General features: G+C 31.4%; 5 protein-coding genes across 8 annotated transcripts in view; 2 read left to right on the top strand and 3 right to left on the bottom strand.

Annotated features, from left to right (window-relative positions):
* LOC108475187 (DELLA protein RGL1-like) overlaps positions 1 to 451 on the top strand; it is a 2,265-nt gene extending 1,814 nt beyond the window's left edge. Inside the window, exon 1 of the mRNA XM_017777174.2 lies at positions 1 to 451. This exon is cut by the window's left edge and continues 1,814 nt beyond it. Within this exon, the coding sequence (XP_017632663.1) occupies positions 1 to 233 (233 nt within the window). The 3' untranslated portion in view covers positions 234 to 451.
* Positions 452 to 6,057: 5,606 nt separating this feature from the next.
* Positions 6,058 to 16,182, bottom strand: LOC108476106 (uncharacterized). Its single transcript, XM_017778192.2, has 24 exons — positions 15,639 to 16,182; positions 14,402 to 14,482; positions 14,171 to 14,270; positions 14,002 to 14,086; positions 13,798 to 13,847; positions 13,372 to 13,451; positions 12,942 to 13,001; positions 12,399 to 12,498; positions 12,217 to 12,294; positions 11,880 to 11,947; positions 11,696 to 11,764; positions 11,533 to 11,610; positions 11,354 to 11,449; positions 10,443 to 10,513; positions 10,216 to 10,293; positions 10,015 to 10,108; positions 9,759 to 9,857; positions 8,989 to 9,206; positions 8,789 to 8,903; positions 7,965 to 8,096; positions 7,779 to 7,886; positions 7,593 to 7,702; positions 7,414 to 7,509; positions 6,058 to 7,321 (listed from the first exon to the last, which is right to left on the bottom strand). Exons 1-24 carry the CDS (start codon positions 15,681 to 15,683, stop codon positions 6,793 to 6,795), a joined length of 2,640 nt encoding a protein of 879 aa, XP_017633681.1. The 5' UTR covers positions 15,684 to 16,182; the 3' UTR covers positions 6,058 to 6,792.
* Positions 16,183 to 21,180: 4,998 nt separating this feature from the next.
* Positions 21,181 to 21,915, bottom strand: LOC108474804 (60S ribosomal protein L29-2-like). Its single transcript, XM_017776826.2, has 3 exons — positions 21,771 to 21,915; positions 21,560 to 21,678; positions 21,181 to 21,460 (listed from the first exon to the last, which is right to left on the bottom strand). Exons 2-3 carry the CDS (start codon positions 21,659 to 21,661, stop codon positions 21,377 to 21,379), a joined length of 186 nt encoding a protein of 61 aa, XP_017632315.1. The 5' UTR covers positions 21,662 to 21,678; positions 21,771 to 21,915; the 3' UTR covers positions 21,181 to 21,376.
* A 4,591-nt stretch (positions 21,916 to 26,506) lies between these two features.
* On the top strand, positions 26,507 to 28,547 carry LOC108476410 (GTP-binding protein SAR1A-like). The gene is made up of 3 exons (XM_017778626.2): positions 26,507 to 26,768; positions 26,983 to 27,114; positions 27,970 to 28,547. The coding sequence occupies exons 1-3, from the start codon at positions 26,640 to 26,642 to the stop codon at positions 28,288 to 28,290; spliced, it is 582 nt and encodes a 193-aa protein (XP_017634115.1). The 5' UTR covers positions 26,507 to 26,639; the 3' UTR covers positions 28,291 to 28,547.
* A 753-nt stretch (positions 28,548 to 29,300) lies between these two features.
* LOC108474471 (calmodulin-binding transcription activator 5-like) lies at positions 29,301 to 34,702 on the bottom strand. 4 transcript variants are annotated; one of them, XM_053025926.1, is made up of 15 exons: positions 34,484 to 34,702; positions 34,234 to 34,345; positions 33,721 to 33,846; positions 33,491 to 33,606; positions 33,313 to 33,401; positions 33,150 to 33,195; positions 32,917 to 33,022; positions 32,700 to 32,819; positions 32,562 to 32,620; positions 31,940 to 32,120; positions 31,722 to 31,849; positions 30,874 to 31,574; positions 30,153 to 30,699; positions 29,731 to 30,039; positions 29,301 to 29,654 (listed from the first exon to the last, which is right to left on the bottom strand). In XM_053025926.1, the coding sequence occupies exons 2-15, from the start codon at positions 34,295 to 34,297 to the stop codon at positions 29,598 to 29,600; spliced, it is 2,649 nt and encodes an 882-aa protein (XP_052881886.1). In that variant the 5' UTR covers positions 34,298 to 34,345; positions 34,484 to 34,702; the 3' UTR covers positions 29,301 to 29,597. The 4 variants fall into 4 exon arrangements, with proteins under 4 accessions (XP_052881886.1, XP_017631892.1, XP_017631889.1 ...); XM_017776403.2 differs by having other exon boundaries at positions 34,234 to 34,313; positions 34,484 to 34,701; XM_017776400.2 differs by having other exon boundaries at positions 31,722 to 32,120; positions 34,234 to 34,313.
* Between the last annotated feature and the right edge of the window lie 37,387 nt (positions 34,703 to 72,089).

Raw genomic sequence — 72,089 nt, forward strand, 5'->3', positions numbered from 1 at the left:
AAGGCACCGACAGGAAGGTCCGGAACGTGAAGTTCGATGTTTGGAGGGCGTTTTTCGTCCGGTACGGGATGGAGGAGGCCGAATTAAGCATGTCATCCAAGTACCAAGCAGACCTTATTCTCAAAACTTTTGCGTGTGGGACTTGTTGTACACTCGATATGAACGGAAAATGCTTGCTCGTCGGTTGGAAGGGGACGCCGATGCTTTCAATTTCGGTTTGGAAATTTCTATAAGCCAATGTCTAAATGTTACCAGTCTTTAATCTTTGATGCTTCCATTCAACTGTTGAATTATGAAAGTCTCTATAGCATCATCATCATCAGCAGCAGCAGTGAATGAGATGTTATAATAGTTCTGTTTCATAGTCTTTTTGCTTGAGGATATCTTATTTGATATCTTCCTGTATTCATTATTAATGGAAAAACAAGCTCTATGGTTTTGAAGTTTCAAATTTTTTAGCTTTAGATTTTTCATAAAATTTAAAAAAAAAAATTGAGATATATATAAAACTATGGAGATGGAGTAAATGAGAAGCTACTGGAAGATAAAGATTTTAGTGTTGGATACTATTATTGTTGCCAGATGGGAGAATATTCTGTTTATTTGAATATAAACGGAAGTCAAATATCAACGTCCAACCACATTCTGCAATTGATTAGCTAAAATCTACTGTGCCAAAGAGAAGTATTGGTGCTTCTCCCTAGAAGTGCCGATACCAAGTCTTGGCTCAGGCCATTGCACTGTTTCGAGTTGTTTTGATTTTCTGAGATCTGTTTTGAGTCCCAAACACTTCCCATCATCCTCAAATCACTTTTAAATGATTTTAAATGATTTCTTAATTTTCTAATCCTAAACTTCATTTAATGATTTTATAAAAATGTTTTAGTGATTGAATATGCTCTAGTACCTCCTCCCATCCGTACTAACTATTGGGATAAAAGTCGATACCAGTTCAAGATGCATCCATATCTATTACAAAAGCCCTTGAAAATTCCAGTAAGGCAAGGATGAAAGCATTACTTAAGGTCATCTTTAATTGTTCAAAAGCATCTTGTACGAAATTTGTCTTTCTTCAACAAGTCTGACAGAGAAGATGCAGTTTTAGCAAATCCATTAATAGAACACTTTAATACCCTACTATACCCAAGAACCCCCTAACTTCCTTGAGATTGTGGGGGGCATAGACCACTTTAGGATAACTTCAATCTTGGAGGGATCTACTTGCAACCCATAGAGACATTACAACCCAAGCACTTAATTCTACTTTACCCAAAAATGCATTTACTCTTCTTCGCTACTAGTTTATTCTCATTTAATGTCTCAAGAATAACACGTATGTATTTTGAGATGATTGGATAAGGAGCAATTATGCATTAGGATAAAGTCGAAAAATACAAGTACAAACTTATGCAAGTATTGCTGGAAAATTTCATTCATTGTAGTTTGGATTGTTCAAAAAGCATCCGTAAGGTTAAAAGGCTACAAGGAACTTGTAATGTTCGCCATGTGTTCAAAAAGGTTGTTTTCATCACATCTTCAAGTCGAATTTCAAATTTGTTGGTATCCTACTGAGAGATAAAGAATACTCAAGGAACTTGTAATGTTCACCATCAAATGACAAGTAGAGTATTTGTTATGGGGTTGGGTTTAGATGCATCCCTAAAGGGAGGTGGGTAGAAAGGATGGTCTAATAAACTTAAAGATCCACATATCCCATGCTCTCAAGTAGTGGACCACTCTTAGCTAAACTTAAGTCTTCTGTAAACAAGCTAGGCTTATTGCATGGTTCACACTAATAGGCTTAAAGGATAATACCTCATTCTTAATCTCAACTCCTAATCATGAAATGTAGTCCACCAAGAATGACAATGGTAATCCAGTAGTTTAATTGGACAAAGTCCCAAAACGATTTCGGTATATTTCTCTTGTAGATGTTTGTGATGTTAATGCCAAGAAGCCCTGCCGTGCCTTCAGATCAGTAAACTTAAACAGCTCAATCATCAGTTCGGTGAAATTTTACCAACACGGGAGTTGCTGCATCTAACGATACCCTGGAGCCTTCCCTTCAAAATAGAAAGCTGCCATTATAATCTGAATGATGTCCTGCAATTTAGTCTTAATTTTATTAAACAAGTACCATCGGTCATGATAGAGCAATGAAAGCGCCAATTGGAACAAACTGCATAATTGGTTAATTAGCTCCAAATACACTGAACCCAAAGCAACACAAGAGAAAAAGAAGAATGTGGAGTGAAGGGAGATTATAGATTAAGGAAGAAAAGGTTTCAGTATGAAGTGTACTAAACCATGAAATAAGGTTAGCATCAACCACATTTATTCAAAATTGCTTGCATACCTTTAGGTTATCTCTACTTACTTATATTAGATATAGATAGTACTATCCTAGAAATTAAGGTATTTCTTGCTTGTATTCGTTGGGTGGTTCCTCCTCAATATGGTCTTGGTATTCTTCTTCAGCTGCATCTAACCAATTATTACTTTAATTCATCATAAATCATGAAATATGATCTTCTAAATATACATCGAAATCAGAATAACATAAAATCATTTATGCTTAGGTCAAAAAAAACTTATCAAATCATTAATTAAATATTTTGGTACCTTTAAAGCTTCATGCAGAAGATCAAAGAAAAGTAATATCAATGAATTTACAAATGGTAGCCCTTAATTCGCTGACGAAGTTGGATGACGATGCTGTCACTCAAGAATATCAACTCTACACCGTCAGAAATTGTTGATAAGGAATATATATATATATATATATATATATATATATAGCTTTACTTTTAAGTTTCAACCATTAACTTTATTCCTACTGCTGTATTTTCTTCATATTAGACTTTTCGGATATGAGTAGGCATCGAACATATTCAGTTTTTTCAAATTTTTTAAAGGATCCTTGAAAATTCATATATTTGTTTATAAGTAGGAAGGTGGTGGATAAGTCTGGCCAAAAGCAAAGAGAAAACAAAGAAAAGCCGGTTGAGGCGATGAGGAGGAACCAACAGCAGGTGAGGAATCATGTGAGTGATTCAGTAGAACACGGAATCGATAAGCTGCACCGGGCAGCTGATAGGTGCCTGGTTTATCCTTTGGCTGCCATTGAAGGCGCTATCCAAGGAGCCGCTAGAGGGGTTCACAACGTGGTCACTCAGAAACACCATTTGGAATACGGGGCCACATGCGGCAGCAGCAGCCACCCTGGCAAGTGTAAGTGCAAGAGAAAGAGCAAGAGCAAACCACATTGTTCTACATGTGGACACCCCGTTGGATCATCAACACCCTATGAGTTTTACAGTTATCCTCCTGCTCCGCCTCCGCCTCGGTCACCACAATTTCAGTATCACCATCAACCCACATTTCCAGTTCCTTGCCGCCCTCCCTATTAGTAACTTTTATGGTCTTAGCAATACCCATGTCAAGTATATATATGAATAACAAGGCAGAAAACATATATGTTATGGCTGTATCACCTTGCGCTTAATTATAATAATTTGTACTAGGTAAATGTTTTAAGCTAATATTTTAAATTATAGTTGTGCTTTGGTTAAAATCAGTTCTTCTCAGTATTTTCCTGGGCCAAAGGCAATGGTTTGAGTTGTGTTATTGAACATTACTTTTGCAATCGATGGCAGCCATCAGGAATAAAAGATCAAATTGGAAGTTTGGGTTGAACTATAAACCAGCCTAGCATCACAAAAACAAGATTAAAAATTTAATCTATAATTAATTTAATATATGACGATCATCAAGAATATGGCTGTAGTTTAGTGGTAAGAATTCCACGTTGTGGCCGTGGAGACCTGGGCTCGAATCCAAGAGCCACATTCATTTTTATTATTTTTTTTAAAAAAAAATCCATTCGAACCAGCCATTCAATACAAATGAAAACAGAAAAAAGTATATATTTATTTAAAATATATTAAATACAAAATTATAATTAAAAAATTAAAGTTCCTGTCATGTTTCACGTGCTTGAATTGAATGGCTTATACTTTGAGAATAAGATTTTAAGACCACCTTTAATTTAAAATTTAGGATTACATCCTTCCTACGTTATATGTTCATATCATTGTTGTTAATTTGGTTTTAGTTTATTTAAATATTTTATTTATATTTTATATATGTTTAACTTAGATTCAATTATTTTATAATTTAATTAATTTGAATTATATTTTACATGATTCATGATTCATGATGAATATGTAATTGTTTATTTTATTTAACTGTTGGGAAAATTATTATAAACTTATTTCAAAAGATACAATATCCTTTAATAGTTTATATTATTTTTAAAAATAATATAAAATTTATGTACAGGCTTTATTAAACAAACTTTCAAAATTATAACTTAACAAGGGCATTTCATTCCCGAATAATTTATGATAATTAAATGGTCGCACTTTAAAAAAATAAGCTAGAAAATTTTGTTTAGAAACAAAATAATAATTATAATTTTATAAAATAAAATGATTAAATTTAAAATTATATATAGGTTTTGATTTAGTATATATTGTAGGTTAATGAATAATTAACGTAATATATGTAGCTGCAGTGAATTGGAGTTTCAGTATATTCTTCTTATATCCAGTTTCAAATTTTCTTTTCCTATATTTTGCAAATATTTAATTATTTCCTGTAATAATTATTTTAAATTATATTTTGTCAGGCCATACTTCAAAGATGTTGAAGGAACAATATTATTAATTAGAATATTCTTTTTTGATATGATGGTCAAAGTGTTTATCGTTCTAAGTGTGGTTTGAGTTCAAGTCGTGTTAGTTGCGTTGTTATTAGGGTATTGCCTTCCTCTTGTTATATCCGCCTTTTTTTATACAATATCTAAAATTACCTATAGCCCCCCCTCAACCTTCAAATTAAAAGATAATGCGCTTCAACGAACTTGAACTCACAACCTTATACCAATCGAACTAATACACAATTGGGAATTATATATTCTTTTTAAACTCTACTCATTTTATTTGCACACATTTTAATATTTTCGTTTGGGACATTAGCTTTTAAATTTAAATTTAACTTTATTTGTTTTCAGTTAATCTCTTTCATATATAATTTGATAAAAAATTTATCAGTAATAATCTGAAGATAACGGTAATTTAATAATAGTATTTCTTTTCTTTTTCTTACATAAAAAATGCAACAATAAATAGAAGCAGCAAACAATGTAATAAACTAGTATATGATTTTTTACAGAATAATCCAAAACTTATATTTTTATTTTTATTTTTAAATGTAGAAACGACAATGAATATTTAAAGATTCAGCGTGAAGATGTACTCTATAATTTTTAAAATATACAATTATAATACCCCTATATCTTATTATTTTTCAAATAATTTTATTTTGAGTTACTATAAAAATTAATAAGATACACAAATATTATAATCAATTCATGTGAACAAGAAAGAAATCAGTATATACTTGTGTTTTCATCTTTACACGGTCAATCTTCTCTACAATACACAATGTTTAATTATAATAATTAAGTTTATTGTAAAATTAATATTTTATCATAAAATATGAAATTCACTTTTTACTAAATTAATTCTTTATGACAACTTATCTTAAATTTTAATAAACTTAATATTATACTAAGTAAAATAAACACAATCAATTTTAGTTAAAATATTATTTCAATAAAATATCTTAATTACATTTTATAAAATAAAGATATGTAAGTTTTATTAAAATACAATCTAAATATTATTATTGTATGTGTCTCAAATGTTGTTATAAATATATAATAATTGTCCTTTATAACATCTAAAATTTTGATAAATAAATGAAGCTATTATAGAGAAGGTTTTATAATTGTATTGTGTATATATGTTGATGAAGGAAGCATATTTACTATTTTCTTTGTAGGCAATTTTGGGTATTAAGGATTGATTTTCCCTGCTCTTGTTTGCTTTGTGCTCTTACACGACATGATTATACACTCCTTTCCTTCGCCTCCGCTCAGTGTATGATTCCAAAGAGGTAGAAACAAACAAGGAAAAAGACTGTAAATTTCAATTTGGGAATAAATTTAGGCTTTTTATTTTCTTTCCCCGCAATTAATGAAGAAAATCCCCCTTCAAAAGTATAGTTTACCTACCTACTACTAAATTCTAATATACAAAGAGGGTCTGTCTATAAATGAGGTCTATACTCACTCTTCACCCTACAATCACAGAGAATTTGGCCCCTTCTACCCACAATCACATATTATATTTCATCCTCCTAAACCCTCCCTTTTGTTTCTCCCTATAACAGCCACACCCACCACAAAATCTGAACAAAGGGGACACTAACGCATCCCCAATTTTACTTCCCATTCTGTCGGCTGGTTCACAAAGCTAATATTTAGAACAATATTTGATTTTTTTTTTCTTAAAAGAAAAGAAAAGGTGAAAATTTTGACAAAAAACAGGTAATGTTCTAAAGAAGCAACAGTTTGGTGGTGAGGCTAAAAGCAGAAAGTCCAAAGCTCAGCTCAAAGCATCAGAAAGGCCTGGTAGACTTGGCTTTTGCATATATAATTCAGTACAATTTTCCCAGCCCTTCACTTCCAATTTATATGGTGATCATCCGTTCCCTCCCTCCGACAAACAATCCGAAATTTCTTCTCATCAGCTTCTTGATTTTTTCTCTGAATCCAGTTCTTTGGTAGCCCGTACCGAGACCCTTCAGTCACCAAGCACATCCTTGAGTTGAATACAACAAACAAGATAACAAGTGACACTGCGCATGATGATTCTCCAAAATAACTTAAGATCCATTTACAGTCATTTCAGGTGAGGATTTTGGTGGTACCAAGGGACAGTCATCGCCACTTAATTGTCTATTGTCTGAGGGGCTATGCAGGCAATCTGAACAATTTCTAGGAGGTTCCTTCTCTCTATGGCTGTCCTCTTCCGAACTACTTTTACCAGAACTTCTAGAACTGCTAGATTCCTTCTCTGTATGATTTCCCTCACCCAAGGCTTTGGTCCCTTCAGCTGATTGACTAGATAAAGGCATAGCGTTTGCAGTTTTCTTACTTGGCAGCACTGCCTGGCTTAGGGTCGAACACAAAGCCGCAAATACACTATCTCTTGCTTTGGAGCTTTTACCCAGACGCTGCTTCTTATAAGCTACTTCATTCTCATGCTCTCTAGAAATCAACTTCCGCTTCAACCTAAGGGTCTCCAAGGTTCCTTCATCATCCTCTGAGGTCTCAGTATGCTTCTTGGGAGGTGGTCTATAGTCTTCATCATCCTCATCGTCCTCATAGTCGACCAGGCCGCCAGATCTTGGGCTACAAAATCAGATTGAAAAATATAAATTATGAACCCAAACACACCATACAGCATTTTCAGTAATCAATCTAGGATGAGGCCATTGAAATACCTTAATGATGGGCAGCTTGCAGCAACTCCATCGGATGAAACAGGTTGAGATTGTACTTTCCGAGTGCGAGATTCAGATGATGTATCGTCTTCGTCACTGCATATGCATGCCAGATATAATCACTATAGCGGAAATGGATCAGAGGAAAAGCGTTGACTCATCTATTGATGAAAGTATACCTGTCCTCGTTGAAATAGTCTTCCTCCTCTTTCTCCAGAGCACGCTCATCAATTCGTTTTCTTGAGTCCGACGCATTAACATTAGCTTTTGTTCCACAATTTTCCAAGCACTGCAAAAAGAGTGTCACATCAATGAAGTTTAGACCTAAAAGTCCCAGCAGTAAAACAGGGCAGTAACCGGAATACCTGTTCATATTTGACTTTCAAGGACTGAACAGAAGCCAAATACTCGAACTTAACCAACTGATTCCAAAATGAATCAACTATATATCTAACCAATAACTTCACATTTTCCTGCATGAAACAAAGTTATTAACAGACAGAATCATCAAGATACTCTAATATCACTATACAGACCAGATATATATGCACCTTGCGGATATATTCAAAAAGTTCCAGGACTGCAGAGTTCAGCACATTGTAACGATTCCCATTAGCAACAAAAGCATCTATAACTGGTTTGAGAAGGTTTTTCTTAACAAAATGATTTACCAGATGTTCATCCTGCAAGATGAAAGCTTAATTTAACCAGTTAGAACATGTAATAGCTTTTACTCAACTTGTCAAAAATATTTAGCATCCATAAAACTGCTAATTTGCAACAAGTTAAAAGAATTTAAATATGGGAAAGTCATACTCCTAGAAATTGCAACTTACAAATGTACAAAAAGAAAAAAAAGAAAAAAAAAATTCAAAAAATCATACAAACAAACATAAGAGCTCAATGCTTAACTGAGCCATCTAAAACAACAACAGTAGAAACACTAGAGGCAGGAGATGTGCCAACAATCAGCAAAACACAATATATGTTATTTATGGTACCCCTACATGGATGCGTCCATTATATGGATGTCATAAAGGTGTCAAATAAACCCCTGTCAGCCTATGTCCAATTTGAGCAAGATGTAAAATAATTGTCAGACATAACTTGAGAAAAAGTGAAGAGTCAAAGCCACATATATTTACTACATATCTTAAAAGATAAACAGATCTTTAAACTAAGAAACTAACATCCCCACATGCAACTAACAGCAGTCAAAAGTGAAGTCAGGCATCATTCACATAGTAAACGGTTTCACCTCCAATTTCATTCATATCAATGCCATTTTATTATTCTAAAGATGTCATGAGTGAATGTGAACTATTCAACTTGATAGGATAGAATTTATTCTAAAGCTTAAACCGAACTCACTTACATGATGATAGAGAATAGTGCGAACAAAGCGAACCGCAGCAACTACTAGGTATTTTTCCCTTCTCCGTGTAAGTAACAAAATTTTGTCTATAACATTGTTAAGCAGAAAATTACACCTGAACAATTAAGAAAAGGCCAATTAATATCTTAGATTAAAGAATCAAAATTTTCTAGATTATACAAAAGTATACAAAAGATTACTTTATTCTATAAGGATGATGCACAACACAAAAGCAAAGCAATTCACATATGTTTAAAAGAATTTCAGGCTTTGTGCTATTTTGACTTTCAACTCTTCCAGCACTGCTTGCCAAATTACTTGTTGACTGGCCAACATCTTCAGAAGGGCATGATAATATTATGACGTCAATTAGCTGGCCCAAATGCTTGTCAGAAAAAATATCAATAATGGTATCTCTCTGCAACAAAAACAATATAAAGTCAAGCACTTGCAAGAAAGAAATGGAACTAGTAACTAAAAAGTAGGAACTAGCAACGAAACCAGCATAGTGATAACCAAAATATGAGGCATGAAAATCAACTGCTAATCTTTCTTCTGTCATGATATCTCAGTATGTTATATGGTAAGGATCTCTCAATAATCTAACAGCAACCAGAGGATCAAGCATAAGCCTTCTGAAGTTTGATTGAGCTAGTTAGACATGAAAGTAGAACCTAGCCAACTTCTATGAAAACTCAGCTCATTCATCGACTCTACAACTCTATGCATGAGAAGCTGAATTCAGCTTGTTTTCATATTTCTCATCCTCCACCATGCTAGGATGTAACTTTATACAAGTCTATGGTTCCTTAAGAACTGAAGTAGAGAATATGGTACATATTCTCGTGCAGTAAAGCAACTTAAGACAAGTAAAGGTTGGAATTTAGGTTCAGTGTAAGTCTATACAATTTCCCATCTACCAAAATACAATATAAAACCAGCACATAGAAATAAAGATCAAGGTAGGCACCTGAGCTCCTGTCAATGAGAACGAATCCAATAAACTACGAAGAATTTCAAGAAACTGGCAGTGCATATCCTCCCCAAAATCTGTTATCATCCCTTTAACCTGTGGATAAACAACTATATCAGTTCTAATTCTATCTCCACATATATAGACACATGTAAAACAGTGACAGGATATTTCTTAAGTTCATCCAATGGTACTGCTTCAATACAAAAATTAACATCATATCATCAATCACTAATAAAATTAAAATGCATACCAAAAGTCCTAAAAGAGGAATCCCTTCCTGGCAAACAACATGAGAGCGCAGAAGGGTTGGATCCTGATTCAAGAATAGTATGAGGATGTCTGTCCTGCATCCATTATTGAGACCTATTATTAGGACTTAACTAGGGAAAAAATTACATGCTACGCTGGAAAGAAAAAAGCATATTAAAGAGAGATACAAAAATTGCATTACCCAGTTAGTACAAGCTTTTTATCTTGACTCTGCAGAGCATCACTGATAATGTCAAAGATACCTTCATTTATAAGATCCCTAAAATGATCAAGAAAAGAAACCAATTCAGCCATAAGATAAATTTAATTGTTTAAAATATAGTTATGGAGAAGCGGAAGCTTTCAGAATCAAGAAAGCAACATGAAAAGAATGCTAATACCAGATGTCCAACTTGTAGAAAAGCCTACCTAAATAGTTGAAGCTGCTGCACCATCTGCAGGCTCTTGCTTAAACTACAAAATTCACGCAGGAAATATACCTATTGAAAAAAAAAAACATGATTGATACCAAATCAATTAGAATAGATCACATAGATTAAACCCATCGGAAGATCCACAGATAACAAATATTCCAAAATGAAAATATTTGACCTCACCCAAAGCAAGACCTTTTGCAACCTAGTAAAATGCTAACATCTAAACACAGAAAAAAAAATGCAAAAATCAACCGCCTTAGACAGATTAAAAGCAAAGGAGGCCTAAGCGAACTCACAATCTAGGCCTAAACATCAATTCATTTAACCTCAGTTAAATCTAAGCATTTTAAATTTTAACTGAATATAAGGTAAAATACTAAAAGAAACTCCAAACTGTTTCACTTTTTTAAGTAAACCCCTATACTTGTATTGTACCCAAATACACCCTCATTTTTCAATTTGTTCCATAAAAGCCTTTATATCAAATGAAAGATTTATGTTAAGGGCTTACATACAATACAAATTAAAAGTTTAGGGTTTATTTGAGTATAATTAAAGGTAAAGGGCATATCTGGGTGCAAATTAAAGATTAATGTAATATTTGGGTACAATAGAAGTATAAGGACACGCCTAGACAAAGTGATAAAGTTCAAAAGCTTTTTTTCCTTTTTGGGGGGGTTATTTCAGCCTAAAATCTAACATCTAAATGGATAAAAGAAAATGCATCTTACTCAAATTGAAAGAAAAAAGAAGGGAAAAAAAAGAGGGGTAATTAACTAAAGGTCAACAAAGTTAGATATCTTACAATCTGCTGCTCATAACAGTTAGCATTAGAATAAAGGAAGCAGCAATCATAACCAGATGAAAAATCATTATACAATTAAAATTCAATGTCATGATTACCAAATTCTTCTTTGATTCAGCAGATGTGGTGGGTGATCTCAACCTAGCAAACAATTCTTGAATAAAGGTGCTGTCGTCCTTCAATAAAGAAATAACCTAGAAGAGAACACTGAAGTTAAGTGGAAAAGAAACAAAAAACCTAGGCCTCACATATTAACAAGAATCACTAAAAATCTTACTATAGCATTGTTAGAATGAATCATAGAATTGAGACTGGCAACTGTTGCCTCATCCAATACCCTTGCCAAAACAACATCCTGACAGAAGCAATCAGAAGCAAGAATTACAAAACCAAAGACATGAAGAGTCATAAGCCTTAGCCTTAACATTTAAGATCCTTACCTTCAAATAACCAACACGGTATGCCTGGTGTATTTTTGAGATGACCATCGGATTTTTAATTGGAACGGCCTGTAAAAGAATAAGAATGAACCTTTTTTTACAGAACTGATTTTCTTTCACCTGATCTAAACTCCCTCCATACACATCCACTATAAGCAGCAAGACCCATGTAAAAATAAATTACCTCCTTAAAAACAACATGTTCTTTCAGAAAATTCCGATAGTGTTGCACCTGAGGAACATCAGGATCATCTGCAAACCAAAGAAGAAGAAACTGCCTTACCAAAACAAGCTAAACTATTAAGCAATAGACAAATTTTGGGGAAATAGGACATCAAACATAGGAACATTCAAAAAGGCAAAATATATAAAAAGGTTATTATCATAAAAAATAATTGTACAATATCTTATAACTACAAGCCCGCATCCAAACAATCAAATGAAGTTGCAAATTGAACATTCAATTCTATCCACCAACAGTCCCTAATAATACATCTGTAAACAAATAGTGATATACTTACATTCAAGAGAACCAATAATATCCATGATCAATTCCTCTCCAAATATTTTCTCGAAAATTTGAGCACTATTGAGTAAAACTGTAAGATAACCAATAACATAAATCATGGATCCATGAATCAGTCATAAATACAAGCATGTTTTAATAAAGAAAAAGAGCATTTAAGCAAAAAAGTGTACTAACTTATCCCCTTGACTATTTTAAATATCATGTGAAGACCATCCATATTTTCCAAGTCTTCACAAATTCTGAATAGCTCCATCAGCTTCTGGAAGAAATCTTGCTGCATTGAGATCAAACTCAATTTAGCACGTCTGAACATTTAGAATTAACACAATAGAAAGTCAAGACAGATACTAAACCATAAGTTTGAAACAGAAACAAATAAAACCAGGAAACCAAATAATAGAAAGCATAGGGAAAAAATTAAAAATAACCAAGAAATAAAGCTCATAGTTACATGTAGAAGAAACATGCAACATGTTTGATATTTCTCCCATATGACATGGAAGATCACTGAGAACACAAAAGCTCAGAGAGTTGAGAAGCCAGAGGAAAACAAATTATTACCTTGATAACACAGCCACAACTGATAACTTAATGTGGCTGAATACCAACATTATCAATGGTTAAGTGACTGGCAGTTAACCACCGAATACTAAACTGCACAAGATCTACATACAGAAGATATTAACACGCATAAGCAAGGTTTTCAAAGAAGCATACATCATTCAATATTAGTTCTGTCAGCCGCATCTGATCAGCAATGCCACTCTCAGTCACAGTCTGCAGGGAAAATTGATGAACAAAATGAAAAAATATTTAGACAGGTATACCTGAGCAGACTAATTTGAAGAAGCTTTCCAAGAAATATAAGCAGATCATACAGAAAATATAGAAACTACTAAAAGAAAACAAAAATAGACAACCTACTCCAGATTACAAGTAATTATAACAAAAGCTGAAATAATTATAATCAAGACTAGCATAAAATAAATAACAACTTCAAATAATAAATAAGGAAGAAATGAGGAAGAAAATCATTGAGCGAAAACTTCCAATATGTTTGAAAAGGAAAGAACTCCAGGAATCACACCAAGCAACAAAAACAAACTTAAACAGAATGTAATCCAGAGAACGGCTTGTTCATTAGAACCTTGAGGATTATTGGGAGAGTAGAAAGCTCCACAGCTGGCAACTCCCTCAACTCACTATTCATTGAGTGAAATGTTTCACCTGCGGTAATAATATATGAGACAATTGTTATTCATCAGGGTATTTCAAAATTGCTCAATGATAAGTTCGATACTGTGCCTAATATAAATACATTGCATACTCTAAGAAAACAATCATTCTGTGCATCATGGCTGAAGATATGGCCACTAAACAAAGGAAGCCCATTTAATAAAGGTCTGCCTACATCTAAGGCAGAAGACAAATACATTATTTGATTAACAAAATTAATTCTCTTTACAAATTTTCCAGTTTCTAGAACTTAAGTCTTTGTTTGGACAAGATTGACTAAGGGAGTTAACCATTTACACAGATTTAACTTCAAGGGTTTCCAAAAAAACAAACTTACTGTTGAGAGAACTGAAATGTATATTTCGTTGCACATTACAAATGTGGTCCCTGTATAGAGAAAAAGGATTAGTAGAGGGGTGATGAAAGGGAAATAAAGGTTGATGTCATAAACTTCCAGCACAGTGAACTGTAAGAAAAAGGATATAAAATTTGAGATCAAAAGCATTCAATGCGGATGAAACAACTTATAAACATTACTTACCATATGTAAGAGCATCCAGTGTTCTCTTGAAAACTAAGCGCTAATTCTGTAGAATACTCGGAGTCTCTCCATGATATGATTGTATCTAATGATAAACGCACATATCATGAAATCAAACTGATATTTTAACAAACAACAAACATTGCTATTAATGAAAGCAGAAGAATACCTTCTTGTTTTCTGTAAATGTCATCAGGGCAGATACGGTGCACAAGCAATGTCTCGTTGTCCTCTTCATCAAAAACATACAAAGCCAGCTCTTCTGATCTCTGAAAAATAATATACGCGTTCGTTTAAGAAGAGAGGCGTTTTCATCAAAATAATTTATTTTTGAAACCAAATCCAGCATATCCAGATTCAAAACAGAAAAATCTGAACCAGATAAGAGAATTGAACAGACCTCCAAATAATCAACAGTGACATGCCCAGTTCCTTGATCATCCCATTTACCATCCTCATTCAAACGATAGACCTTAACTCTCTGAATTTATACGTAAATAATTTGACCAAAAGAAAAGGAGAGAAGAGTTAAATAGAATTCAAAGACTCATGCAAAATTCAAGAAACAACATCAGTGACTGAAAATGGTGTTGGTCTGATGTACCAGAGGATATCATTAAAACACTGCAATGTCCCACAACATGAAGTTAGACCTTTAGCTGCTATCTGAGCCATTCTACTCGTAAGAATATATGATTTTCTTATGATTTGACCCAAAAATGTAGAGAATATTTAAATAGCATTCCCAAACTCATTGGTAAAAGTCTAGCACACTAAACAATGATATCATTGCAAAGTCCCAGTAACATAAAGTTAGACCTTAAATGTTATTTAAACCATCCCACTGACAATAAGGAAAACTTTTTATCGTTTTCCCATCTGCCACAACACCCCCCAAAATGATAATTCAATCATCTAGAAGTATGAACTATGGCACTCAAAATAACAGAATACTAAAATCCGATACGAAAATTAGCATATTCATACAGGAAAAAAAATTTCCCCCAAAAAAGCAGAAGCATCTAACAGTGTAATAATATTGCAAAACAGGATAAAATCCCAGTTAACTAGAAACCTGACCAAAATAAGCATGATGACAGGTGCAATGAATTAATACTCATTTCGAATATTTGGCACAGTTGCATACATCCTTTGACATAAACTACAGTAGTCATACTCCAAAAGAATCATAACTTATTCCAAGTCTCTTGAGCGTAAAATTGATTAAAGGCTACAACACTGCCCAGAATGCATTTCAGACCCATATTAAGCACCCGAATCGGGGATTCCATGAAAAAGCACAAAAACATAAACTTCAAACCGATTTATCTAACAGCTCAAGAAAAAAGACAATCTGGCACCCCACTTGAAGCTAATTCACTTCTCCAAACACTTCAAACCAAAACCTAATGACTAATACTATGGAATAGATAAAAAGAGTCACACCTTTACCCATAAAGCAAAAAATAATTCAAAAATAATTGAAAGATTAGAACTTCACTTTGTAAATTCACATATCATTTCTCAATAAAAAAGAAGAAGCTATAATTAATACCCTAACTCATCCTAGTAGTGAAGGAGCAAAAAGTAAAACAAAATTCTAGGGTCCAAACGAGGACAGAGAGATATGAACTGACCTGCAGCGAATTGGAGTTGCCTTGAGATTTCTCTTGAGCACCCATCGAAGCTTCTCGGTCTCCGGTTAGGAAAACTTTTTGAATCCCAAATAATCCCGTGGAATCGTCAAGATTGAAAATTCGAAGTTAAAATTGAGAGAGATTAGAGGGATGACCTCGAATTAGGGCTTTTGGGAAACGAGAAGAGAGAGAAAAGAGCGGGCACTTGAAATAATAGGCGGGAGAGAATAAGAATTCCTTTTGGGAAGCGGATCAATAGAAAACCCTAACCGCCATTAACGTAAGCTGAAGAAACCTTAATTTTTCCTCTCTTTACTCTCTTTTTCTCTCTTTCCTTTCCTTCTTTCTATTTCCTGCGCTAAGAGCTTGTCGTTCCCCGGCCTTCGATGAGTGAAAGGGAAAAGAAAAAGAAAAAGAAAATAATAAATAATAAATAATTAACAATTGAAATTTTGTTGTTTTAAACAAATAAACAATTGAAAATAATTGGGCTTATTTTTGCGTTTAATTACGTATTTACTTTCTGGTAATTTAAAATTATTTTCTCTTACCTATATTTTTTTGTCTAAACTAATAAAATAAATTATTTAGTAAATTTGTAAATTTTACAATCAAAAATTAAAAATTTGTTAAAACATACTCTTTTAAGATTATGTATTAAAAATTAAAATTTTTGCAAAGAGCTTCTCCATACATTATGTATAAAAATCCTGTAAAAATTATATATAAAAGGAATGTCTAACGAAGATCTGTTTCTTCATGAAACGGGTGTTTTTTTTTTTTTTTTTACATTTTTAAATAGGATTAAATTTTAGTTTTAGTCTTTTATTATGTACAAATTTAATATTTAATTTTTATATTTAATTTTAACATAATTTTATCTCTATATTTTTATAATGTTATTAATTAATTGAATGTTCGGTGTTTAGATTCAAACATTTTGATAATCTCATAATCTCATATTACGACAATCTCATAATATATGATTTAATTTAATTACAACTCATTCCTTAAGAAATTTTAGATTACTGGTGTAATCTTAAATTTTGGACCAATTGCCTTTTAATTTTATTATTATGATCAATTTAGCCTTTTTTTCTTAAATAAAGTTTAAAAATAATAAAAATAAAAATATTTTTTAATAGTGGACCAATAAATATCATGTATTACAATTATATTCATTATATTTTATTAAATAGTTTATTAAATAATTTATTTATTAATATATTAATTATGATTATAATTATAATAATAATTGGTGTTACAATAACTTTAATGAATTATTATAATTATGATCTATAAATTTAATTCAACACAATATATTTATTTATTAATATGTAAATTGTAAGAATTTGTCATAATTTTATAAAAATTGAGACTAAAAAGTATTAAAGGAACTAAACATGAAAAAAATAGATTCTATAACAAGAAACAATTGAGTAAAATATGCCTCTAAGTAATGTTATATTTTGTCAACCAAACATCCCAATCTTACATTCCAGCAAAATAAACCAAACAAGTTAATCTCACATTCCATTTGTAATGTTACATTTTCGTAATTTTATTACAAAACGTAATCTAAGATTAAGCAAACCAAATGCCCCTTACGAGTTTTAGAGATAAACACGAAACATTTCATTTCTTTTAAGGTTGCATTTTTTTTTACATTATAAGACAACTGTAAAATTATAATTTTGACCACTAAACTATGTTCAAAGCTGAGGTTTAATATATATATATATATATATATATTTAATTGTTGACATAATTGAGTGCTTCTACTTTTGTGATACTATTAGTTAGCTTAAATAGTTAACAAAATATTGTTAACTATTTTAATCTGTCAGCTTTTGTTAAAATACTACCCCAATAAAAATAATTATTTTATCATAACAAATTTGAATGAGCATTTTAAGAATAAAACCCTAATTAACATTCTCAATAATTATTTTTATTGTTATATAATTACTAAGTGACTTTTTAATAAATTTTAATGATAATTATAATTAATCAAAATTTTTAAATCTAAAAACTCCATGAACTCAAATCCTGAAAATAAAAATGGATGACTAAATTATAAATGTATGAAAGATATAAGGACTTAGATGAGAATCTAAAACGCACATTAGTTAAATAATAAATTAATAATAAGCTTTTGAACTCTGATCCATGTCGCCATCCAATAAAAAACGCTCAAAGATTCGTTTAAAACGCGTACCGAATTTGGATTTGACACGTAAGAACGCAGCATCGAAAGGTAGTTTTAATAACGTCATCTGCCACGTGGAGACATCTGAATGATTGATGTGAAGGTACGGTTATAGTGTGAAATGACGGGTAAAGGGAATTGCGTTAAATTGTTTGGAAATTGGGAAATGTTGAAGTTTGTACCTTTTTTTGGATTCTGTCTACTCGTGAATTGTACAGAAACAGATGAATGGTACGGTAGGAAAATTAAGGTGGAAAGATTACTAAATTCCTCATCATTTCCTCATCATTACTTTGTTTGAACTTAAATATAATAAAACAGATTCCTTCTTTATTTCATAAACAGAAAAAATAAGTTATGTTATGATGATGGATTGGTGGTGATGATGATGATGATGAAGTTTTTCTTATAGTCCAATCATGCCATGTCATAATTAAGCATATAGATTTTTGAAACATTTTAAGGTTTTTTTTTTTTTTTTTTGATTTCGATGAGATTTGTTTAAATTCTGTGGCTATGGTTGAATGGAAGCCTGGAAGGGAAGGTGTGGGAATTGAAATTTTTTAATTTAATGATTAAATTACAAACAGTTGACTTCCAATGATTTTTTAATATGAAATTAAATTTAAGTGAGATTGATTTCAATAGAGGAGAATTTGACATTAGTAAAATTAGAACATGTGATTATATATTTTGGTATTTAAATTTGATTTTTTATTCAAATTTATGCTTAAGTATTTTATTTCAAATAAGTACCTAAATGTATTTGTGTATTATTGGACTACATTTCATTGAAAATTTCCTGTAATAAAGATTTCAACAAAGTTACATTTTGGTTAACTTGTGGAACAGAAGAACCTTTAATTAGCAATAGAAATGAAAATTTAAATCTCAATCGTAAATGAAAAATTTGAAAAAAAAAACTATAAATTCTTGCGAAACAAAAAATTTTCTCTAACAACGGTGACAAAATAGTAAAGAAATTTTTTTTCCTGATCAAATTGAAAGTATAAGCATGATGTAGAAATAATGTGATGTATACGATCAATTGTTGTTAGATTTAACATTTTTTTAAGGATAAAAAAGAAATTGACCTAGAAATTGTGTGTCCAACTGGGTAGTTACCCGTTACATTTATATTATATCATAATAAAAATATAAATATGTTAAAAATAATACTAAATTAAGAGGGGCATAGACTGGAGAATACAATTCTCAACACCTCTGAAGTGTATTGTGAGGATGAGCCCATTTCATTGGGCAAGAACCAAGATGTGTAAAACCCATCTTTTAGCAACGATTTCAGTGTTAAGTCAGCCTACAACGCAAAGATGTTGAAAATCCTAAAACCGGCAAACCCCTCAACACTACCTCTTTATCTTTGTTTTGCCTTTGGTGGGTACATTATAAATCCGCCACATCTTGAACTCTCGATAGAGTCATTTTATGAACTCGCTTAAACTCTCAATGAAATTAGGAGACTTGAGGATAAAACTAAGCATGACACACCAAGCCCAATACCACACCAGAACAACACTTAAAAGAGTAAAAAATCTCTCAACCGTTGGGGCCTCTACTAGGGTTATCTAAGAACTGCATCCATTCAAGATTGGATTACTTTAGTTCTTAAATGAATTTGGAGAGGGGGGATCCGAATGATCTATTTACTGTCATAGCTAGCTAGCTTTGTGTTGGGTACCTGGATACACAGGGACCGAGTAGCGGTGGATGGGATTGATCATAGTCCTATTTCTGTCATCCATCAAGCAACCGAAATGGCGTTTTTAAGAAACCAAGGCGAATAGGCCAGTTTTTAAGAAACCAACCTGTGGATGAGAACCATAGCCTTTTCCGAGTTGGAAGGTAGCGGTGGTGGACTAACACATCAGCTTGGATACATAAATGGCGTTTTAAACAGATCAGTGTCAGTGGTAGTACAAGCTTTAGCAAAGCTCCTGGAATGGACCCACTATCTAGTCTAAAAGTATAGGTGGGCCACAATTCTCGCTGACCACCTCCAGATGAATAGGATGGACACACCACCTTGGCAAAATGACTTCTTTTCAAGACCACAGAAGTGCACACTCATCCTTGGACCCTGAGAGAAGCAATGGCTCTTCGCAATAGTGTAGTAAATAGGGGTCTGTACTAGACTTTTCTCCTTATCCCTCTTTATTCCATTAATTTCCTTTTATCCTTTTGCGTTTCTCTTTGCTTTTGTGCTCTTACGTATTAGAAAAAAAGTGAGTAAAATGGGGATCCCTCCCTCAACCGAAGATCTTAATCCCCTGTAAAAATTTGACTGGGAGAAAACAAGGCAAAATACTCTTAGGATCTCCTCACAATGGGGGTGGACTGAGATCCAAAGGGAGCACAAGCAGTTTTGCACTTAAAAAGTTAAAATTACACCAAAAATAGCCAATGCCAAGAGTTCCCATAGACGATCAAATCTTATACAATTCCAACTAGTCATACAACTACTAGTAAAAAGCAACATTCAAGGGATTCAGAATTTAAATCCCAACATTTATAACTCTCCCTGTCATCATCTTTTGTGGCCACCTTTTTTTTTTCTAAAAAAGACCAAACCTAAAGGTTAGTTCAACCGGTTCATACAACAATCAGAAAATACCAACATTTTCAAATCTTTCTGCGGTCTGCCTAGAAAATTCCACAACATATGCCTAAAACAGCAATCCTCCCTACACAAAATTCTGCCTAAGAAGTGGCCAGAATCAAGAGCAAATTCTTGAATGCAAAATAGGTTCGCAATTCTAATTTATGGTGCTAAAATATAATCTTGGTCACTTTTAGAACGTAATGTATAAACCATGACAATTCTTACAAAGAACTATTCCGGATTGAAGACTATCCTCAAAAGTCAAAAGGGAAAGTTATGATTCATGGTCTTTGCCTAAAACTAAAATTGCATAAAAAATAAAACCGTACTATGCCAGTAATCAACAAGTATACTAGGTAGGACATCATTACGAGAGTATGACCCTCCAAATACATGGGAGAAAATTGAAAAAACTTGTACAACACGTAGTTGTGTTTGATACCCATACCCAAAGCCAAGCACCGTAGTTTCTGGATTTCATTTACTTGGACCAATAGCTAAAAGCAAAACCCCAAGTCTACTTGGACCATAATGCTTAATAACACCTAACATAAATCACTTCAGATAAGAAAAGCAAATTATAAAATCCACTCAGCGTCATCCATGTTCATGCATCATTATATAGCTAAAAAGGATGAACTTTTCCAGGCCAAATCAATGAACTTAATACATGAAAATAATAAGAGAAAGAAACAAGGAAAAAGAACAGCGAATAAGCTCAAAACATGTTCATGATATTAATAAGCTCACAACTTCAGATCTTTTCTAACAAATATAATCAACAATCCCATAAAACAACAATACAAAAACTAAAGGAGCGTAAATTTAACACTAAATTCCATAGAAGATAGTAAAACAGCCCTAACTAGAAAAACTTTAATAAAGGATAATTTTCTTTTCCATTTAAATTTACTCTTCCTCAGCGGCAGACTCTCCATTCTTCTTGTTGTGCTTCCTTGCATACCTCTGGTTCCTCAAGAACTTTGGATCCATCTACACATACAACAACAACAACAACAACAAAACCATTTGTTAGATAAAAATCTTAAGTTAACTCAAAATTCGATCGGAAAAAGAAAATAAAAATGATACCCCTTTGGTGGAAGTATGGCGTTGACTCTTGGGTTTCTTGATGCCATTCTTGTGAGCCTTGTAAGACTGATTGTGAGCGGTGTGGTTCTTTGACTTGGCCATATCTGCTCAACCCTAATCTGAATCAGACCCAAAAAACCGCTGTGTAAAATTGATCCTGTAGAGAAAAGAAGCGATTTTCAATTGAATAGAAATGGATTTAGAAGCTAACCTGATAGATATCAAGATGCGGAGGCACTCACTAGGGTTTTTGGATATTGTTATATATTGGGAAGGTTTGAAACCCTAATTTCTTAATGTTGGAAGTTGAAAGACGAGAATGCCCCCGAATTGTTTATTGATAGATGGGTCGGGTTTTACCCATTTCGGGTAATCAGATAAACTCATTTATTGGACCTCATTGCGGGCTTCATTAAATTTTATCAAAGCCCAAATTATATTTTTAGATAAAGCTCAAAAGGAAAATATAATTTTTTAAATAAATCTACTAGGGATAATGGCATAAATGATCCCTTAACTATAACAAATATTTGAATATGGTATATGTGCTTCTTCTTTTTTTAATTAAGGGTCGTTACTTGTAAGTTGCAAGGGCATTTTATTAGTGTCCACAATTACAAAGTCATAAATTTCGTCAAAGTAATCCATCTCAAACCGTACATTGTTATCACTATTAAAACCTAGGCGGCTTAAGCAATCCGTTACTCTATTGGTCAAACATGTTACATACACAAACTCGATGTTTAGAAATGTTACTAAAATTCATTGTTTTATTTCAATCATCGGTGTTTAACAATCATTTTCGATACATATCCTATGGTCAGAGGAGGAGCCAGGGAAACTAAGTGGAGGTCCGAACTGACTAATGTTGAAGAATAAGCGGATGAGTTGTGGTTAGGGGTGAAATGCCACTCGAACCCGAAGCTACCTGGTTCCCCCCGAAATGTGTTGAGGCGCAGTAGTTGACTGGACATCTAGGGGTAAAGCATTGTTTCGGTGCAAGCCGTGAAAGCGATACCAAATCAAGGCAAACTTTAAATACTAGATATGACTTCAAAATAACAAGGATCGAGGTCAGCCAGTGAGACGATGGGGGATAAGCTTCATCGTCGAGAGGAAAACAGCCCGGATCACCAGCTAAAGCCCCTGAATGACCGCTTAGTGATAAAGAAGGTAGGGGTGCAGAGATTTGCACTCAAAGGTAGGGCATTTCCCATTTTTATAGAAACTTTTGTACTAAAAACAATGGTATCTCCAATTATAGCCGCTCTGCGATGTAAAATATATCTCTTCTCACCATCCTCATAGTGTATAAGACAAATTTATGCATTTTGATTAGGGTCATATTCTATGGTTACAATTCTACCATATATGTATTTCTCATTTCATCGAAAAACCTTTTTACAGTATAGACGCTTATGACCTCCCCCTTGGTTATATCAAAATTCAAGAGCAACAAAAATTTTGGTTTACCATGGGTAAGGACACTATTGCTGACATAATAACCTCTATACGAAATGCTGATATGAATAGAAAAGGAACGATTCAAATAGGATCTACTAACATCATTGAAAATATTGTTAAAATACTTTTACAAGAAGGTTTTATTGATAATGTAAGGAAACATGGGGAGCACAACAAATATTTTTTTGGTTTTAACCCTAGACATACAAGGAATGAAAAGGACATAGAACTATTTTAAATTTACGATGGATCAATCAACTAGGTCTACGAATCTATTCTAACTATCAACAAATTCCTAGAATTTTAGGCGGGATGGGGATTGTAATTCTTTCTGCTTCTTGGGGTATAATGATAGACCGGGAGGCTCGACTAGAAGGAATCGGTAGAGAAATTTTGTGTTACATATGGTAATCAGTTCGGTATACGAATTATATCTGAAACTCTCCATTTGTAAAAAAAAAAAAAAAGAAAAAAGAAAAAAGAAAAACATGGGTATAGAACTCCTCCTGCCTTACGGTAGTTGATACGTCAAAGAATTTTTACTTGGAATAAAAGAACAAAAAGATGGATTCATGACTAAAGTGGGAAATTTCCCTTTTAGCCTCTTTATAATTTATAAAATTTTAAATTAGTAATAGTAAAATGTCATTTTGCTCCTCAAAAAATAATAAAAATTGATTTAATCCTGTAAAAATTATAAATATATATGCTATTAAAATAGTGAAATTATATTTTTATTAATGTAAAAATTATACAACTTAATTCTGCCTCTAATTTTTTTTTTTTTAACTTCACCCTTATATATAAGTGATTATTTTTTTCTTACATATATTCAAGTAGTGTGCATATGAGTAGTGGTATAAGGTGGTGAGTGGCTAGTAAGTGTTCAAATAGTGGCATTCCGTACATCAATCCAAGCTTAACCCAAGTAGTTTAAAAGATGTTTGCGAAATTTATCATAGAGTTGGACGTGGTGGCGGTGGTTTCAAGATTTCATGGTCTGCCGTTGTTCTCAAGTCAATGAGTTACGGTAAACTACTTAATTCGCCACTTGAATGTGATCATCCAAATAAAAATAATTGTAATTTAGTAAGTGAGAATTTAGTCACCAACCTTCTTCTCCAAACCACCCTTGCTTCCACCATTCTTTCTTAATACTTCTTTGCTCTTTGCTTCAGGCCACCGCACCATCTCTTCCTTCACCCACTGCTTCCATCATCACCGCCCCATCAAGAACAAACAGAGAACAAGCACGCGCTAGTGAAGAAAGAAGAATGGTATTGAAGCGGCGTTTTCGTTATCTGAAGAAAGAATAAGGTAACTTAAGCTTAACACACAAGGTTTAGACTACACCCTGACAGTTTTGAAGAATGGAATCAAGTTTTACATGCGAGTGGTTGCCATTTACGATGTAGATAAATAAAATAAAATAAAATTCTATTATATATTTCCAGGGAGAATCAAGGCTCCTGCAAAACTAAGCAAAATACGAGGTTCATCTAATGGTCTATCCTCTGGTACTTCAGATAACTGGGTCACTGTGCTACCATTTAGTCCACAAATTTGAGGTATAATGTCTCCAGTACTAGTATTTACAAAGGAACATCTAGAATCCTCAAATGTTGCAATCTTAGTTTCTTGACTTTCACTACCTGGTTCGGGTTCCATTTCGATAGGTCAACTATTTCCGGTACTGGATGTCAAAACAACCAGTAGATGGATTCTCTAGAGAATAGATGAAGGGAATGGGGACCCTTCAACCTGGGGCCAATCATAAAGTGCAAAAAGATGTCGGAACCGTTGAATAACTTGGTAGGCAACTAAGAACTCAAGCTAGCCATCCCGCATTTGGAGCTGCCGTTCATCAGAGCTTACACGACCAATAATTGAGGAGACAACCCATAAAATGCCATCCAATACTTCAGAGACTAATTCAAAACTTTGAAGAGATGTTTTGCACTAAAGTGAGTTGCTGCTTCAAGGGAGATTTATAGATGCAGCTATCTTTATATAGTTCTCAAGTGCTGCTGACAGCATAGGGATCATAGGAGGTAAGAGATTCTGAGCAAGAAAATAACTCCGGTTCACAGGAGTAGATCATAACACCACCCTCACAAGTTTTACAAGATTCCATAAACCTTGTGAAATTCAACGCACTTTATAGAAATATTTAATAGAATATTATTTTATTTATCTGATTATCTCATTAATTATAGTCTCCAAGCTACATACTAAATGACAGTTTGTAAAATATTATCTATAATGAAGAATAGATTTTAGTTTCATTTGTTTTCAAAAGAAAAAAAAGAACAAATTGATAAGAGAGCTGAAACCTGAGTCTATGAAGATGTTCAAGGAACCTGGGTAACTTGAAGGAGGGAGGGGGGGATGGTTTATTGGAAGCTCTTGATGGTGTGATGATGATGAAGCAGTGGGTAAAGGAAGAGATAGTGAGGTGGCCTGAAGCAAGGAGCAAAGGAAGAATAAGACGATAACAAGAGAAAGAGTTGTTTGTATCTATTTTTTCAATAGTATGATGTTACATCATATTTTCATATTAAATTTTAGGATTTTTATCTTCAAAAAATTAAAATTCAAATGAAAATTTTGAAATTCAATATGAAATTGCTAAACTATAGAAAAGAGATATTACCTTGCTTCATGGAATTATATTTCGATAAACAGTAACAACTCAAAAAATAGTAAAAAAATAATGATGTGGAACGTCACATCAGATTTTATTTGTGGGTTAACAGTTGAGTGACTAAAATTTTTAATTATTATAATGATTTTGATTAAATTGTAATTAAATATTTTTATTTGGGTGATCAAAATGAAATTGTTCAAAAAAGTTAATGACCAAGTAATTTACTCAATTCGTTAAATACTATTTAATACTTAAGTTTAGCTTCAATGCTCAATTTGATATCTAATCTTAATTTCAATGTTCAATTTAATACCCAAATCAAATGACATTATGTGAATTAATAAATATTCGACATATAGTCTCTAGTAAAAAACATAAGTATTAAATAAAAAAATTATATATTAAATTGAATATTAAAATCAAATTTAAAATTTAATTAAAAAAACTTCTCATACCAATATCGAATTTAAAAATTATTTCAAAACCTAATCTGAATGGAATCAAGTTTTGCCAAGTAACTCGACCCTGTAATCAATCATCCAAATGAAATCTTGCACGTTTGGTCTCCGATACACTCGGTTGTATCCGACCTTTCCTCCATCATGCCACGTACGCAATCAAAATGGCACCGCCATTGGTTATGTGTTCTTCTCTAAAATCAAACGGCCATGCCACCCCCTTATGACGCGTACCAACCAATCACCGTCTTCCACAAAGGCTAATCCCTTTTAAATAACCGGCGATTCCCAGTAGCTTCTCTTTCCTTTCCAGCCTCCACGTCAGCATCATCACCGGCCAAACCAGTTACTCATAGCCAGCTCAGTACTCTGTATAAATCAAAATCCCAGAGTAATCTTTTCAAAACCAGCAAATCGAAGTTTAGAGAAAAGAAGAGAAAAAAATCTTTCCTTTTTGTTTTTGTTTACATACTTCAATTTTCTATCAGTCCAAACAGAATTTAAAAAAAATATGTTTCTTGTAGATTGGTTTTATGGGATTTTAGCGTCTCTTGGTTTGTATCAAAAGGAAGCAAAGATCTTGTTCTTGGGACTTGATAATGCTGGCAAAACAACTCTGCTTCATATGCTCAAAGATGAGGTGTTTTTTTTTTTAAATTTGTTTTTCAATTAATTTTTAAAGTAATAATCTGATATGAATACCTTTTTTTAGCTTTTAGCTATTATTTGAGCAGTGTTTCTTATTATATGTGAAATCTCAAGGCTTAAGCTTCTGGGTCTGCTTGGTTGCTGAGAAACTAAATGAAAATATCAAAGTAAAAGTATTGAGGAGTATTGGAATTTGAAAATTGCAGAGACTAGTTCAGCATCAGCCAACCCAGTACCCAACATCGGAGGAACTAAGCATAGGAAAGATCAAATTCAAGGCCTTTGATTTGGGTGGTCATCAGATTGCTCGTAGAGTCTGGAAGGACTATTACGCCAAGGTATTTGTATTTATGTATGTGTGTGTATATATATATTTTTTCAATAAGAAACCAGCTAAAAAATTCAAGTATTAATCAATTGTTATCACCAGTTTAATAAGAAACATGTTAATGGATGGTTGGATGGCGAAAAGACTCAAAAGACAGAAAATTTTGCCCATATACATATTTGCTTGGTTGTATGCCCATATTTTTGCTGTAATTTTGTGATGAGAGAGTTTTGTTATCTTTTAAAGAGCATAGGTCATCTTTTAACAGGTATGGATGAATTTGGTAACCTTCCTATGTGATTGAAATTGTTTTGGGATGGTTTTAGGGTTTGGTTCTTTATATTTTTCTTTGGGGGAACCATTTAAGCCTCCCGAGCCTGGTTTGTCATTTGCCACATTATCGTAGAGGTAGGGTTTTGTATTAAGATTCTGATTGTATTGCTGTTTTACATAAATTAGTCGTGGCATAGTAAAATGTAATTTGATTCTTAGTACACTGCATTTTAGACCCTGATTTATTATCATGTAGGTAGGGACGTATGTTTGGCATGGATTTTTATTTTTTTATTTTTTCCCCTTATATTTGGGAAATCGTACCTCGTGCCTAGTACGGGTACTTGAAAATGGTTGGTCTGGGAACATAGGTAATTTATAATGAATCTTCGTTAGTTTTTACTGAAATTGTTGATGCAATCCTTCATATTAAGGATGATTACTTGATGTGAATTGGTTGAAACATTATCGAAAACGAAAGAGTTCTTAGTTTGGAGGTGGATATTATAAAGGTTTGATTATATGAATCAGTTGAGCTAAGTTTCAAGTTCTTCAATTTGGGTTTATCTATGGAATCTCAATTGTGACGCAGGTCGATGCTGTGGTGTACCTGGTTGATGCATACGACAAGGAACGATTCGCAGAGTCGAAAAAGGAGCTCGATGCCCTCCTTTCGGATGAATCACTAGCAGACGTACCATTCCTCATCTTGGGGAACAAGATCGACCTACCGTACGCAGCGTCGGAGGACGAATTACGTTTCCATATGGGGTTGACAAACTTCACAACAGGGAAAGGGAAGGTTAATTTGGAAGGCACCAATGTGCGTCCACTCGAAGTTTTTATGTGCAGCATTGTGCGTAAGATGGGATATGGGGATGGTTTCAGATGGCTCTCTCAGTACATTAAGTAGAAAAAAAAAGTGCCATTTTTAGCCGGCTAGAATTTTCCTGCAAGAAAAATATGTGTGCGCTTTGTTGTAAATGTTCATCTTAATCTAATATTTAGGATTGGAGCTTTGTTTGTTTTGATTATGTTGCTTATTGAGAGGATGGTAAAGTTAATTTGGTTGCTAGTTTGGTGAGATCAAATATAGACCAAAAAGGAATCAAGATTTTGTGTAGCTGTATGTCAGTAAATATATATACTTTGATTTTAAAACAAAGTAAATCTCTCTTCCAATGCTTTTCTAATTTAATTTTAATAAAATTATATAAAATTTTATAAAATCAATTCTTTTATTCACATTAATATGTCGATTAATTCTTGATCTAATTAATTTGGTTTTATAAACATACAATTTAATTTTAATAACTTAACCGCTTAATATATTTCAAAGAATCTTATACTCCTTGAACATTACAAGAATTGAGTGAGATAAATTTTAAAATATAGTTTGATACATAAACTTTAATTACATTTTAGTTATAGTTTAAATATATACATAAAATTTTAATTTTAATTTAATTATATATTTTAAAAAATATATATCAAATTATTTTTATATTAAATAAATATAATTATTCGTATATGCAATAAAACTTAAAATGATGCTATATCAATAATTATATTAATAATTTGTAAGACTTAAATTTAATCAAAATTTTATATATAAAATTACAAAAATTAAAATTCATTTATAAAATTATATATTAGACTAAAATTTATGTATAATTTTAAAATTTATTTTATAAATAATTATAGGTGTTTGATTTCTTCCGCTGTCAGGTAGGTAAAAATTTTGCTGACTCAAATGTTAATTTTTTAATATTATAAATAATGACACGTTTTGGACTTAACCTCACAGTGGAATTTTTTTTTTAAAATATTTTAGTATAAATCCTAAACCCTATGAACAAACTTAATTATTAAGGGCATTGAACTTGCTCATTAGCAAAGAACAAGCAACTCTGCAAAACCACATTTGGAAATCAAAATTCTTAATAACCTAATCTTAATTCTGAATGGCACATACACCGGGACAGAGATCGGCTTAATACCCTACATACAAGTTTCACCTAGGTCTTACACTCGAAGCACGGATTCAATTGAACGGATCGAAACCGAAATGAAAAAAAAAAAAAAACTAAAGGACCCATGTTAACTTAGCTTCTCCCCTCAAAATCTTAAAACAGTGAGAAGGGGACTAGAAAATGGTTGCATTTACAAATATGTAGCTCCCTAGGGTCACTCTTCTACTTTGAATGATCATTATGAGCTTCAGTGTCTGCAAGCATCCATATCCGAAGGAAGGCCAAGTAGGTTTTCATATTCCAACTGCAAGAACCGAATTTAGTAGGTAAACGTATCAACAAGATAGAGACAACTTTGAGATTTCGGAGAAATCACCTACCTTTGCTATATCATGAGCCAACTTCATTCTCCGGTATTCCTGCTGTGCTTTCTTTGAACGGAACAAAGTTTGAACTCGCACAACAGCTTTTACTACGCGTTCTTCAGCTTGTTTTCTACCATCTCTGAAGAAGTCCTCTTCTGTGTCACTCTCTTGGCTTCGCTGTGCGACTTCTTCAGCTTTGTTAATTTGTAATCCACGAAGACCTTTTCTCTTAAACCGCCATCGCAGAATTGCTTTCTCAAGCACACCAACTGACCACAGAATCTTACGGTATTGTCTCCTTACTTGGAAGCCCCGAAAAACAGCCTGCATTAAGTTCACATGCAATGGCAATTGTCAAAGAGCCAACGTAAGGTCATAAAAGCCGTGCGCACACACAAGAAAAAACTAAAATTGTAAGAAAAAAGGAGAGCATATACTTGGATTTTGATAGCCTGGCGGCGCATATTAAGGAAATCTTTACGCATTTTCCAAGTAAGGAAACTGTATTGGATACGGGCAGCAGCTGTCATCTTTTTCTTAATCCCATAGTTGCGAAAGGCATGTTGAATCTTCATAGCAGCAACTATATTCCGTGTTTCATCCTCTGGATGGGAAGACTCAATTGCTTTAGTTCGTAATTTCAAGGAATGCACCCTAAATGCAGTCTGTATCCGTGAAGCTGCATCAGCAGCTGTTCTATAAGCTGCTAAAGATTCTTTCAAATATAGTTCATCTTCATTAAGGTTCTCAAAGTTTGTTGCCTCTGTTCTACTGGTTTGCAGAGAACCACTAGCGTTTCCTGCTACGGCCATATCATTGAAATGTGCTACTAGAGCCTCTTCCGAAAGATAAGCGGCTAGCCCCTCGTAACCCTTCAAAGATGCAAGATCAGCAGCAGTGTAACCATTTGGATTCCGGGTGGTGGGGTCTGTCACCAAGTTTGGCTTTGCCCCTGCAGATAAAAGAACAGCAACCATTTTTTCCCTGCATGGAAAGATTTTCTAAATCAGAAACAATTCGAACAAATACTCAAAAGTTTTTTAAGTTTACAACGAATTTAGGACTTGAGAAATGTGCAGCAAGTATTACAAGGCATACGTTAAATATGGGACATTTGAATATGGTACAAGTACAGATTAACAATCATTAAAAACATACCGCCCATAAAATGCTGCCCAATGAAGAGCTGTCCATCCATGTTTATCACGAAAATCCAGCGAGAGACCAGACCATGAATACAGATACATAGCCCAAGTATAACCAAGAATGGCACACAAATGAAGAACTCCTTGACCTCGAGTATCATGTTCGTTTGTTCTACCACCTTCGATTATTCTTTCCAACAACCAGTCTCTTAGCCTGTTTTTCAAAGCAATTTCAAGTAAACTATCTTTTGCTTGTGTAGATGAAACCCGGTTTTCTTCAAATGACTTCATCAAATATTTCCAACAATCAGACATGTTAGAAGTTTTTTGGGCAAACTTCTTAACCCCTTTCAGGGTATTTGGTGATACTTTATTACCCAACAAAATGTCGAGGCTGTTGGAAGTAGAGAAGAGCAAATAAGCAAGCCTCATCTGCAAGTGGAACTCCTCCCGCCTGGACTCATCTTCCGTAGGAACTATCGGGTCATGCGATAAAGGAGTACAATACTCAAAACCAAGCACTTGGCTGATGGGTTTATGGCCATCAAGGCTCATATACAGGTTCGCTAGTCCCGGGGAATGCTGAGATAACAAACAGCGATAAACCCCGACCTGAACAATTTCTGCTGGGGTACACACATCACCACATACACAAAACAAAGTGGATTTAGCAAGATGTTGATAAGCTTGATGAAAGACTCCAATGACTAAAATCTGCAAAGTCAATAGATAAATAAAGGTCAAAACATACTAACACAACCAAATTTCATGTATGTTATTCAAATGAATAGATTTATAGCATCAGTTCCATGAACAAGACTATCATTGCAGCAGTGGCAGAGAATTTTTCCAGAGACAGACCTTTGTCTTTTCAGTTGAATAGGCCCATTCTGGTGAGACTTCAGTTATGCTAAATATTTGCTCCGGAGAGGTGAATGAATCATTAGCAGATGAAGACGACAATTCTAGCACAGAGTCACCTACTGAACCTAGGGGTTCAGTGATAAAGTCGTTAATCCACTTTCCAAAACTGTCCTGACTTTGTAAACCATCATTGACCAAAAAGTCCAGCGAATCACCTGTCCCTAAGGCACAAGAGTCTTTCAACTGACTGGTAGTATTTACTTGGCCCCCTGATATCTGATTACAAACACCCCCCGTGGTGCCAAGGTAAGCATTATTACTTTGAGCAACCGGTGCAATTGAATTAACGAGCAAAGAGGTTTCTGTTGATAAATTATGAGCAGAGATAAGGCCACCCTGCAGAAATGAAGCAGCTTGAGTGGTTCTCAAGCAAACCAATAGAGCACCAAAAAAACAAAAAGCAGAATATTGGACTGGTCTTCACAATAAAGAAATGATGACTTACATGTCAATCAAAAAGAAGATGAACACACAAAAATAAGTATGAAAATGAAGACACCCGAGCAGATGTAAGAAAGTACACATATTTATAGCAAAGGGTAGCCTAAATCATAAATGCCAAGGAGGTCTAAAAATTAGTGTAAAGTCTATCTTTTCAGTTTCTGCCTTCTACACAACATGCATAAAGTCTTTCAGTATTACAGGCATGCAAAGAAGCTATTAACCAACATGCAACCCTAACAGGTTGCCTGATAAGGAAAAAAAAAAAAAAAAAAACTAACAAAAGTAAATTTAAAATATATAAGAACTTAAGAGCTATGAAATGGCTCTGCTTACATAATTTGAGAAGCCATTTACTGCCATTTGGTTCTGTTGGTCAAAGCAAGAAACATTGTCTGCTATCACAACCAAAATAGGTCAACAATTCAGCAACTAAATAAGTGTTATTGCTTATACTGGAAACTAATACAATACCTCCTCTAGATGCAATCGAATCATTAGCACCATTTGTCACCAGAAGATCATCCCATTCAAGTGTATTAATCTCAAGAAGCTTCATTTCATGATTCCTAACATTAACACTCTCACCTGGTTCTGTTCACTTTCCACAATAGCATTTAATGAGAACATGATGTATTTGTTCACATGATTAATCTCTGGAAAATTTCAACATCACCTAGACTCCTCTCACCTTCAGAATATGTATTAGCAATTCCCGAATCAAACTCTTCTGTAACAAGCAAAGGAGTAGACTGATCTGTTAACGAACTTGAATTTGAGTGTGTGGCTAGTGAAACCTGCAATTGTTTGCAGTTCAAATCCACAAACATCATTCACAAACTGGTTCTGAGTAGGAAGAAACATAAAAGACTGCTTTATTCGGGAATGGTATCTCAAAGTTTTTTGTTTGTAGTAAACACCAACCTCCTTTGTTTCACGATAATGAACAAGAACTATTTGCTCCAAAGACCTGAAACAAGAAGTTAATCATGATCAGAGATTAACATAATGCAACTTGGGTTAAAAGAGAACAAGTAGGGACAAGATAGGTGAGGTTAACTTTAAATGTAAAATACATCATACATACTTATCTAGCAGCCAATAACACCTGCGAACAAAAGTTGAGTTATCTTCACCATGTGCATAATATACATGAATCCTTTCTTTATCACCAACCTGGTTCATGAAATAAAATACAATTGTAATCACATTTTGGCCAAATCAAAATAATATATAATATAAGTTATACAAAAAGCAAAACCTACTTTTAAGTGTTCATGAGCTTCTTTAATAGTCTTCCCATCCTTTTTCTTTTTCCAATTATAACCATCTTTTCGAAAGTTCCTCAGCATCTTTCGATCAAACAATACAATAGTACCACCTATAATGACAAGGGAGTTATATTCATTCGTAAGTAGTAAACTTCTTCTGTGTTCACTCATGTGGGCGTATAGATGAGGGGAACAAACAGAATTTAATTATTATCTGTAGTTACTTTTTGGCATGTTCACTGGCTTCGCTTGAATGGAGAAATATCTATGGTTGCACAGTATAGCATGAATCTCATTTGGGCGTAACCATCTTGACTTGGCTTCTTCCAACATGTTTTTAACATCCAAATCTGTCCATATCCAACAGAAACAAATTTAAAAAATAAAATGAAATAAAATTAGCAAAACAGAGAGATTTGCATAATTGCAATCCAAAGCACGATATGAACAAAATTAACAGTCCCTGAAGCTCAACTAACACTTCACAAGCAAATTTTTATGTGAATTTGATATTTGCTTGAAACAAAATCAACCACTTCTCTAGCTTTCAAATAGCAAAAACTCCCACAAAAAGAGTAAGAAATTACTCACGAAAAAACTAACAAGTAAATACTATGAACAATTTACAGCGATCAAACAATTTTCAGCACATTAAATTCTAACACACGTTATTAGATCAATTCATAGAATCAGAAAAAAAGATTAAAACTAATAAAAACAAATTCTGTATAATATACCTTGCAATGTATGAAATCCATGAATCTCAGCTCCGACGAGCCCCGCACAACCACCGTACTCCATCGACAAAATCAAACGCCTGAAAACGATTTTTTTTTTGAACTCAAGTAACTAAACAATTAAAATAAAAACCGAAATTAATTTAAAAAAAAGTTGAACGCGTAATTAACAGAAGAAAAAGAACGAAAACTCAGTAATAAATAAATAAATAAATAAATAAATAAAACTCAGCTTAGTCTAACATCTAACCTTCTTCAAAACGAAGCTTCTTTTGGAACTTTAAAAATGAAGTTCAAAAGAGAAACAAGAAAAATTTAGGAAAGTGAGTGTTTATTAGAAAATTCTGGAGAAGATGGAAAATTTAAACGTCAGTTTACTTCATTAGTCAAAAAATACAAATAAAAGTAAGAGGACATCAAATCAAATTTGCATGCCGTTTCTTAATTCTGTATTTTATTTTAAATAGGAATAAATTAATATCTACTCTCTCAATTTCTTAATTTTCTCAATTTCGTCTTTAATTTTTTTTTAATTTTGCAACTTTTCTCACCATATGATTATGTGACAAATTAATATTGTACCACATTATTATCTAAAATTTATAATTTTATAAAAAATTTACATGATAACATGACACAATCATAAAATATCACGTCATTACCAAAGCTAAAAAATTATCAAATTTAATAATTAAACAAAATAATTCAAAAAATTATCAAAAGTAATTTACTATAATTACTATTAAATAACTTATTTTCTTAAATTTAATTGTATATATGGTAATATTTTCAAAAAAAATTGTATATATGGTAATGGTATTAATTCTAAATTCTTATGTATGGAATTGGGTATTCGTGAAGTGAACATAACAATTCTAATCAAATGCTGATTTTGATGCTTAATTTAATTTAATTGTGTTAATATATTATTAATTATACTTTGTATATTTATATATATATTTAAAATTTTTGTTTTACTATATTTTAATATTTTGTTGTTATACTCTCATCTATGACAAGACACGTTGCAAGTCTAGAAGATGCCTGAAAAGTAAGTCTATCACCAGCAAACTTTGTGGTCACCTGTGAGCTCACCCTCTTGGGTTGACTATTTAGACAATGGACGATTTAATCTTTATTGGTAACATGAAGTCGTTTGGTCACCAAATATCACGTGGACTCAACTGCTTTATCCCATCAAAATTAGAATGAATGACAGGATTTGTCTTGACATAAGTATCCTTGTCTCATCAACGACATCCCTCCCATGAGCTCCGTAATGATGGCTATATGGCAAGTCCAATACGTTAACATCATCCTGCACAGGACCTTTTCCTAAAAATACATTCAAGAACGATGAAGAGGAGGGGCTATTTAAAGACACAAAGCCTACGCTCTCTCAACATTCTTTCAACCCTCAACCTCTAAACCTTCTTCACTGTCATTCTCCATAACCTTCGGCTCTTCGTCTCGACCGGGCCACCTGATCATATGCTAGCTTCAAAATCATAATTAGACCCATAGACCTTACACAAGCATTTAATGTTAGCAACATAAACACAACTCAAATAAATTAAGAAAGCTCATAAAATTACCCAAAGCATCAGAAAAAGCAAAAGGGAGCACGATGGTAGGAGGAAAAGGAGGAGAAGAAGAATAAGGGTTACTGGTAGCAGCAACAGTAGCCTAAGAAGATGAAACATTTTTGATAGAAAAAATAGCAAGCAAGCCAACAATAATAGTGAACGAATGGGTGAGGTTGTTACCGTCATCACCATATGGGGAGGAATGACCTCCTGTTGTTGTTCTTCACCTGCAGTTTCTTCAAAAGGGGATCCCTTCCTTTTCTTGCAGACCCATTTCCTTGGGGCAAGAAAAGAAGTGGCTATCCCCTTCAGCATGTTCTTAGCCACAACATCAGCCTTCCACTGAATTGCTTTATTGTCCATAATGAGTCTTACGAAAGTTATATACAAATTAGTAAGTTAAAAAAAAAAAACTAAAAATAAGATTTTTATCATATGATGTTTCCTCCTAGTCGATTGAGCAAGAGGAAAAACATAAGTTGTCTATTTCAAGAATTCCTTAGTCTAATTCCGGATGGTGCCATAAAAAACCCTACCTAGGGGAAAGAGGGGCAAGGGGTTTGTCATTGCTGACTCAAGCGTGGGTCATTTTCGGTCAGGATGAACTCTTATATCCACCAAGTGGTTCCAAGGCTCTAGGGCCATCTCTGTTAGCATTTAAGCTATTGGGCAGTTGATGTTGAAGGGGAAGGACTCAACACGAGGCCTCCAACATTCTCCAAGATTAAACCCTTTCATAAAATCTTCATTGGTGAAACCGTAACCTCCCGCACGAAAAGGAAATATTATTATATGTGTAATGTCATGTGAACTTACTATTTTCACATATTATTCACAAAAAAATAATTAATAGATTTAATAATAGTCATTTGCTTCAAAATTGAAATTTTATATTCGAAAAATATAGAAATTAAAAATGATACAATTGAAAAACCAATGACTAAATCAATACAAGGCTAATAGTAAAATTTAATCAAATAGATTTAGCTACTTCTGTTTAGATCAGAATTGAAATTTCAAATTCAAAAAAATACAAAATTTTAAAGTAATGAACTCAAAAAATACAAAAACTAAAATTAACCAAAAAAACACTTGTTAAACAGGTGTAAGAGCCAGTTTAGCATTACTTTTCAAAAGTAATTTTGGGCTAAAAAACAACTTTAAGCAAAAGCTGAAATTTTGTCTGAAAAGTACTTTTAAAAAACTCAAAAGCATCTTATTTTGTAATATTTTATGGAAAAAAAATACTTTTTTTTAAATAATACTAAATTGATCTTAATTCATGCTATCACTTGCATTTTAAAATGTTTTTTTTATATAAAAACATTAATTAAAAGATTTGGAGAGAAAGGAGATGAGAAATATTTAAATTAAGACCATAATCACTAATTAAATTATCATTTACTTTGTGGGGGCTTTCTCTATGTATGTATACGGAAAGTGTAAGATGGGGGGATGCTTTTAAAGATTAATTTGACACTCGTTATCAAAAGCAAATTTGTGCAATAGAAAAAGAAAAACTCTAAGCCGTTGCTTTATTTTACTAATTTTTTCAAGTAACTAATAAGCTGATTCAATTTCAGCTACCCCATTATTATTTGGCCTATAGCTTCTACATTCTTCAATCATCTCACTTTTGGTATGGAAAAAATAAGGGTAAATTGCATTCGTAGTCATCCAATTATGTTTTTATCACATGATTTTGAAAAGTTATAAAATATTCACTCAATTATTTATTTTTTTCTTTTTAGGCACATCAACTGGCTAACATAAAAATGGAATTGCTTAATTCACGATTTAACTTTTGAAGTATATCCATTTTCTCACTTGGGTACCTAAAATATCAGTTTTCTTATTTTTGGTCCATTTTGTAATGAATGTTAAAAAGAACTATTAGGCGACTTTGGCCAATGAAAAAGCGTCAGGTAACATGTTTTGATCAATAAAAAAATGTCACGTGGCAATTAGGTTTATTTAAAATAAAAAAATAAATTTAAAATAAAAATTAGAAAATAGAAAATTAAAATATTAAATATTAAAAAACACTTGATTTTGACTGACCATTGATCGATCGTGATCAATGTTGACCGGCCATATGGTGCTATTAGAACACACCATGTGCCATTTTTAAAATTTTTTAGTATTACATATATTATATTGATTTAAAATGTAAATAAATCATATAATATATATTTTTAAAAAGTTCAAAAATATTTCTTTATAAAATTCTAAAATATATATTATTAATTTTAAAAAGCCAAAATAATATATAAAAATTGAAAATGGTATAATTTTTTTAAAAAAAGTATTTAAATTTCAAGTAATTGCAAAAATAATTCGAGTGTACTTTAGGTACCAAATTGGGACAAAAAAAAGATTAGGTGTCGAAGTGAGAAAATGAGTATACTTTGGGGGCTAAATCGTGAATTAAGCTAAACGGGAACACCCAAAAATCCAAGATAGTTGGGTGATCATTTTGTAACTTTTCATAGTTGGGTGACAAAAAAAAATACTAATAATTGAGTGATCATTTTATAACTTTTCATAGTTAACTGACCAAAAAAGAAAAGAAAAGAAAACTGAGTTCAGTGACTATGAATGTAGATTACCCAAAAACTAAAGATGATCTTAATAAAGTGTTAAAAAACATAAATTTCAATATTTTCATCTTTCATTATGTTTGATAATGGGGTAATGTAACTTTGCCCCTATATAGTAGGTCTATTTTGATCTTTAAATTTTTTTATCCACTTTGACCCTTGAATTTAAAAATTGTTGTTCATTTAAGCCCATTCTGTTTATGATCATGAAAAAATGGGGATAATGTAACTGAACTTGACAACTAGGTTTACTTTGGTACCTGTATTTTTTTTGTTCATTTTGGCACTTGAACTTGACAACTAGGTCCATTTTGATTCCTAAACTTGAAAATTCTAAAAGTTTGGTGATGTGGCACTTTAAGATCGTGCCACACCATCACTTGAAAAATATAAAAAAGTTAGATAATGATGTGGAACAATCTCAGAGTGCCATATTCAATATTTTAATAACTGAACCGATGGTTGAACAGGTAAGACCATCAATTCTCGATTCAACCAGTTCGACAAATTTGACCGTCAGACCAACAATAATTAAATAAATAATTAAATTTTTATAAAAATATAAAAAGACAAGTAAAATTGGTTATATATATATTAGATTTTTATGAATTTTTAATTATTTATTTAATTATTGTTCGTCCGACTATTGAACCGGTCGAACTGATGGTCTAACTAGTTCAACCATCGGTTCGGTTATTAAAACACTGAATATGAAACTCTAAGATTGTACCACATAATCTTTTAAAAAATTTATTTTTCAAACACAGAGTATCACATCATCAAACTTTTAGAATTTTCAAGTTCAATAATCAAAATGGACCTAGTTATCAAGTTCAAGTGCCAAAGTAACAAAAAAAAAGTACAAGTACCAAAGTTAACTTAGTTGTCAAGTTTAGGGCCATGTGGTGTAACACTCCTAACTCAGATCCATCGTCGAAACTCGTTACGAGTATTATCGGTGTTTACAGATCAAACAAACAAAAATTTCAAACTTTTCATATCATATAATATTCAAGTCAGAAATCAATCAAACTCAAACATACTCTCCCTTATTTGAGCTTTCGAGGCTCAAAATACGTGCTAGAAACAAGTCGAGACTAATTTGGAAACTCAAAAAATTTTGTGGAATACATTAAAAATTTTCAAAGCTGCAGGGGTCACACGGCCATGTCCCAGCCTGTGTCTGTGCTCGTGCAACTCTCTAACTTGGATCATACAGCAAATTTACAAATGATCACGCCTGCGTGTCTGGCCGTGTGGACCTAAAATGTGCCTTAAACAACAAATTTACCATTTCCTACATGCTTGGACATTAAACAATTCAAAACCATTCATTTAACCAGTTCAAAACACGATCAAATACATTTAAAACATGTCAAAACAATCATCCTAGGTGCTTAACCAATGTACCCTCATTGGTACCACATATATATCATCAAAACCAATCATCAATGCATCATTCAAATTAAAATTACAAACATGCCAAGGTCTATTAATTTGGCCTAGCTTATATTTACCTAAAACATTAACTTAAATTCACATGTTTATATATATACCAAACCAACAATACACTTATAACCTCATTTACAATCCATCCACAAAATAGCTATCATTTAGACACCCTAGGTACATGCCGGTACAAAAGATAAACATCACCATATTTGAGTTTGGGATCATTGTTGGATGTTGAATTGATGATCAAAAGCGAAGTATCTAAGCTGCGCACGAAAAAACAAAACCGTATGTTGAGTAAAACTCAGTGGTATTTCTATAATCCGAATATTTAAAGACAAGATAATATAATATAATATGCAGAATTGAATTTTAAGCACGTATTAATGTCTAGTATCATGACTATCATATGCTATTATATTTCATTTGTTAAACAATGTCCCAATTCACACAATTGCTATACAAATAGTTATTCACATATCGACCATATTTATTTGTACAATGGCATTAGCCATTCAATACTCAACTCATGAATACATCATTTCATACCATATTCAATTCTCATCACTTGCTATATAATAGCTTTTCACAATTTGATCCACATATCATTTAAACAATGGCATTAGCCATTCCATATCCACTTCATGAGTACATAACTCATGTATCTCATTTTCATGTTTCAAATCACTATCCCAATTTCAATTCGCATCCAATATCATCCAATATCAATCATAATATTGTTTTATTTAATTACCCCTATTAACACGACTCGGACTCGGACGGATACACGGATCCAACCAACATACTAGTTCGGCACTCGGTGCCTCATCAGATAAATACGAAGTAATAACTGCTCCCAACGCTATATAAATTTGATACTTAGTGTCTTATCGGTTAAACTGAAGTAAATTGGCACCCGATGCCACATCGACTCAAGTCGAAGAAATCCTGAACTCTTCCTATCCAATGGAATGCCATTTATATCCGTCTCACCGATACGATTAATAGGGTTTAATTTCACATTTCAAAAACAACCAATATCCAATATAAAATTTTCATATAATCACATATACACATGAATATTTATTTCAATTCAAATAATTAATATATTCATAATATATATACCAATTCAATCCATTTCAATCAACTTTAATTCAATTCAATATCAAAATGCCAAATACTCACCTCAACCACTTACCATATGCATTAAATTAAAATACAACAATTAGTAACTAGGTTCGAATTATAGAAATACAAACCGTAGATTCGAGCTATTCGACACCGATTTTATCTTTCCCCTTTTGAGTAGAGGATTCCGATGACGTTAGCTACGGAATTAAAATAATTAAAATTCATCAATATAACACAATTCAATTTCATATTGAATATTTCAATTCTTACTCAATATTTGCCTAAATTCCAATTTAGTCCCTAAACCAAGGCTAATTTTTATTCTTCACATTTAATTCTATATTTTAATACAAATTCCACTTTAAACTAAATTTAACTCCCTATTTTCACTTAAACCCTTAAATTTCAAAATTTTCACAATTTAGTCCCTAACTCAAAATTTACAATTTACTACAATTTAATCCTTTTTCATTTCTAGTTTAAAAATCTATCAATTTAATCCCTAATAGTAAAATTATTCAACATTAACAACCTTTAAAAACTCAATCAATGCTAAAATTTCAACATGGGTCGGGTAACCCTAGGTACCAAGATTCCACAAACAGTGGCGAATTTAGAGGGTACTGGCATGGGCCTCGGGCCCCCCTAAAATGTAAAATTACTATTTAAGCCCTTAATTTTTTTTAAAATTTTAAATTAGTAAAGGTAAAATTGTACTTTGGCCCCCTAAAATTATAAAAATTTGATTTAATCCTTTAAATATTATAAAGATATAGACTATAAAAAATTAAAATTTCATTCAGCCCGCTTGAAAGATTGTTCTAGCTTCGCCCCTGTCCACAAACTTAAAAAACTACAAAAAAAGGGACTAAATTGACTAACCAATTGAACTTTGAACAATTTAGAACCATAGGCGGTGTGTGTCCTTCTTTTCTTCTTTCTCTTTTCTTTCTTTCTTTCTTTTCTTTCTAATTTTCTTTGGCTTTATCTTTCTTTTTCTTTTACTAATTTGTTTTATTATACTTTAGTTAATTATTATAATATATATACATTTACTTAATTATTAAGATTTCATATTTTAACTTATTATTATAATATAGGTATAATTGCTACATTGGCCCTTTAATTAATTTTAATCTATAATTCAACTTTCACCTTATATACAATTTAGTCCTTATACCTAATTACTTTTACTTTATGCAAATTCACTTAACCGAAATCTAAGTAACTACATAACTAACTTTGTAAATATTTATTAAAATATTTATGAGTCCGATTTAAGGAACAGAGTCCCGAAATGTACTTTTCGACACCCGTGACTATCGGTAGTTACAAAGGCCTACTTGCCAAGTTCAAGGGCCAAAAGTTATATATATATTAGATTTTTATGAATTTTTAATTATTTATTTAATTATTGTTCGTCCGACTATTGAACCGGTCGAACTGATGGTCTAACTAGTTCAACCATCGGTTCGGTTATTAAAACACTGAATATGAAACTCTAAGATTGTACCACATAATCTTTTAAAAAATTTATTTTTCAAACACAGAGTATCACATCATCAAACTTTTAGAATTTTCAAGTTCAATAATCAAAATGGACCTATCAAGTTCAAGTGCCAAAGTAACAAAAAAAAGTACAAGTACCAAAGTTAACTTAGTTGTCAAGTTTAGGGGCCATGTGGGTGTAACACTCCTAACCTGTATCCATCGTCGGAACCTGGTTACGGAGTATTATCGGTGTTTACAGATCAAACAAACAAAAATTTCAAACTTTTCATATCATATAATATTCAAGTCAGAAATCAATCAAACTCAAACATACTCTCCCTTATTTGAGCTTTCGAGGCTCAAAATACGTGCTAGAAACAAGTCGAGACTAATTTGGAAACTCAAAAAATTTTGTGGAATACATTAAAAATTTTCAAAGCTGCAGGGGTCACACGGCCATGTCCCAGCCTGTGTCTGTGCTCGTGCAACTCTCTAACTTGGATCATACAGCAAATTTACAAATGATCACGCCTGCGTGTCTGGCCGTGTGGACCTAAAATGTGCCTTAAACAACAAATTTACCATTTCCTACATGCTTGGACATTAAACAATTCAAAAACCATTCATTTAACCAGTTCAAAACACGATCAAATACATTTAAAACATGTCAAAACAATCATCCTAGGTGCTTAACCAATGTACCCTCATTGGTACCACATATATATCATCAAAACCAATCATCAATGCATCATTCAAATTAAAATTACAAACATGCCAAGGTCTATTAATTTGGCCTAGCTTATATTTACCTAAAACATTAACTTAAATTCACATGTTTATATATATACCAAACCAACAATACACTTATAACCTCATTTACAATCCATCCACAAAATAGCTATCATTTAGACACCCTAGGTACATGCCGGTACAAAAGATAAACATCACCATATTTGAGTTTGGGATCATTGTTGGATGTTGAATTGATGATCAAAAGCGAAGTATCTAAGCTGCGCACGGAAAAACAAAACCGTATGTTGAGTAAAACTCAGTGGTATTTCTATAATCCGAATATTTAAAGACAAGATAATAAAATATGCACAATTGAATTTTAAGCACATATTAATGTCTAGTATCATGACTATCATATGCTATTATATTTCATTTGTTAAACAATGTCCCAATTCACACAATTGCTATACAAATAGTTATTCACATATCAGACCATATTTATTTGTACAATGGCATTAGCCATTCAATACTCAACTCATGAATACATCATTTCATACCATATTCAATTCTCATCACTTGCTATATAATAGCTTTTCACAATTTGATCCACATATCATTTAAACAATGGCATTAGCCATTCCATATCCACTTCATGAGTACATAACTCATGTATCTCATTTTCATGTTTCAAATCACTATCCCAATTTCAATTCGCATCCAATATCATCCAATATCAATCATAATATTGTTTTATTTAATTACCCTATTAACACGACTTCGACTCGGACGGATACGGATCCAACCAACATACTAGTTCGGCACTTCGGTGCCTCATCGATAAATACTGAAGTAATAACTGCTCCCAACGCTATATAAATTTGATACTTAGTGTCTTATCGGTTAAACTGAAGTAAATTGGCACCCAGTGCCACATCGACTCGAAGTCGAAGAAATCCCTGAACTCTTCCTATCCAATGGAATGCCATTTATATCCGTCTCAGCCCGATACAGTTAATAGGGTTTAATTTCACATTTCAAAAACAACCAATATCCAATATAAAATTTTCATATAATCACATATACACATGAATATTTATTTCAATTCAAATAATTAATATATTCATAATATATATACCAATTCAATCCATTTCAATCAACTTTAATTCAATTCAATATCAAAATGCCAAATACTCACCTCAACCACTTACCATATGCATTAAATTAAAATACAACAATTAGTAACTAGGTTCGAATTATAGAAATACAAACCGTAGATTCGAGCTATTCGACACCGATTTTATCTTTCCCTTTTGAGTAGAGGATTCGATGCGACGTTAGCTCTGAATTAAAATAATTAAAATTCATCAATATAACACAATTCAATTTCATATTGAATATTTCAATTCTTACTCAATATTTGCCTAAATTCCAATTTAGTCCCTAAACCAAGGCTAATTTTTATTCTTCACATTTAATTCTATATTTTAATACAAATTCCACTTTAAACTAAATTTAACTCCTATTTTCACTTAAACCCTTAAATTTCAAAATTTTCACAATTTAGTCCCTAACTCAAAATTTACAATTTACTACAATTTAATCCTTTTCATTTCTAGTTTAAAATCTATCAATTTAATCCCTAATAGTAAAATTATTCAACATTAACAACCTTTAAAAACTCAATCAATGCTAAAATTTCAACATGGGTCGGGTAACCCTAGGTACCAAGATTCCACAAACAGTGGCGAATTTAGAGGGTACTGGCATGGGCCTCTGCCCCTAAAATGTAAAATTACTATTTAAGCCCTTAATTTTTTTAAAATTTTAAATTAGTAAAGGTAAAATTGTACTTTGGCCCCTAAAATTATAAAAATTTGATTTAATCCTTTAAATATTATAAAGATATAGACTATAAAAATTAAAATTTCATTCAAATTTCGCTTGAAAGATTGTTCTAGCTTAGCCCCACAAACTTAAAAACTACAAAAAAGGGACTAAATTGACTAACCAATTGAACTTTGAACAATTTAGAACCATAGGCGGTGTGTGTCCTTCTTTTCTTCTTTCTCTTTTCTTTCTTTCTTTTCTTTCTAATTTTCTTTGGCTTTATCTTTCTTTTTCTTTTACTAATTTGTTTTATTATACTTTAGTTAATTATTATAATATATATACATTTACTTAATTATTAAGATTTCATATTTTAACTTATTATTATAATATAGGTATAATTGCTACATTGGCCCTTTAATTAATTTTAATCTATAATTCAACTTTCACCTTATATACAATTTAGTCCTTATACCTAATTACTTTTACTTTATGCAAATTCACTTAACCGAAATCTAAGTAACTACACAACTAACTTTGTAAATATTTATTAAAAATATTTATGAGTCCGATTTAAGGGAACAGAGTCCCAGAAATGTACTTTTCGACACCCGTGACTATCGGGTAGTTACAGTGGGCCTACTTGCCAAGTTCAAGGGCCAAAAGTTACATTATCCCCCCTTTTTTTTATAATCACTAATAGAATGACTTAAATGAATAACAATTTTCAAGTTTAGGGATCAAAGTGAATAAAAAAGTTCAGGGACCAATATGGACATACTTGCCAAGTTCAAGAGTCAAAAGCTATATTATCCTTTCAATAATTAATATATATAATATATTTATATTACTTATAAAATTTTTTACTCAATTGATATATGGGTTAATTAAATATCAAATCAACAAAGAATTAAAAAATAAAAAAACACCAAATTTTATTTTAAAGATATTTATGTATTTCAATAATTTTATAATTTAAAACAAAATCTCATACTACAAATTTTTTAAAATTAAAATGCATGAGAAATTAACTTTACAGATTTAAGTTCTTTGGATGCGAGTTTGATTTTTAATGTTGATCTTATCATATTTTTATATAATTTATTTTTTCACCCACAACTTAAGTGTTACATAATATAATATCGATAATGCATAAATATGTTATTTTAAAATCTTAATTAAGATAAACGATAATTAAAAATCAGTTAAAAACAACAAATATTATTATAAGTATTTTTATCCTTTTATGTAGGCTTAATTTACGATTTAGCCTATAAAGTATATCCATTTTTTACTTTAGTATTTAAACTTTTTTCTCCCAATTCGATGCCTAAAGTATCAATCTGCTCTATTTTTGATCCATTTTGTAACTGACTGTTAAAAAAAAATTTATTAGGCCACTTTGGCTAATGAAAAGATGTCACATGATTTTTGTAAACAAATAGAAAAAATCTCATGAGGTAATTAGATTGAATTAAAATAAGAATATTAAATTTAATTTTTTAAAAAAAATTATAATATTAAATATTTAAATATTAAAAATATGATTTATTTTGACTGGATGTTGATCAGTGTTGACCAACCGTTGACCGTGTTGCCTGACCATTGACTGATGTTGAACGGTTATTGACCTACCACATGGTGCTATTAGAATGTGTCATGTTTCCTTTTTATTTTTTAATATTGTATATTATATTGATTAAAAATGTAAAAAATCATATATAATCTATAAAAAATTTAATTTTTATAAAATTCTAAATATATAATTATAAATTTTGCAATGTCAAAATAATATATAAAATTAAAATTTGTTATAAAAATTAAAATATATATTTAAATTTCAAGTAATTGAAAAAAAACCTTGAAATTTAAATACTTTTTAGAATTTTATAAAAAATATTTTACATTTTTTGTAATAATATTATTAATTTCAACTAATTTCTTTTCAATAATCTTTTTAAAATTTTGTTTTTTTTCTAGATTTTATATATATTTGAATTTTTTATATATTTATTTCCATTTTCATATTTTTTATTGTGTATATGTATTTAATAAAATAAAATATTTATTTTTTACGTAAAGTCATCATATGGTGCTTTGCGATTAACTAACTAAAATTTACTTACGTCGATCAAAAATATAATGAGATGCATTGATAAATTATAAAATAAGCATTTATCCAAAAAATATTTAAAATTATTAACATAATGAATTGATAAATTTTAAATTGATAGTATTTTAAAATATTCAAAATTTTAATTTTTTATCTAATCATATTCTAAAGTTTCAATTTTATGTTTATTATTATTATTTAAATATTGTCGTCATCTAACATAACATAATAAAAACATGCACACGTCAAAATATGAAAAGACAAAAACGGTATTGTGTGCTCTCTCCGAAGTGGTTGCAACTTCGTTTTCACCGGATGATAACATAATATTGAAAACGACAGGTACAAAATGAAAATATAAATATATCAAAATTATATATTATAAATGGTTTAATTCTGTGAAAGACCCTGTATACTTTTAAACTTTAAAATTTAATTCATGTACTTTAATTTGAGACATTGAGTCTTTATATATATATATATATATATATATATATATATATATATATATTTTAATTAAAGTATATAATTTTAAATTAAAAAGTACAAGGACTCAATGTCTCAAAATTAAAGTATATGGATTAAAATTTAAACTTCAAAAGAGTATAAAAACCTTTGACATGTTTAATCCATATAAAATTATCTATTTAAAAAGCCTTAGTCGTAGATAGGATGACCAATTGAACTTTAACATAGGTTGCATCATGACTGCTATAACATGCAAGAGGATGTACGTTTTAGTGCACTCAAATGTATGTTATTTTCCAATTTAAGAGTTTGAGAGTTATGAGTAGTAATAGAAATTGTATAAAAATAATAATAAACAAGATGGTAAAAGTATTATACCAGTTTATGTACTATACTTTAGATAGCATTTTGGTCCCTTTATGAAAGATTGGCAAATTTGTCTCTCTATGTTAGATGGATGAGCAAAATGACCCATTCGTTAGAATTGACTATCAATTTTTATTATTTACATGACATTATTTTGTCTTATACTACATGACAACAAAAATTATAAAATAAATTTAAAAATTTAAAAATGTAAAGAATTTTAATTTTAATTTTTTCTTCATATTTTGACTTGCTTAAATTCTCATGCATATTATTATTGTAATTTTAGCTATTTTGCTTAACTTAAAAGTTGCACCTTTTGAGAGGAAATAGATAATTTAGTGGCAACTTTGAGATTTAGTTTATGTATTAAATTAGGTGCTATCGTTTCTTTTATTTTAAAATTTTAATTCAATCATTAATATTATTAATATATTTTGTAAAAGTTTATCAATTTCCCATGTAGATTAAGTGTCTTTACATAATATGACATATGATTAATGAAAAAAAAACATGTTAACCTAACAAATTTTGATGGAAACTATCGACGACGACGACAATGATTAGACTAAGATTTGTAAATAAAAAAATAAAAGGACTTAATTTTTAACTTTTATGTATAAAGACTAAATTTCAAATTTTGTCAAGATATAAAGACTAACACATCATATGTTAACCTAATACAAATTCTAATTTTATAGTAAAAACATGTTCGATCCTTAGACCACTTGTAGCGTTATTGTTGAACTTTATATAATATATATAGGAGGAATTCACATACATCGATGTAAAATTAAGATAAATTTATACTCTTTCATAATTTTTATATGATTAATATTTTAACAATTTTACCATCATATTTCATGTTTTATTCACGTAAATCATACATATCAAAATCAGAATAAATTATTGTGATGTTATTTCTAATCAAATATAAAATTAAATACTAAATAAAATGGTTTTTGATAATTGAATTTTAAAATTATATGAATTCTCGTGATTGTCCAAGCTAAGAAATGTTCATAAGTGATAGGCCTTTATTTTAGGTACATATGTATTACAATGGTTAAAATAAAATAAAATATAATCAATGCATATTTAAACTTGAAATCAAAAGTTGAGTAACACTCTTAAAAAAAAATTCTTCAAAATAAGTAGAAAAAATTTCTCCTCTTTACTAAAATTAAGTAATAAAGTAATTAAATATTACAAATTAAAGTATTTTATTACTAATTTATATAATAAAATATGTGTAAAAATAATAATCTTATCCAACATAGCATTGATGTATGCATGTATTACATTTGTACGTGATGGTATAAGTACTAATAAAATAATAATTAAAACTTTTGAAAGTTATGAAAATGGCGTGGGATACAGTAGATTCTGACGAAAAAGAAACTAAAGAATTAAATTTGAGATGACAGTGATCTATTAAAGCTGGACAAGTTTCAGTTGAATATTCCTTGTCGTCCCAACCCCACCGACCATTGCTGTTTTTTTTTTCGAAAATTACTCAAAAGGAATGATTATTTATAGAGTGATTCAAATGAAAAATCATGCATAAGAATGGCCCCAAATTTATAATGTTAGCCCGTGTGGCCAAATTCATCCGTCGCTTCATGGCTTAATCATTGTTTTTAAACGAATTACTTTTTCTTGGTTTCGTGTGACAAGCAGTATTAATATGTATTTTTTAAAATACTTTTAAAAAATATAAATATTAAGAGAGGAAAAAATTAATAGGGGTTGTCTATCTCTTAAGCAATATCGAAGAAACATAAAAAAAAAATTGGCAGTAATTTTTTTGGTGTCGCTAGGTTATTTGGCGACATTGATGTCAAATAGTTAAAAAATGTTTTTTTAAGTGCCGCCTAATTGTTTGGCGACACCAAAAACTTGTATATACCCCAACCCGGTGCTAAATTTGAATATGTTGATGTTATTGATTGTTTTTTAGTATTTTTTTTGTTGTTGAAGAGAAGAAACATGGGGAGAAATTATTGTGATTAGAAATAGGAGGAAGGGGGGGGGGAACAATTCAGAGTTCAAAACAAGGGCAAAGTTTTTTTAATTTTTTTTTTTTTTTACTAAGATAAGTGATATATTTAAGGTATGTTTGATTTAACAGTGGTCTAATGGCGCTTGGACACCGATAAATTTCATTTGCATTTTGGGAAGTACACCATCATTTTAGAAGATATCGCATTGCAACTCGAGCTCCCAGTAAACAGTTATGTAGTAACGGGTTCAAGTATAAATAGGGCTTCCAATTGACAATCGTTATGTGGTAACAAGTTCAAATTGGTTATGCTATCAAAAGAACTCAATTTCATGCCACGAGAAGAGGATGCTTTACAAACTTCATACCTATTTTAATTGTCCAAAACATGCATTAGTGGTTGGGGTAGGAGCACTCTTTAGGGGTGGTGCCGGTTACGGTGGGCAAAAATTGAAACTCAAGTTGGTGCCGATTACAGAAGATCGATGAACTCTTGTCTCACTAAAAGCACATTTATCTCACAGGATTCTTGATGGACCCAAATCAAGCAAAGTTTAATATCACGAGATTCTTGATTCAAATAGAAGATGATAGACCTGATTCATATCACGAGATTTTTGATTCAAGTAGAAGATGATAGACCTGATTCAAGCAAAGTTGAATATCACGTGATTACTACAGTAGCAATAGTGGAATGTGATTAATCCAATTACAGTGAGTATTATTATCATAAAATATAAAATGATAGTCGGGATTAATAAGAGTTCGTTCCATTATTCATATAAGTAGAAGTATGATAAATAAAACGAAAAGTTGTTGAGTTGACTTAAAAAAGAATAGACGTTGGGAAACTCCCAAAAATTATCTATATACACATCAATATGAAATAATATTGCTGACAATATTTTTTTTTAAAAAGCTGTAGCAAGAAAATAAATTTTGAATATCTTTGACATGTATTAAGTAATCAATCTTACTATAATAACTGGATGTATCATTTCAAGCATGAATGTGGAAAAAAAAAACAGAAAACAGGAAGGAAAAAATAGAACAAGGATAAAAAAAAATTGGAAAAGAAAAAAGGAAAAAGAGTGTGGTGGGCTTGTAAAAAATATCGATAAAAAAAGGGTACCTGGTCGGGGCAGTCCTATAAGGGAAAATGAATCCTTAAAAAAGGAGAGAAAAAAAGTAACGGTGAAAAAATACAGAATCGAGAACAGTAAAACAAATGGAAAAAAAGAAAGAAATAAAAAGCAAAAGGTTAAACCAAACAGGGAAAAAAAAGGAAATAAAAAGCCACCATTGTCTCACCATTCCCTCTCTCTATACTTAATGGCCAAAATTCTCTATATATTTTCAAATCTCATTTTTCACAAATATTTTTGTTCAACCATTTATAAATAATACGAATCCCACATTTGGTTGGCTTCTCCTCACGCCTAAAAAGAGTAGAACAAGTTAACGTTTTGATACGTCGGCGAGAAGCTTGAGCTTGGTTTTATTCCTCGGAGCCCATGGATAAGGTTAGAAATTTTTTTAAGGAAAAGGGATCGAAATAAAAGTTTAAAATTTTGAGGCGATTGAAGTTAAATGTTTTATTCTTAAAATGGTTTAAATAGTATAACTTTTTATTTATTTGAATAATTAAAAGACTTAAAATGAATGATGAATATTCGAAAAGGTTTAATAATGATCAAGTTTCATTGGTTTTGATTTCATTTATCATGAAAATATTTTTTTAAATGATATTATATATTATTAATATATATAGATAACAAGTAATATAGAATTTTATCTGAACCTAATTTGAACATTTAATAGTCGATATACATCCTAATATTATAATACCAATCTCATCCACAGTTTATTGAATTGCTTTTCAGTCCTTTATCCTTGCAAAAGCTTGAATGCACTGGAATTGCTTATGCTCTCTTTTCGTTTATTATTTACATTATCATGTTATTTGTTTTAGGCGAAATGCGTTAATCTTACTTGTTCTTTATGAAACTATACTACTTAGGAGAATGTCATATGTAGGTTGATGCAACATATGTACTTTGCTTGTATATTGCATTTGGTAGTTGTTTAGGATCTTACACGGGCTTGTGTTTTAATTAGTTTGACGATTGTGAGTACCTTCACTATCCGTGGGACTAGTGAAGATGTCATATTAGTAAGGTTAATGATGTTGGAGGTTTAAGGAAAAGTATTATCTGGAACTGTATGAGAATCAAAGTTGTACAGCGGAAGCATGGTGGTCAATTTGAGAAAAGGGATAATGGATTCTTCTTTTTTTTTTTTTTGGCTAAGTGATTAGCGTGTGAGAACAGAAATTTCGGGGATGAGATTTCTTTTTAGGAGGGGAGAATTGTCACATTTCAAAAATGGGATAAGTAAAATCAAGAGTAATCACACCCTGATTTATAAAAGTTATGTTTTTGTGTTTGAAAATAAATGAGTTATTGGGCTAATGGTTAAGTGTTAGAGAATTTGTCCTGGAAATCCAAGATTGAATTCCTTCCCTCGCATCAATTTTATTTAGTGCAAGTTTGCTCCAAACCTTAGCCAGTGTCATGCCTCATTTTAAGAATAAATGTTGTAAGAGTTTAAATAAAATTAAGTATTTGGCTTAGTTGTTAAGTAATGTAGCTATTCTTAGAGATCTTAAGTTCAAGCTCCCTTCCTATTGTTCTATTATTTTAGGCAACCTAGAGTAAAGTCACACCCCAATATATATATATATATATATATATATATATATGGTTAAGAATCTAGATTAACAATAAAAGAATATTAGGCTTGATGGTTCAAAAATCTAGTTGTCACATCTCAAAATATATATACTGTTAAGTGTTTAAATTAAGAAAGAAATGGGCTAAAGGCTTAATGGTTAACTGTTAGTACTCATTCCTAAATGTCCTAGGATGGAGCCCTTCCTTTTCCTTTTAATTATGTGGTTTCAACAAATATACCCCAAAATATATATGATTAAGTGTCTAAAATAAATAAGAAATGAACAATAGGCTTAATAGTTAAGCATTGGTACTCGTCCCTTAAGGTCCAAGGTTCAAATCTTTCCCTCCCATTATTTTTAATTTTTTTGGCAAATCCCTAATTGTTGCCTCTTGCTCCTAATTTGGGTAAATTGCATGTGTCATCCTTAAGGTTTATAAATCTTAGAAATTTAATCAATTCTTTCCTAATTAGAAAATTAAAATATAATTTTAAAAGATCAAAGCATAATTTTATTAAAATTTATGTAATAATATAATGTATATATAAAAAAACATGAAAGAATCGAAGGGATGGACAATAAACAAAATCCAATAAATTATGAAACTGTGGCTTTAAACTAAATAATCATAATAATAAATGAAATATCTATGATATTAAAATAAGAAAATTATATTAAATTGTAATTAAAATAAAATTTAAACACATAAATACATCAGATTAACAATACTAAATACACTACAATTGTTTATCATGGTGTCATCATCAATTCTGAGTTAGTGTAAAGTTGAATTACGACACCAACTCAATTAACAACATTATTAATATATACAATTAAAATGTATAGATGAATTAAAATAAAGTTTTGGTTGAGTGAAAATTTTTAAAATTTTCTAATATAGTTGGCATGGATTTAAATCCCACTACATGCATATTGTTAATTGTTATTGGTTTTTTTTGAACAATCTCATTATAAGTTCTGATCATATCTGCATTTTTTGACACAATGCCTAAAACTACCCATAGCCCCTCCCCAATCCTTAAATGTGTTTTAGCACACTCAAACCCACGTCCTCTTATACTAGCAACAATATCTATGCCAATCGAGTTAAGACTCAATCGAGTATTGTTATCTTTTTAAAATAAAAAGACTAAAGTACCCTAAAAAAATATAACTTCTTTTACATATGGAATGTCATATTTGTAATTTCTTAACCGAGTTGGTGCCCGATTGACTCATGACACCAACTCAAGGATTTTGTTAATGGTATAAATATACAATTAAAATGTGTATAATAAAAATTAAAATGTATAACTAAATTAAAATAAAGTTTTGGTTGAGTGATAAATTTAAAATATTTCCAATGTAATTGACATGAGTTCATAAGTATATTATTATTCTTGTTCTTCTTATTATTATTAAATTAAAAGGACTAAAGTGTCCTCGAATAATATAACTTATTTTAAATATGAAAGGTCATTTTTGTAATTTCTTAATTGGGTTGGTGCTCAATTCACTCGTGACACCAACTCAGTTATGGATTTTATTAAAATATAAATATACATTTTATGAAGATAGTAGAGTTTACATTAGAATATAAAAGTGTATAAAAGTATCAAAATAAAGTTTTAGTTAAATGGTAAATTAAAGGCTTCACTAATATAACCAACATGGGTGGGAATCCTACCATTTGCATATTGTTATTGGTTATTTTAAAGTGAAAAACTAAAATATCCTTAAATAATATTATTTATTTTAATTATTAATGAGATTCTTATAATTTCTTAACTAAGTTGGTGTCTGGTTAATTCGTGACACCAACACAGAAAAAATTAAATAACATTATAGATAATTAGTTCTTTACTCTATTTAATTTTGATTATAAAATATTTTTTCATCATACTTTTAAAAGTTCACGAGTACAATTACAAACAATACATACCAAAATCAATTATAATTAACATAAAGTATGACAAAAGTACAATCAAATTAATAATCATAATATATTCAAAATCAAATAAAATAATTCTAAAATAGTCCCACTCATGTGTAAAATATAAATTAGAATAAATCTAAAACAATCCACTCATAATTTATGAATGAAAGTTAAATATGAGACATCAAAATTTAAATTAAATTATAATCATGTTTTAATATATTTTAAAATAATAACTATTTAGAATATTCTTTTAACTCCATAAACTGAGTTGGGCCGTCTTATTTTGACTTAACACCTTTTACATACACAGGCATGTCTTGGTTAGACCTAGTCATTTAGCCATCGGCCCAAATATTTTTATTTTCTTTGCCCAAAGATTCTTTTTTACTCCATTTGCCTGTCAGTTTGAATTTAATATTGAAAATATGCCATTTTATTTATACTATTAACCGAAATTCTACCATACGCTTAGAAGAAAAAAAGAGAGAGCATCATATGTTAAAATTTTGGTATTGACATAGCATTAGAAATTTATGTACATAATCACTAGTTTTCACAATCCTTTTTAGTGCAGTTTAATATATTGACAGCACCATCCCCAATAATGATTGAGTTATTGACTTTTAAAAAAAAATATTTTTTTAGATGCTGTCTCTATGTCAGGCGATACAAATATATATATATATATATATATATATATTAGAATATCTATGAAAAATACAAATATTCACTGTGGAGAAAAAAAGAAAAACTTAATGGATATCGTCAGTCTGTCAGACAGCACTGAGAAATTAAAAAAAAAAAACTCTTTTTAGATGCCATTGGTACGTCAAGCGGCACTATGAAAATTTTAAAAAAAATTGTCATCCATTCTAGATCTGATGCAACAACAAAGTTGATTTAGATGAGAAAGCATTGAGGAAGATGATCTTGGAAATCAAACGGTGGAAAGCAACTTAGTAGCTTATATACTTAAAGATTTCAATTCTCAAACACATTGTATCAAGCTTATGAGCAGCATTATAGACTAAAATTTCCAAGAAGGTTAACAAACAAATAAATGAAAATCTCTAGAGTTACATTTACATGCTAAATCACTCGGAGAAGGAAAAAAATTGGTAGCTTTGTCGTCAAGTGAAAAAGCATGAGGACAAGAAGAAGAAATATCATTACGATAACTAAAGTCCCATAATAAAACTCCTCCCTTTTTCTTCTTTATCTTCCCCAACAACACCCCTTCCTCCATTTCTCAAAACTCACCAAAAGAAAGAATAGGCTTTTACTAGGGTGACCATGAAATGCACAAGAAACTATAAAGGATCAATTTATTTTAAAAGAAAAAGTGATTATTATAAATTTAAAAGAAAAAAAGCTAATAGAAGCTTTAAAAAGAGGTGTCACAAAAATAAATAAAAATGTACGGTTGAATTGATTGATGTACATAGGCTTAGAAAAATAAATAAATTTTAAAATTTTTTAGTTGAATTGATTGATGTGCAGTTGAATTGATTGATGTACATAGGCCCCAAAAAGTCTTATATTTGCAAAGGTTCAAATATTATTTTGAAGATAATTTTGTTATTTAATATAAAATCTGGAAAAAAAATTATTGATGAGATTCGAACCGAAAATATTATGATTATTACCACTCCAAGTTTACTATTCTACCCAAATCAACATTTTATTATTATGCCAATTTTTATAAATTTGTTACATATATTATTTCACTCGATGTGAGTGTTAAGAAATAAAAAGTGTTACAACAGACAGATGGTTAAAGTTATTATAGTCTATTAGCAGTTAAGGTTTCTGTTACAATGTCAGTTGATAGTTACAATATGTGTATAAATATAATATCTTTGTCTTCAATATAATATAAAGAAATGAGATTATTTTCTACTATCTAGTTATACTTGCTTTGATTGTTTTGCTATCTGCTGATATCTCATTATGGTTTCTGAGCCAAGGTCTTTTTTGGTGTAGTGAGTGTGTTTGTATTTGTAATGACCCTATAGTCAGGGATGTCGGAAAGTGCGTTTTCGGGACTCCGTTCCTGTAAATCAGACTCGTAATTATTTTAAAATATTTACAAAGTTAGTTGTGTAGTTAATTAGGTTTTAATTTAGTGAATTTGCATGAATTAAGAGTTATTATAGTTTAAAGACTAAATAACATATAGGGTGAAAGTTGAATTATAGATTAAAGATTAACTAAAGGGGCTAAAGAAGCAATTATGCCTTATTCCATTAAGTGGACAACATTAGTGAATTATATATATAACTTATAAAAGTTAAAGCGTGAAAGTATGTTACAATATTAAGAAATCTTAATAATTAAGTAAATGTATATATGTATTATATAATAATAAAATAAAGTATAATAAAACAAAATAAGTATTAAAAGAAAGAATAAAGAAATAGAAATAGAAAGACATGCAAAATTAAGAAAGAAAAAGAGAAAGAAAGAAGAAAGGAGACGGACAGCCTAAGGGTTCCAAATTTTCAAATTTCAATTCGTTAGTCAATCTAGTCTTTTTTTCTTGTAATTTTTATATTTTTAAAATACCAGTGTTAAGTATTAATCGACCCATGTTGTAATTTTAGCATTGGTTAAGTTTTTAAATATTGTTAATGTTGAATAATTTTAGTATTAGGTATTAAATTGATAGATTTTTAAGCTAGAAATGGAAAAAGGATTAAATTGTAGAACAAATTGTAAATTTTGAGTAATAGGGATTAAATTGTGAAAAATTTGAAATTTATGGGTTTAATTGAAAATAGAGAGTTAAATTTATTTTAAAGTGAAATTTTTATGAAAATATACAATTAAATGTAAAGAACAAAAATAGTCTCAGTTTAGGGACTAAATTGAAATTTAGGAAAATATTGAGTAAAAATTGAAATATTCAATATGAAATTGAATTGTTTATATTGATAAATTTTAATTGTTTTAATTTCTTAGCTAACGACGTACCGGAATCTTCGACTAAAAATGGGAAGGATAAAATCAATGTCGAATAGCTCGAAATTCACGGTTTGTATTTCTATAATCCGAACCTAGTTGTTAATTGTTGTAATTCGATTTAATGCATATGGTAAGTGTTTGAGGTGAGTATTTGCCATTTTGATAGTTGATTGAATTGGTATATAAATTATAAATGTATTGATTATTATAGATTGAATTGAATTCATGTGTATATGTGATTACATGAAAATTTTATATTGGATATTGGTTGTTTTTGAAATATGAAATTAAGCTCTATTAACTATATTGGGCTGAGTCGGATATAGACGGCATGCTATAAGATAAGAAGAGTTTAGGGATTTCTTTGACTTCGAGTCGATGAGTCACTGGGTGCCAATTTACTTAGGTTTAACCGATAAGACACTGGGTGTCAAATTTTATAGCGCTGGGTGCAGTTATTAATTCGGATTTATCCGATGAGGCACTAGGTGCTAAACTGATGTGTTGGTCGGATCCATGTATCCGTCCGAGTCCGAGTCGTGTTAATAGAGGTAATTAAATAAAACGGTTCTATGATTGATATTGGATGATATTGTATGAAAATGGAAATTGGGATAGTGAATTGAAACATGAAAATGAGATATGTTGTGATTAAATGAGATACATGAGTTATGTACTCATGAAGTGGATATGGAATGGATGATGCCATTGTTTAAATGAAATATGAATCAAATTGTGAAAAATTATTTATATAGAAAGTGATGAGAATTGAAAATAGTATGAAATGATATGCTAATATGTGTGAATTAAAAAGGTTGACATATGATAGCTGTGATCTTAGTCATTAGTATGTGTTTATATTTCAATTGTACATTTTGTATTCTCATGTCTTTAAATGCTTGGATTATAAAAATATCACTGGGTTTTACTCAGTGTACAGTTTTGTCTTCTGTACATAGGTTAGGTACTACTCTTTTGATCGTTGATTCAGCATCTAACAACGATCTCGAACTCAAACATAGTGATGTTTATCTTTTGTGTTGGCATGTACCTAGGATGTCTAGATGATAGTTATTTTATGGATGGATTGTGAATGAGGTTATAAGTGTAATGTTGGTTTGATATATATATAAACATGTGTTTGTGTTTGAAGCCATAGTATGGTATGGTAAATTGAACTAAAGCTTGATATATGCATGTGAATTTAAGTTAATGTGTTAGGTAGATATGAGCTAGGCCAAATTGATGGATTTTGGCATGTTTATAATTTTAATTTGAATGATGCACTGATGATTTATTTTGATGATATAAATGTGGTACCAATTAGGGTACATTGGTTAGGCACCTAGAATGATTGTTTTGGCATGTTTTGAATGTGTTTGATCGTGTTTTGAATAGGTTAAACAAATGGTTTTTGATTTTCTTAATGCCCAAGAATGTAGGAAATGGTAAACTTGTTGTTTAAGGCACATTTTAGGTCCACACGGCCAGACACACGGGTGTGAGAGGCCATTTCGTAGGGTACATTGCCTGGCACATGGGCGTGTGGCTTGGCCGTGTGACCCAAGTCAGTGAGTTACATGGGCATGGACACGGGTTGGGACATGGCTGTGAGTCTCTACTTCAAATGCCTACACTGCCAGACATATGGGCGTGTGACTTGGCCGTATGAATCTTGCAAATAAAATTTTTCTAACTTTTTCCTAAAATTTTCAAACGTTCCCGATTTAGTCTCAAATAATTTCTAAAGTAATTTCAAACCCTCAAAGGTTAAATAAGGGGCTCTATGCATGTTAATGATGAATCATTTTATGATTTTTGAAATGTTTAAAATGAATGATTAGATTATGATTCCTCGGTAATGCTCTGAAACCCTATTCTAGCGACGGATACGGGTTAGGGGTGTTACAATATTTCTTTCATGGTGCCCGAAGTTACCTCCGGCAATGATGACAATCATTATTAGTCATTTAATAAGGCTGCACCGGTAGATGGTTCTTCTCTTGATCCTAGATGTGTTTCTTTTGCCACCAATAGAAAGATCCAACAGTTTCCAAAGCATGACACTTTGAAACTAGGTGAGCACAATTTTCTTCTATGTAAACATTAGGTTATGCTAATTCTTGAAGGTTATGGGCTGCATGAATTTGTTCTAGGGATGGTTACTGTTCTTTCTCAATATATAGTTGATAAGGATGGGAAGCTTGTTGATAATCCTGATTTCTTGTTGCATAAGGAACAAGATAAGTTGTTAGCTTCTTGGTTATTGTCTACCATCTGTGATGAGATCTTGGTATATATCACTAATGCCCACTCTAGTTTTGATGTTTGGACAAGTGTTGCAAGGCGTTTTGCTACTAAGTCGAGTATGACAATCTCCAGTTTGAGGCATTCGTTGTACTTTCAGAAAAAAAAGGGAAGTTGATTATTAAGGAGTATTTAGCCAAAATTAATTGTATGTGTGACACCCTAATAGTTGCAGGCAATGTTATTTCTGAGTAAGAACAAGTTAGTATCATTCTTGTTGGTCTATCAATGGAATATGAACCAATTAGAATAGTAGCTTCAGCAACCTATGTCTCTCTCGATCTTCTTGATGAGATGCTTGCTGACTATGAAGCAAAACGACATGAGTTTGTTTCTAGTGTACTATTACAGGCTAATGTTTCTCAACAAAGTGGTAATGGAGACAGGAATCTAGGTAAGTAGGTATGACTGGTTCCAGTCGGGAGACTAAGCCACCATATAGAGGTGGTGGCTCTCAGTCGTTTTGAGGTAGAGGCTGTAGAGGAAGGGTTTTTCATAACCTCAGTACCAGCTATGTGGTAGAGTTGGTCATACAGTTCACAAATGTTACAACAGATTTGATGAGACCTTTGAAGGTTTCACTAACCAGGGAATGCTCATACTACTACGGAGATTTTCTGGTTGGAGTCATCATTGTCTGAGTTGCACGTCTCTCTTTTGAGGAAGGCAATAATGTGGTGTGATAACTCAGGGGCTATTGTTGTGTCTGCCAATCTAGTTTTGCATTCAAAGTTTAAAAATGTTGAGTTAGATTTATTTTTTATCCCATGCGTTTAATTGTATATATAAATTAAAATATATTATATTTATTTGTTTAAATGATTACAAAACATGTTAATTTTTAAAAATATTATGATTCAAAATGTATAAATAATATAATATATATTTTAGACTTTTGGTATTTTGTATTATGATGAATTTGTATTTATTTTAATTTAATTTAGAAGTGTCTTCGTATTAATGTAAAAATATTCTAAATTAAAATAAAGTGTTTTGAAAGTTTTTTCTTTTAAGGGTAATTATTTGGTATACAGGTGATGTAAAATTTTTATTTGACAAGTAAAATTGAAATTTTATCACACGTCTTATTTATTTTTTGAATTTTTAAATACAACTTAAGGGCATGTGACAAAATCCTAACTCCACTTGTGAAATTAAAACTTTATATCGCTAATGTACCAAATAATTATCCTTTCTTTTAGAAATATATTGACATGGCATCTCATATGGTATTTTATGTATACTTCACTACTAATATGAATGAATTTTTTAAAAGATTTTATGATTTTTTTTTAAAATTTTGTTGGTTTTTAATTTTTTTTGAAAATTTATGAATTATACGTCAAGTCGTCAACTGTCATGTGAGTGGTCATATCAATATCATTAGAATTTTAACAATTCAATCATTTTCTATCTAAAAGCAAACAATTTGATTAAATTTTAAAGGTTGAGGGCCAAAATGACAAAATTAGTAAACATTAAGCGCTAAATATATCATTATGCCCCAAAGTTATTTATATTAATTAGTTATTATTTTGAATAATATTATTTTGCATTAATTACATAAAGTAAAATTATATTATATGTTAAATATGTTAAAAATTATTTAATTATTATTTAAAACTTTTCAACATATTAAAAATGATTTAATTATTATCTGAAACTTTTGAACAGACTAAAATACCTTTCTTTTTAGATCATATTGTATTAAATAGCATTTAAATAGTGAGGTATATGGAACTAAGTAGCATCTAAGAAAGATCATTAATTTAGTGTAAATATCTTTTTATTATTTTTATATAATTCTAAATTTGTATATTCTTTTATTAGTTTTATATATTAATTCTTTTTTTTCATTTTAAATCGTTATTTTATTCTCTCAACCATCTTTTCAAAACTAATTGAGCTTTAGTATAAATTAAACTTATCCTCGTACAAATATTTTAAATTATAAAAATATATTACATGATGAACTAAAATATATATAAAATTATGTGCAACTCAAGTAACATTAGATGTTAGTTAATAAATAAATATGTATAATAAGTCAACAAAATTAATAAGTTAAAAATAGTGTAAAACAATAACGTAGATTAATTTTAAAAATATTATTTTGTACGAAATTTAGTAAAAACAATTATTATTAAAAATCGATTAAAAATTTAAATATTAAGGAGGATCCACTTACATTAATATAAAATTATTATTAAAAACCTATTAAAAATTTAAATATTAAGGAGTGATCCACTTACACCAATGTAAAACTAAAATAATTTTATACCATTTCATATCTCTTTGTACGATTATAATTTTAACATTCAACTGCCGTATTTTATATTTAATTCATATCGTTTACAAATTTAAAGTTATTTATTGTGTACCTACTATTAAATTGATTGTAATACCAATCGTATTTAAAAAAAAACTCAAATACACTAAAAAAAATCAACATTAATCTCATTATAGTTTTTTATTGTATCTGTTCTTTTTTATACAATGTTTAGAACAATTCATAGTTCCTCCCCAACGCTTAAATAGAAGGATAATGTGCTTCAACGAACTCGAACCTACATCTTCCTACACTGACAACAATGTTGATGACAATCAAACTAAGACTCAATTGAAAAAAAAATTTATCCAATGGTGTTCCTTGTTAAAGGAGAGAAAATCATTTATCAAAATATTAATGATGCAAACAACAAAGGAATGAAATTAAATTTTAATTTATTGATAAACTTTGATTAAATAGAAGAAAAGCCATTTGTTTCTTTGATCCGGTCTCTTCTTTGATCCGGTCTCTTGGTACGTCAACATGATATTTGAATAGGTGGCTCAAAGAATTAAAAATGATATTCAATTAGCTAAAAATTCTTTAAATCAAAATTCTATATAAAATCATAATTAATTCATATAATTTAAATACTAATTATTACGGATTTACTCGTCAGATTTATGGTCCCAAAACCATTGAAAAATGAATTGTTACACTCTCCTCAACGGTCATTGTGTAATACCCCAAAAATTTTTATAGTAAAATATTATTCGTGATATAGTAAAATAAGGAAATAAAGTGACAAAAAGGGAAATTTTGAGTTATGTCAATATTGGGAAGTATATAATGACATATTGATTCAAGAAAGGATTAAATTGTAAAAGTGAGAAAAGTTTTGTGGCCCAAGAGTAAATACTCAAAATTTGAAGGATTAAAGTGTAAATATGAAAAGTTTAAGGACTAATAGTGAAAATATTTTAAGGATGGAATGATCTAGAACCAAGAAAAATTGATGAATTAGGACCAAATTGAATAGGTGAAGAATTATGAGGGACTAAATGTAATTTTACCAAATTAAGTGATGACTCAAGAATGGAATTTTAAAAGATCACAAAGGGCAAAATGGTCAATTGGAAGAGAGAGAAATCTAGAGACAATGATGATGTTGGAGATATTTTAGATAAATTAAATAAATAAATATTAGTTTATTAATACTTTAAATTAATTTTTAAATGATATTTTATTATTTTATTATTATTTTATTTAATATATATATGTGTGTAAGGAAAGAAAGGGAGGAGGATCACCATTTCTCATGCAACTAACGTGAGAAGAAGAAGAAGAAAGAAAGTTTTCCTTTTCTTACAATTTAGTCCTTCCTCCAAAAATTCATTATTTTCACCTAAATATTGAAAGAATTTCCATAGCCATCAAGAAAGAAAGATTGCAAGGAGATGATGGGGAGCAAGAATATCAAGTTGGATTCAAGAAATAGAAGCTGGAGGAGAGAGAAAATCAAATTAAAGATTGGAATCAAGAGAACAAGGTAAGTACATCAAGATTTTAATATATTTTTAAGTTGTTATTATTGAGAAAGCATGGAAATAATGTTATAGTATAGTTTTATTACATAAGGTCCTACGTTCTTGATATGTTAGTGAAGAGAAAATAAGATAAAGTGATGAGAAATGGTGTAGAAAAAGAAAATAAGGGTGTTATAACATGGTAATTAATATATTGCATTAAAACAGTTCTAGACAGCAGCAGTAGTCTAACTTTGAAAAATCACCAAAAATTGTAAAACTCAAATTATAGGATGAATAAAATATGAAATTAAATATTATTGAGTCTAGTTTCTTATAGAAGAAACGGTGTAAGTAATGGATTTGTAAATCATGAGATATGATGAATTTTGTGAGACAATGTTAGAATGATTTTGGGTTCCCCTGTTTTGAATTTGTAAAATCATAAAAAATTGGATAAAAATAATTAGGGGCTTAAATTTATATGTTTAGAATCCTGAATGAGTCTATTTTCAATAGAAACAAACATAAACATCATTCGAATTCTGTACGATGAGATAATTAATTTTTAGTGAAGAAGGGTCAGAACTGTCAGACAGCAGAACAGGGATAACTTTAAAGAATAAACTGTACTTATTGGCTAAACCAAAAATTCTGAAAATTTTATGGTAAAAATATATATTAGTCTAGTTTCAGGTAAAATTATCGGATCTTAAATTGGAGTTGTATAGCTCCAGATATAAATAATTTAGTGACTATGACACACATAGATAGCTTGAATATTCATAAAAGTAAATAATAAAAATTATGGATAATGTTACTTACAAGTGTGTTATCTACATTAAGGATGTGGAATGGAGAGGAGGAGGAGGAAAAATATGTATGAATATTCATCTAGCATGGCTAATTTGCATATTTTAGGCTCAGGGACTAAATTGAATAAAAGTAAAAATTTATGGGCAATTTTGTAAAAATGTCAGAAATGACCAAATTGCATGAAATGGATTATTTTATTATTTAAATTACAAAATTGAATGAAATTATTAATTTAGTTCAAGATCGGGGGAAAACATGTTTTAGGGATTAAATTGAAAAGTGTTGAAATTATAGAAAATTCTGATATTTTATAGAATTCATGGACTGTTATCAATATATATGAGAATAATAGCTGGAAATAAGGATTAAATTGCAAGAATTTTATTTTCCTGACCCTAAAGATGAAATTGTCATTAATTAAAAGTTTAGGGGCAAAATGATAATTTTGCCTAGAGCATTAATTAAATGCATTAGAATATGAAATAAATGAAAATGATGATCAAATTTGTTTATAAAGATCCGGATGACTCAAATATGAGACTCAATGTGAAAAATAAAAGATATCGGATTAATGAAATTATAAACACAAACAAGCAATGAGGTAAGTTCGTGTAACTTGAATTATATTCTTAAATGCTTGAAATGCATGTTTTTGATATGAATATGATTTGAATGTTCATTATATGGAAATTTATGAAACATTGATATATTTTATAAAATGGGAAGAAATCCCGGTTGAATGAAAGGAAAATTCGATGGATCTCTGAAAAGGAATTGACGGTAAAAAGGATCTAGCCCGGACGGGTGATCCTATCTGATATAGCTCTCCAAGAATATGTGTAAAATGGATTTAGCCGGACGGGTAATCCGAATTAGGTCTGAATTTAGCTTTGGATGTAATTGGATCCAAGCTCATTAGAGTAATTGTCGTTGCGAGGATTTAGCCCGGACCGGTAATCCCGACAATACTCTATGAGTTTATATTATAGGGGATTTAGCCTGGACTGGTAATCCCACTGTAAGGGTGAGGTTCGCGGGAGTGTGCTCTTTGATATGAAATGTGTAAGACCATGGTTGAAAGATACCATGACAACCTTGTGACAGCCCAAAATTGACCCTAGTCGGGATGTGGTTTCGGGACCACAAAACCGAGGCATAAAAATAATTTAAAATTTATTTTGATGCCTATGATATGTGTTAAATTGTGTGTGACATTTTGATGATTTGATTTAGTGTTATAAATGTGAATTTCACTAGAAAGGGCCTAGTAGTAAACTTTGAAAGTATGATAGGAAATGTGTGATGACTAATTAAAGCATGCATGCAAAATAATGGACTTGCATGTCAAATACCCCCTTTTATAGGTGGTGGCGGCCATGGCAAGAGAGGATGGGCAAAACATGTCATAAACATGTTTTGTTGGTGCATTAGGGAGAAATAATAAACAAAGGTGTATGGGTAAGAAAAGAATGAAAAAAAATGTGTGTGAGTGTGGTATCCCCCCATTGCTTTGAGTTGTAGAGAAAGAAAGAAAAAATTTGTTCATCCTTTCTTTGAGCCAAAACTAAGGAAGAAGGAGGATTTTGCTCCATTTTGGTTTAGAAGAGATTTAGAAGGAGATTTGGCTATACTTACATCAAGATTAAGGTATGTTTGAGGTTGTGTCATGAGATTCATGCATGTTTTAGTTGCTAACTTGATGTTCATGTTAGCCCATGGTTCAAATCCTTGTTGTGCCATGGAAATGGTATTTGGCCAAGGTTGATATTGTGTTAAAGCCATTGCATGCTAAATGTGAAGCTTGTTGATGATGCATGCAATGATGGATTGACTACTCTTGAAATTTCTTTTAGCATTCTTGAGTAAGACATTGAATCCTTTGTTTAACCATGACAAAAAAATTAAAAGGAGTATGGTGTGTGATGTATTCGACCATGGTATGCTCATGAGCATGGTTTATGCTTCTTGCATGATAGTTAAAAATTGTGTTTTGCATGGTTATGGACACCTTGAAATTCAGCCTTGCATCTATATGTGTATATATGTTTGCACATGATGTTTCGATTATGAAGTAAATGATAAATATGTTTGTTTAAAGAAGAAAGTGTTGAAGAATGTTTGTGAAATTGCAAGTACATTCGGCCTAGTACACATATGATGTGAAAATCTTGCAATTTATTGTTGATTTTGTGCAAGTATGACTAAGTATAATCGGCCACATGAGGGGAATTATTGTGCATGCATTCGGTTAGAGGCAAGCTTAATGGTGCCTATTCTTGACTTAGGTAATTGGCTACCTTGTTGTGAGCTAAGGCCGAATGTGTGCGTAATTAAAGAAAATTGACTAAAGTGCTTAGTTATGTGATGTTGAGTCAATGATATGTGTATTCGGCCAAGGCTAGCAAGCGAGACTTTAATAAATTGAATTTGTTTGAATTAGCTCAAGAGCTTAGAGGGCCACAAATCCGATAAAGGGAAGGAAAAAGTAGTCGAATAGCCATCGGAACCGTTTGACAACATCCGAGGTAAGTTTTCGAGTATCGGAACTTAGATTTTGATTCGATTGGATAAAGTAATAAGCAATCGAAATTGTGCCCTTGTATGTGGCCATTGAGCCCAAATGATATTTCTTATTAAGTGAATTGTGCATAAAAGTTTTGTTATGATATTGAAACAAAGATGTGTATGAATGTGCGAATTGTGATATCCGGGCTAAGCCCGAAGGCAAATGTGTGAATTGTGATATCCGGGCTAAGCCCGAAGGCAATTGTGCGAGATATGATATCCGGGCTAAGCCCGAAGGTGATTGTGCGAGTTGTGATATCCGGGTTAAGTCCCGAAGGCATTTGTGCGGGTTATCATAACCGGGCTATGTCCCGAAGGCGTTTGAACGAGTAGCTATATCCGGTTAAACTCGAAGGTATGTGATTTGAAAATTATAAGCTTGCTGTAAAATTTTCAGTTAATGCGCTTGTGAAATTCCCAACAACAAGGTATCGTTTTGTGTGTGTGCTTTGCACACTATGAGTAAGTGCGTATGAGTATTCGCTCCAATGATAAATGAGCTATCGGCCTTAACGAAGCCGTTAATTGTGTATGAATATAAGAGTTGGGATTGTGAAGTAAGCATGTCATTGAGAAATTATGCATATGAATTATCGTTTAGCTACTTGAATGCTATGCTTTGGTTGTGTGTAAATTATGGCTCGAAACTTACTAAGCATAAATTGCTTACTCCGTTCCTTTGTTTCTCTGTTTTAGATTTTGCTCGTTAACGATCGGATTCGGGATCATTGAAGGGAAGTCATCCACACTATCAAACCCCCCTTTTGGTACTCTTTTAGTTGAACTTTGGATATGGCATGTATAGGACTACCTCGGTTGTTTTCAAGTACCTTGTGATGTATATGTGTACGGCCATGCGAAAATGGCTCGTAAAAGTGGAGTATGGCATTAGACCATTTGAAGTCGTGCTTATTGTAAATATATATATATGGTTTCATGATGTGATTATGAATTGGAATGGGAGTGTTGGTCACATGATCAGCCATTGGAATGGCTAAATATGATCACATGTGGACCTATGTATGACAAGACTATAGTTGGACCATGGAAACCACAAAATAGGTAAAGTTTACCTTGAAAACAGATGCTGCCAGCTGCAGTGACGTGGATGTGTAAAATCACTAAAAATAGTAGGAATGGTATTAAATAGTAAATAAATTATGTAATCAAACCTTGATGAATCTACTTTCATATGAAAGTAACGAAACGATCATATGAACAGTATACCGAGAGATATTAAAGTTCTCGTGAGACAGGGCCAGAACGGTTTCTGGGTCCCCTTTCGCGACTTTGAAAATTTACTATAAATTATCCAGAAAGAATTAGAAGTCATGCCTTATATGTGCAGATTCCATTTTGAGTCTAGTTTCATTAGAAAGAAACTGCACCAGTATTAAATCTCTGTACAGAGAGATATTCAGGTTGTAACGCGCGAAGGTCAGTGTAGTCGACCCCTGTAACATGGGTGACTTTAACTAATAAACTGTACCAATTGGCCAGACCAAAAATTCTAGAAATAAATCCATGGATGGATATATGAGTCTAAATTCAGGGAAAATTTACGGAATCAGTTTCTGAGTTTTGAAACTCAAGATATGATTTTTAAGGAGACAGTGACGCAGTTTTCCAGCCTGTCTGGAAATGCCAAATTGGTCGGTACTTTAAGAGGATTTGTCTCGTTAACCCCTCGTGTCCGACACCGGCGATGGTCTCGGGTTTGGGGTGTTACAAACCTGATATGAAATGTGTAAGACCATGGTTGAAAGATACCATGGCAACCTGATATGAAATGTGTAAGACCATGGTTGAAAGATACCATGGCAACGTGATATGAAATGAATAAGACCATGGTTGAAAGATACCATGGCAACGTGACATGAAAAGAATAAGACCATGGTTGAAAGATACCATGGCAACATGACAGAAAATGAGTAAGACCATAGTTGAAAGACACTATGGCATCATGTCAAAGATAAATAAGACCGTGGATGGGAGACGCTATGACATTTGTTGAACAATTGATATTCAGGTAATATGTATCAGATGACGAATGGTTATATGAAATAATTATGAAGATAGATAAACGAAATAAGTATAAGTACATGGAATATAATTTATATTAAGTTTGATATAAGCTATTACCGGAATAAATATACATAAAATATATGGAAATGATGGAGCATGAAATATTGATATAATGAAATGAATGATATATACTTATGAAGAAACGGTAAGAGAATGATATGTTTCATGACATGTACATATATGATGATAATTGATATGTTGATACAAGGAAATTATGTAAGTAAAGACAATTATTAAACTCAAGTGTGACATGTTGAGAAACTAAGTATATCAATGTTGAATTTATATGAAATATGTGCAAGTATACTAACAATGGTGTGGTTTGACGCTTAGACAAGTGACAAACTATTGATTGAATGGTAACTTGTTTAATTATAAAAAGCATTGAAATGGTAAGTACTTAGATGAAAATAAAATTTAAGATTTTGCGAAATTTTTTTTTATAATCCCGGTTTAATTCCGATTGGTTTTTAATGTTTGTTTGGGGCTTCGAGGGCCCAATAAAGAGACGTTATGATTATTTTCAAAATATAAATAGTAAATAACTCAGAATTATTTGAAAATGTTCAGTAAACTCCGGTAATGCCTCGTACCTATTTCGACAATGGATACGGGTAGGGGGTGTTACACATTGCGCATCTAATTGAACTCTTAAGTAGCAAAACTCCCCTTTTACTTCCGATCTAATTACTCCCCCAAATATGGAGTCAATTGCATGCATAAGGTCTTTCTTGTCACATTCTGGTGAACATTGGCCTATCTTAAGCCAAAACGGAGAAAGAACAATCGAACCTTACCCCTTTCAATAGGATTTTTCTGCCGATCGAAAATAATTAGTTACCTTCAGAATATCCATGGATGTCCTTCCATAATCATCTCCAAATCCTTTTCATCCTCAAACGAGATCAAGAATAAATTTTACCTTGCCACTTGAATCTAGAACTTCTTTTTGGTTTTCCATATGCTCTTAAGTTGTGCACGAAAATTGTTAGGATTATAGGATTTCCTACTCCAGATAGAGCATATTAGCGACAGATTATCATTTGGAACTACCAACGAGCTTTTCACCAATAGTTGAACAAGTTCTTCTTCAAGAAGGGAAATCTCATGTAACACCCCTAACCCATATCCGTCGCCGAAACAGGGTTATGGAGTATTACCGAGATTTACAGATCAAATACAGACATTTCATATCATTTATTATTCACATCAGAAATCAATTATATACAATCATATTGTCCCTTATATGAACCCTTGAGGCCCAAAATTATACATTAGAAACAAGGCCGGACTAAATCAGGAATTCAGAGAATTTTTCGCAAAATATCAAAATTTTTCCAAAGTGCAGGGGACACACGCCCGTGTGGCCAGGCCGTGTGGGCATTCAAAATAGGGACACACGGCTGTGTCCCAGCCCGTGTCCAAATTAGGGTGCTCTCTGACATGGGTTACACGACCAAGCCACACGCCTGTGTGCTAGGCCGTGTGAGCATACTAACTTGTAATAAATAGGTGCAAGGGTCACATGGCCAAGTCACACGCCCATGTGAAAATATTTGAGCATTCTGTTTTGAAATTTTAAATATGCAGGGGACACACGGCCAAGCTACACGCCTTTGCGTGAGGCCGTGTGTCACACATGGCTGAGACTAGATGTCAGTGTCTTTGCCCGTGTGGACGAAAATAGTCCATTTCCAAGGCCACATTTCTCACCCAACCTTGGCATCAACCTAACCAAACATTTTTGGACATAAATAGACTATAATAAGACATTCAACCAACCCAAAATCAAGCTTTATACTTAACATTTTACCACAATCATTCAAGAATCTTTACTTACCAACTTGACCATATACATAATATAAGCTCATTTGTACTTAAATTACCAATTTCAAACCATCCATCAACATGTTTATAAATTATCCATCATTCAACTATACTAACACACATTAAACATGATAAGACCATTTACATTCCCATCAAAATATATTTATCACAAGCCATTTCAATGGCTAGCTACAACCAAAACATCTTTATGCCAACATTGGCTGGTTAACTTATACATGCCATTATAACCAAAATTAATTTACTATTTATACCGAAATGAGCTGAAGGATAGTGTGATGTTGCTTCGACCAACTTCCAACCAAATCAAGCTTCCAAATTACTATAAAACAGGGAAAATAAAAAAAAGTAAGCTTTAAAGCTTAGTAAGTTCGTATAACGTGGAATTTAACTTACCATTTAATCACAATTAAGATAAGCATATAAGGCATGCTCAAGCAAGATGGCCAAAACCCCTAGCACATATCCTCATCAATCATGTTAGACATGTATTTCATATAAATGTCAAGGAACATGTGTGAGCTCAACAATATCAAGTTTTCATGTTCATAACTTTCCACTTGTATTCATATATCAATTCCATATATTTCAAGTATATACGGGTAATAATTTATTTTGAACTCATATTTTCTCATGTCAGAATTGTGCTTGTCGAATTATTGAAAATATCTCGATGGATACATGGGTAGTACATACAATGTGTGCAAAACTATAATCCGTCAATTCATATACATGAATGCTCATGCAAACATGTAAATGGGAAGCTCTTTCGAGCCATATAACGGGAAGCTTAAGTGAGCCATGTAACGAGAAGTTCATGTGAGCCTTAATCGGGAAGTTCAAGCTAGCCAATATCAAGAAGCTCCGAAGAGCCAATTAATCGAGAAGCTCATAAAGAGCCTTTAGTCGGGAAGCTCCGAGGAGCCATATATCGGGACGCTCATAAGAGCTGCTGTGTGTCCACAACACATGTAGGATTACAACCAATCAGGATGCTCCGAAGAGCTATTAACGAGAAGCTCGCAAGAACCATATAAC

Source organism: Gossypium arboreum, chromosome 3, assembly GCF_025698485.1.
Source record: "Gossypium arboreum isolate Shixiya-1 chromosome 3, ASM2569848v2, whole genome shotgun sequence".
In the NCBI taxonomy this organism is placed as follows: domain Eukaryota; kingdom Viridiplantae; phylum Streptophyta; class Magnoliopsida; order Malvales; family Malvaceae; genus Gossypium; species Gossypium arboreum.

Bases quoted from the DNA above. Each gene is read 5' to 3' on its own strand.
- LOC108476106 (XM_017778192.2), bottom strand. From the start codon at position 15,683: ATGGGTGCTCAAGAGAAATCTCAAGGCAACTCCAATTCGCTGCAG. The intron at 10,514-11,353 runs GTAATCATGACA...TTTTTTCAATAG, and splicing joins CTGAATCAAAGAAGAATTTG to GTATATTTCCTGCGTGAATT. The intron at 7,322-7,413 runs GTATTTCAATGG...CTGATTTTGTAG, and splicing joins GCAAGCTGCCCATCATTAAG to CCCAAGATCTGGCGGCCTGG.
- LOC108474804 (XM_017776826.2), bottom strand. From the start codon at position 21,661: ATGGCCAAGTCAAAGAACCACACCGCTCACAATCAGTCTTACAAGGCT. The intron at 21,461-21,559 runs GTATCATTTTTA...TTGTATGTGTAG, and splicing joins GCCATACTTCCACCAAAGGG to ATGGATCCAAAGTTCTTGAG.
- LOC108476410 (XM_017778626.2), top strand. From the start codon at position 26,640: ATGTTTCTTGTAGATTGGTTTTATGGGATTTTAGCGTCTCTTGGTTTG. The intron at 26,769-26,982 runs GTGTTTTTTTTT...TGAAAATTGCAG, and splicing joins TTCATATGCTCAAAGATGAG to AGACTAGTTCAGCATCAGCC. The intron at 27,115-27,969 runs GTATTTGTATTT...ATTGTGACGCAG, and splicing joins GGAAGGACTATTACGCCAAG to GTCGATGCTGTGGTGTACCT.
- LOC108474471 (XM_017776400.2), bottom strand. From the start codon at position 34,297: ATGGAGTACGGTGGTTGTGCGGGGCTCGTCGGAGCTGAGATTCATGGA. The intron at 33,402-33,490 runs GTAGGTTTTGCT...TTCATGAACCAG, and splicing joins AAGCTCATGAACACTTAAAA to GTTGGTGATAAAGAAAGGAT. The intron at 30,040-30,152 runs GTATATGCTCTC...AACTTAATGCAG, and splicing joins GCCAGGCTATCAAAATCCAA to GCTGTTTTTCGGGGCTTCCA.